The sequence below is a fragment of the Limanda limanda genome, chromosome 7 (genome assembly GCF_963576545.1).
Source record: "Limanda limanda chromosome 7, fLimLim1.1, whole genome shotgun sequence".
Lineage (NCBI taxonomy): Eukaryota > Metazoa > Chordata > Actinopteri > Pleuronectiformes > Pleuronectidae > Limanda > Limanda limanda.
In genome coordinates, this window is record NC_083642.1 from 17,132,253 (window position 1) to 17,204,341 (window position 72,089).

Sequence of the window (72,089 nt, forward strand, 5' to 3'; positions counted from 1 at the left end):
GAAAAAACAGACACACAACCGCCTTGTGTCACTGCGGCGCACAGTCGAAAAACGGCCGCAGATGAAGGCCCATTTCATCGAGTCCATGGAAAACATGCTCAGCGAAGGACACACAGAAGTTGCTCCACCTCTGAAACAAGGACAAGAGTGCTGGTATCTACACCCATTTGGCGTATATCACCCCAAGAAGCCAGACAAGATCCGTGTGGGATACATCCACAATAGGACCCAACGCATCCGCCAGTCACCATGTCCTGGTCAATGGAAGTGCATCCATACGGACCCGAATCCAGTGGACCTCAGATCAAGATCAGTTCTCTTAAAGCATGTGGTGCACCCTCAACGCGAAACTGACTCTCGTTAAGTTATATGGGATCTTTAAAGACCCCAGACGGGGAGTGTTCTGTCCCACAAATGTCTGCTATGTGTAGCTGGCAACAGCGCCCCCTTGGGGCAGTTGAGTGTGTGATGTTACCGGGGGTCAGAGTGTGATTCCCCCGGAAGTGACGCAAATTAGTTGCTGTGTTGTTTAGACGGCAGCTCTCAAGTTGTATCGCCCTCCTGCGGCTAACGCATTTCCTTTTTACAAGATTCATTAAAGTTCATGAAAATACCCACCGTGGACTTCATTAAGTGTGTTTAAGCTGACTGGATAACTAGCCCCCGCGCTAGCGAGACCAGAACAGTCTTTATTAATCTAAGGATTTCACAAACATCTGTCTGTTGGTTTATATGTAGCTCACATACTTTGACAATTGTTAATCTTATCTGCTTCACACTTCACATGTGTATCGTTAAGGGTCTAAGGAAGTGCTATGTTATATTTTTACATGCAACACATTCTCACGATCAGCGTTCTTCCGCAGCGGTGCCTGGCTCTAATCAACGTAACTGACAATGATCACGACAACAGCGCCTTCAAGACAACATATGAGGTGATCAGCTCTTTGTGCAGCAGCGGGAACAAGGCTTCAGATTCCTGCAGACTGAGTCCAGCAGCTGGTCTTTAAGTTGCCATGGCTCAATTACTGCAGGTCACTTTTTACGGGTTCACAAGGAAAGCTGCAGCCAGCATTAGCACAGGCCATAAACAGCCCTTCCAAACAGGCAGGTTCAGAACAGGCACTGCACTAATAGTAGGAAACTGTCTGTCCTCTCCTTCAGCCCAAACAGACTTGTTTGGAACGGCTTGCTTCGTCCGTCAAACAATCAAAACCCCAAAGTTAAACACTTCTCTGTCTTTTATACGCTGCATCCATGTTTTAGATAATGAATTCACTATCAAACGTTCCTTAGTAATTACTCCCGCGCTACTGTATCTTTAACCAGCCTCCTACAGCTCAGCTCACAGGTATTTAAAGCTGATGATATTTATTGTGATGTGTTTACAGACTAACATCACAGTGAGGGTGTGTGTCAGCCTGTGAGTGTTTGGTTTACCTCCAAGAATGCTCTCTCTCCACATACTTACACCTGACATTCCTTCAGACACTTGATCACATGCTCCAGGTGACAGGATGTTTCAAAACACTTGTTGTGATTATTGGGAAGTGATAATTGTGTCAGTTGTCTCAGTACTGATGCAGCTGGAGTGTGAAGTGAACCCAGATAGGTGTGGACTCATACTGTACTAACAGAGGCCCGGTTTTATATCTTTACACCCGGTTCTCCTTCTCCAAATCAAGCTGTTGCTGTTGACTAATTTGCGGATGTGCACATTTTGTTTTTTACAGCTGTGTGAATGTGTTTGACACCGGGTCTACTGGAGCGAAACGTGTAACTGCAGGAGTTTCTTAATTTGTGATTCGTAAACAAAGGATCTGTGCAGGTGTAATGAAGAATTGGATAATATGTAAACTGTTGTGTATGTGTATGTGGGCAAGAAACGTTAATCTACAAGTTAATATGAAATACAACACAATACAAGAACATAAATTACAAGAAAAAATAAATATATAAATACTGGATATATTATTTGTGATGGCTATTTGTTTTAGGGTAATTAAAAGAAGACAAAAAAAACAGGATACATCTACTAAACAAAAACACAGTAAAACACGATTCAAGACATGCTTCAGTTGCATTGAGTTAAAAGTGCAATTTCTTTACAAATACATTTCTATAAACTACTTAAAAGTTGTAATGTGTTTGAGTCTCTTTAAGCAGTTTTCTCTGTCAGTTCAAATTGTGTGGCTTTTTTCTACGACTACAAATTACATTGTCACATGTGCTCTGTTGTTTTGCAACATAATATATCCGTAGGGAAAAGTTTTAGTGTAGAGTGGCTCATTTACATTTACATTTCAGCTGGTGGTTGTATTACCTTTTTCATAAGAGCAGGAGAAAATAGATATAGAGTAGAATGTGGAGAGGAAGAAGCCAGTTGTGTGTAGAAGGGCAGTTCATGAGAAGGGATTGACCTTTGAAATCGCCAGTAACAAATCTAACTGGCCATGTAAGTAAGGATGCTCCACAGTTTAGCATATGAGAAGCGGCAAAGCTGGGCGTGGAGGTTTATGAATGGGGGCAACAAGTGAAGACGCGCTTTTGACTCTCCCTTGATTGACAGTTGACACACACGCACACGCCAACGCACGCGGAGTGAAGTATTTCCCCATGTTTTCTCTAGACTGCTGCAGTGTATGGGGTTGTGCCGGTTATAGTACATGACAGCGGCCATTCCACACACACAGAGTCACTGCGCGTCCTTTGACCTGTGTCGCTTCCAAAATAGAGGGACGACCTTGTGGAGACTTGAGTCATAGCTGCAGTTGTTAACTGCGCACTTTTGACAGTGAGTCAAACCAAAAGGAGGCGACGCACTTCACTCGGATTCCTTGAGGAGCCGTGAGATGTGATGTGTGTCCGACCGTCAGCTCTCAGTCACACCAAGGTCTTGAAGTGTAAAGTTAAGGAGAAAGGAGAAACTTGGACTGCCTACATTCCAGGTGATCGTCTTATGGGTGAGTTGTACAACTCAATTTACCTCCAGGCAGCTGTGTGTTGTTGTGTGTTTGTCAAGTGTATGGAAGAAGTCATTCAACTTGCAGAAGTCATTCAACTTGCTTACAGAGGTGAAACGTGGTGAAGTGTGATAATGCAGAGTAAAGTCTGCAGACTGCAGTAATCAGACCATCAGGTTGCAGGTTGGATGTGTTATCAGGTTAAATTAGAGGAGAGCATATCCCACACATATCTGTGATGCCTTTCAAGTAAGAACAACAAATATGAAGGCTGTGTTGAGCAAAAAGTCACCATTGAATGATAACAGGGGAAAATATCTTCTTGTTTTGATATTTGACTAAAGAGATGACAGGTGTTCAAAAACACAAGCGAGTCCAGTTTTGTTCACATGTTCCCCTCCTGAAGATACCATGACTCTGGGGTCAGATATCTTAATGTGCTTTACATGACAATGGTTTTACTGTAATCAGAATAATGTTGTTAGTCCTGGTGCTTCACATCCAGACGTAACTTGAAAACCATCCTGAATCATTCAGGTGAATGACACATGTTCAACCTGGAAGCATCAGCAAAGAGGAAAAGTTTGTGTCGAGTAAAGCCACTTTTCAGTGGAGAACTGATTTCAACTCGATGTTTTATTCTTATCCGACATGCAAAACAATCTATTTACCACAGCTCATATCGAAAGGTTTTTTTTATTTTTCTCAAACTCAAAAGTAGAAGTTTTTATGAATTATCGGAACAAAAGATAATTAGTTGGTACAATTTTTGAGTTTTCCATACTTCACACTTCATAAGTCAGGATTCCTTACATCTGTAAACTGCTCATAGTGAGGTCACATCTCCTCCTCTCTGCTCCCCTGCCCGGTCACTCACAGAGTGAAGGGGGAGTGGTGGCGGATGAGTAGCCTGGTGGACTGGTCACGCTCATTCCTGTGAAGCCGGCCCATCTAAGCCTCCGCAGCTTTGTCGCAGTGAAGTGGGTCGAGTTCTCTCTCTTCCTTTGTGTGACCAAACCTGACTGAAATGCGATAATTGGGGAATCCCAGGCTCCTCGCTCCCCGCGGTGATGTTTGGGTGCAGCGTCCAATAAATTCATTTACAGTAACAAGTTGTTAGATGAGAAACAGGTCAGCGTTTAATTTAATAACTGAAAAACATCCAGTTCTGTGTTCTCTCAGCCGTGGTGCGCGTTCTCTCTCTCAGAGTCTCTCCCCTGCACATGAACAGTGAATTTTGGTCTTAAATCATGGCAGAGTGGAGTTTATTAGGTTTGTGTCCACGTTAACAAAAGTGTCATTGGATGAATATGCAAACACACACAAAGGTTTAAGCTGCTGTGATCATGGGGATGGAAATGGCAGTTGGGGAAAAACTTGTATATTTTACAATAACAACTGTTTTAAATATAGTTTTATAAATCTCATGAAGACATTCATTATCCCATGATAATGCCAATTATAAACCCAATAAACAATTTCGAACAGAATGCTATGATTACCTCATCCAAAGCATTGTACGGCCTCAAGTGTAAATGCAGATTTTTTAATCAATTATAAAAAGACAGTGATGGTTAGTGTTGAAGTTGGATCATGGGAGTCGTTGTTTTAACCACCACCCTTGCATCCAGCTTCCCCCGGTTAGGATGGCATCAGTGCTAATGGTTCAGGAGGTTTTTTAGGGGAAGTAGAATTACCTGTAAATCACCAAATACAAACAGACTAGGTGATTAAAACATGTTGGAACATTGAATATAGCACTTTCATATTAACCGTGACTGTTTGCTCTGCTTGTTACCCTGATAACTTGTTACCGCGATCTGAGGAAACAGATGTTTAGGAGGTTTTAACCGGGAGCTGAATCATCTGCTAAGGTTTCCTCCAAAAAACAGACCTGATGATTAAATCTGGTAAAAACCCTGAACGAAGGAGTTTCCTGTTAAAAATCTATGTCTCTCCTACATCGTTCGGTATCTTGGAGGAGCTTTTATTGCTGAGGTGCGTTTACTCAAATTGTTTCTGTGATAAGTTATATTCCAGATCTGATGACTAAAACCCTTAATTCTTCTAAAACAGATCAGTCAAAAACTGACCAAACCTTGGACATATCGGACTCTCTATATTAAGTATTGTACTTGCCCCTTAGAATAAAAGGTTGAACGAAAGTATTGAACTTTCCACACTCGCAGCTCACCGGCATTTTATGGTTTATTAGAGGCCAAGAGAGGGTGATAAATTCTAAATGTCAGACCGTGAGAGCCCTGGCTGAATGCTCTTCTTTTGCCTAAATGGAAGATGACAGTGGCTTCACTCTGTAAAATGTCATAATGCTTTGACACCGTGAAATGGAAATCAAAACTTTCCATAGCAAATAGCTCCCCAGAGGTAACAATGAGAGAACATCCATGTAAAAGTGACCTAGAGTTAATTACTTACTGCGTTTATTTCAGAGGCTGAACATTCACCTCGTCACCCCTGCGACAGTTGTATCCAGCATGTGTTGCCACATGCCAGCCATGCTGTCTCCACCTATCTCGTTTGGCTTCCTGAGAAGAAGAAGACATAATTACCTCCCTGCGACCTATGTGATTGTATAATTGGGGCCTGTCAGAAGAGTTTTACAGTTTTTTTTCTGTGTGCTGTGTTCCAGGTTGAAACCAGACGGTACAGGTTGTAAACACAAAAACAACTCACTCACTTCAAATTGAGTCTCTATTGTAGGAGTCTTCATTTTATTTTATTTTATGTAACATGCTTTTGTTGTCGAATGCACTGTATGGATCTAAAAGGCTGATAAAGCAACTCAAGGTACATGAAGGGGCTGAATGTGAGAACGCAAATGTCGAATGAAAGGCTACGGACTTTCTCTGGAGTTTCTTCAGACAGCCCCCTCGTAAAAACTCTGAACAACTGGGGGTGTCGAAAGCAACAATAACAAAAAGTGGTGCCATACACGTAGGAGACGCCGGTGAAGAGAGAGAGAGTTTTTGGTGATAAGGGCCTACGCTGGTGTTGATGCACTCTGAACATAAACAAGTGATCTCCGCAGTGAAATGCATACCTTACATTCTGCCTCTTCTTGCCACACCCCCCTTCACCTGAGTGCTCCAGATATTTGTGTGTTATTGTGAACGTCTCTAAGTGGAGAACCTTGCTGTGTTTTTAGAGGCAAAAACTCCGGACCCGATTCTCTGGACATCCTCTGGAGTTCATGTCTGAAAACGGCTTAAATGTGTCGTGACAGAACGAGAGTATACGTTTTGCTGCGGTCAGCACCGGAGCAGCTCATTGTTATCCACCAGGAGCAGGCAGAGCAGTGTAAGAGCCTTACCAGGCAGGGGGTGGGTTTTTCCAGACACTTAATCAGTGATGCGCTGGGAAGGGTTTAACTCATTGCCAGTCACTTATAGTAAACAGCAATCTGCCATTTATGTGCACCCACTGCATGAATGAATTCAAACTGCACATTACAAATATCTTGTGTCTAATATGTGGATTTGTTTTCATCAAATGCTGAGAGCCAGTGGGGATAAATGTATTTGTTGGAACTTATTGAAAAGGCAGACACGGCTCAGTATGAGGGAGGAGACAAATTTATGACACAACTCACAACATCAGACTGGCAGTAACCTGCCTCGTGCAGAGCAATCAAAAGTTTTCTCATCGCTGCGGAGAAAGAGTTGTTAAAGAAGACACGAGATGCTAAGCTGATTTAATGTGCGAAGCTTTCTAAATGCTGGTGGAATAATTCTCACCGGTATTACACGTTACGATCTCACTGTCATTCACCGATTTCTACAAATGATATAACTGTGAGAAGGAGTCGCTTCAAAGTAGTGAAATTGTGATAGTGTTTTCTTTTGTGGAGAGGCACAGTAATCACTTATTTTACATATTAATAGTCTGAGAGAAAGCACTCGTGTGGATTAAGTGTTTAGGTGCCGTTTAAGAAGATAATCTGAACGAATAAATCGAGCAATCTGTGCACTTCTGAATCTGCTCTCGAGAACGTAAGATAGCAGCTGTCGGTGCCATAATTGGTCTTTGCCCATTTAAAACAATTTCTTGTGCAAACTGAAATTGGTCCAACTGCATGTTTTTGTGTTACACCCAGTCTCCAGTAGCACTGTCCATCATGTGCACAGTCTCCCGTACAAAGGAAATATAAAGGAGAATCTGAGCGTTTGATAAGAGATGGCAGGTGGCTCTGCTGTGTCGTTCCCATGGTCCTTCCTGCTGTGAGTTTTAGTCTGTGTTAGTAACTCCCTGCTTCTGGGCCATAAAAGGACAAGCAGAAATCCTTTCTCCACCTCAGTAATATAATGACGCACGGTCGACTTTGATCGGAAAGATGACCATGAAAGAGAAACTTAAGGGGCTGAGCGGCGATGTGTGTATTTGGTGAGGAAATTTATTGCTCTGCTCCCAGGACTGCCAGTCTACGTTTGGAATGCTTGTGAAATATTTACAGGGCTCACTGACACAGGAACTCACTACAGTCAACACCACGGCTTAAAATAGAGGGGTCGCTGTCAGAAACTGATTGTGTCTTCAGCCTGTCTGTCCCGTCTGCCTGCATTTGTTGACAAATTTGATAGCGATCAAACGTTCAGCCGTGAGAGGATCAAGCTCGTATCCTGTGGAAATGTCTTTCAAAATTCTCAGTAAATCTTTCCAGCGCCGAGGCCGGAGGTCTGGTTACCATGGTGTCTGGCTTTCTGCCTGTGGGCTCTGGCTGTTCCTAACAACCGGGAGCAAAGGTCGCGACCGTTCCAGCCGGCAACTGCTTGGTGAAATCAACGCCCCACACAGGGGGCACAAATAACTTTGCTCCCTGTCTGAATTGGTGCGACTGAAGTCTGTGCAGAGAGCACGGGGAGAACGGGATGATCTGGCTTTGAGGGCGGTCACGTATGCTGTCCTCAGCCTCCCTCTAACCCCCCCCCCCCCCCCCCGTGCTGCACTTTCAGGAGCTTTTGCACCAGTTCTCTTGACAATAGGTTGCATTCCTCCTGGTGAGTGAGTAACATGGTCTGCTGGCACTTAAAACACTCTTCGCGGGATTCATCTGGACTCTTGCTTTTGAACAGTGCCCTCCCTGTTCGGACCTCTTTTTTGGGCACTCACTTTGAGACAGAAACACAGAAATAAAGTGTGACGTGTACAGTGTGTTGCCCTGTTGACAGTGACAGCATGTCCCAGTCGCCAGACTATGAAGTAAACATCCTCTCTGTGTGTGGTCACCTCCTGTAGATTTCTGAGTGGATCACCGCACACTCTGTTTTGTTTTGGTCCTGGAACCTGTAAAGAAGAAGCAACTTAAGATAGGCGAATTCAATATCAGGCCATGCCACACCATCAACAGTTTAAGTCAGACTGAACAGTAGACACGTGTGTGTGCGTGTGTGTGTGTGGAATCACAGGCTACTGATAAGATTTCTTTTGTGTTTGACAGGAGTAAAGAATTTTGCTGTGACGCATAGGTTCCATGTTCATACATGTTACTTTGCTGTAAGGCATATCTGCATGAGCCACAACAGGTCCCCATTAAAACGTGTGAGAAACGAATAAATACTGGTCTCTGTCAGTGCTGCTGCTGACGTGTAGAAAGTCCAGGGTTTTCATGATTCATCACGACCATATACAGCAGATAGAAGGTGGTTGAAGTACATAGATCTTTACGTAGGTAAGAATAGGCCTGAAAGGAATGTGGTCCAATACAAGCAAATGCCCTAAATTCAATATTTCAATTCATTTCAGTGACATCAAAAGTACATATTTTTTGCTTTATAATCATCATTATTATGGTTTAAATTAACATAACAACAAATTATATATTAATTATTAGACTTATTCATCACATATTCATTATCAATTTTATTCACTATACCCGAAGCCTGTGCTCATGTGAAATATTATCCAGCTGCCAAAAGTGGATCATTATCTGGGTCTGTATTGTTAAATAATTTTCATTTTTTATCAGTTTGCTGACTATTTTCTTGATTAATTTGCTATAAAAAGTAAGAAAATAATATAAAACAGCTGTTGCTCATAAGTTCTCTAATGTTTTGTAACTATTAGAAGCAACATTCTCTTTCATGTTCCGCCCTCTGCTGATCAAAGTGCACAAGAGTTGTACAAACTTGTATAAATTCCTGTGTCATGGTAAAATATGTTTTTTTATCATTTTCCATCATATTTCCCCCAGGCCTCTGAAACTCGTAGCTACTTTTGTAGCTCACCATGGGAGGATTAGCTTTGACCCTTGTACTCTGTGCAATGATTTTGCTCATCTACTGCTGGTTTTCCTAACAACGGGCTCTGGACTGAATGTCTGTCTTTTTTTCCCCTTGCTGCTGGAATTGCATTCATATGCTAATGAGCTGAATTCCCATGGATTTCTCTCTCCTGTGCCATAGATATTACCCCCAAAACTCCCCCTTCTCACCCTCTGTATGTAATCGTCTCTCACGCACTCACTAACTTTCATTGCATCTCGGGGTCACAACCTTCCTAACAATAATCTTACAAAAGTGGATGTGTGTGTTCTGTCTTGACGGCAGGTGTTAATTAATATGTCGGGAGATGTAGTCAACCAAAGAAAATCTTTGTTGACTAAAATTCTCCTCTTCAACCAATTTATTTGTCATGGAAGTAAATTAAATCTGACAGTTAGCTCTAGATTAACTAGATTAACCACAGTTCAGTGAGTGTGCTCTACCTGGAAGCCTAAATATATATATAAATTAACATTGAAAGCAAATATTTGCAGTATATTAAATCAGTTTAACCTAATTATTAGACCAAATATATTGAAATATTCCAATTCTGAGATTGGAAGCCTCAAACATTAAACACAAGGTTGGTAGAGCCTCCCAACAGAGAGAAGTTAGCTCTAGTTTAAAATGATAGTTCATGTTGACTATTCAGCTGTGACATGCAAGCTGTATTTTATTAGTGTTCATTGATTTTGACATATTGCAGCAACATTGACTATTTTTTTATCGTGTCAATAACTTTGGAGCCAACTCCAAGTAAATGTTAGAAAAGACCTATCAGTCAGGAATTTGTGAATTAATCCAGTCTAAAGTTATTGTTTGAATGATGATATGTGCTCCTTACTCCTCGCTCTACCTTTGTCGGAAAACAGAGGAATTTGATAATTGATAGTTAGCAGACCTGCCCTAAGGGGATATTTGGCTCTGAATGTGAGACCAGAGTTCAGCCTACCAACACATTCACTGAAACATTCATTAACTTGACTGATGAATTCACTTGTTATGTGGTCCACCTGTTCACAAGCAGAAAGCAGTTCATCGTCTGCATACGGTTTGATTCAGGCCATCATGTCATCCCGAATTTATATTTTTTATTTTGCACTTGCACTCTCCTCCACACACCAGCCTTTAAACATCCGATTCCAGCACAGTAGAACCCCTAAAACACTCCTTAATGGACCCTTTCAATTGGAAGCACAGACCAGAACAAACACTTTCATTCATGGGGTTCCAGAAATGCTAATGAAGCAAGGCCCTGACACTTTCACAGGGATACCCCTGTCATGGGCCTGTGTTGGACAGTGGTGAGGCTATCACTCACACAGGGTGATGCAAGGTACAAGTCCTATGGTAGCCGTCCTAATTGTGATTTGGACCAATGAAGTTGATGAGTCTCCTCAGGCAGCATTGGCTCACACAACCAGGAATTAGGAAATTAGTCACGGTTGCCAGGAGCAGCTTGTGAAATGCTGTAGCTGCCTTGAGTGATGTCATTGTAACATATTTTATCTACCATTTGTCACTCTTTAATAAGGATGAACCTGAGGATTTAACTTTTCCATGTATTGATACTCTGTGCACTGACCTCCGGATAATCTCCAAAATCTCTGGAGTGTGTGAGAGTGCAAACGTCCAAGTGAGAGGCTCTTGACTTTCTCCTGCCAGCTCCTTAGTAAAATCTCTGGATAATATCTGAATGAGCTCATGTGAGAAAACAGCAGGAGATCCTCAGGAGGATTCACTGCGAGCGAGTGGGGGTGTTGAGGACCTTTCTATCATGTGACATATGCAAAAATGAAAAAAGAACCAAACACAAATAGGAAGTCACCAATGAATGTCAAGAGGGCTTTTGGTGCTAGGGGTCGACGCCAGTGTCAATGTGCTATAAACAAAAACCAGTCATATCCACAGTGGAAATTTTACGTTAGGTCCTGCCTCTGCCTGCTGTGCCTTCCCTCACCTGAACACTCTTGTGATTTATGCTTTTGTGAAAGTGTGTGACTGGAGAAACTCCCACTTTGTTGTGCATGTGTGAACGTCAAATTCCAGAGAATGTGCGAACATTCTCTAGAGTTCATGTCTGACAACAGCTTATGACTGAAGTATTTTATTAATTATGCAGTGTTATTTCAATATATACATGGTTCGATGTACTTTTTAAAATGTTTTAAAAAGTTTCTACCTTTCTGATGTATTTTGTGTCGTGAGGCCTTGTCGGTGCGTGATGCATATGTGGCAATATTGAGTTAGCTTTGATGGAACACGATTAGGTGACTCATGAGTCCTATTCTCCTGACATGTTGCAGCAGATGCCTTCAAACTCACTAATTGCCAGCTAATCATGAGTAAGCAAATCTAAATGTACTATCTGATGAGTTTCTCACGAGCGTGAAGATTTTTTCTGAAATGCAGTAGATGCCAGATGAATTGCCTTTGCTGGTTTTTAATTCCAGAAAGCATTCAGTAATTAAGAATTGCCGCAATTCATTATCATGAAGAAACCACATTGATTCTCTCCATCCTATCTAGAATTGTTAAAATATTTTCTGTAGATGATGCATTCAGTGTTATCTTTTGTCGTTATTACCCTATAGTTCAGTGATGAAAGGGTATCATGTGTTCATGTATACACAGATATTTATAGACTGTAATATACTATAGAGTCTATTATTAGACTGTTCTCATCCAGGCAAACACATGTCATGGTGGAAAGATTACTCTTTGTCATTTTCTGTCTTATTAGAGCAGAAACTAAGCTGCAGGTGCTGAGGAAATCCCCCCAAAATCCCCACTTTTTTTTTTCAAAATGACAGAATTGACAGAAAAATTACTCCCATTTTTTCCTCTTTTCCTTTAGTCTGCTTAAAGCTTGAGGAGTATCATGATCCACAGACTTTGTTTACTGTGTTTAAAAAGCAAGGCTGCAGAGGGCATGTGGCAGAGAGAGTGTTCACAGTGGTGTGTGCACGCTACAAGATCAGACAGGTCTCGCACTGAAGTGAGCCCTCATTACTTTCTGTGTCATCTCCGTGGAGATGAATGTTAATCCCATGGATCGAACAACAGCTGTTATTTCTAAACATCATAAGATGGTATTTATCACAACTTGTCACCAAGTACATGGCGTCTGTTGCTGCATGGATGGCTGTTATTGTCAGAGAGAAGAATGGTGTAAGTAAGTGTTAAAAGGTTTATAGATCATAGGCCTGAACATTGTCTCAAGTGGAAACCGACATGTATTGACACAATTAACTTTTGTTGGTATGAACCATTGATGAATTTATAAAACAGTCTGAGCTGGGTATGAAAAGTAGACCCATCATGTCCCACTTGATCTATTAAGCAAAAGGAATATGAGACAAATTGCTCTGCATTTGAAGCTCCGAGGGGTAAATCCCTTTTAATTTTCAAAACTGAATTCACAGAGTGTCTCATGTTTCTTTATCTAATCCAGCATACAAATAGACACATATACACATATGTGTGTGTTGTATTTATAGGTTGTCTACCCTCAGCAAATAACCAGATAGAAGTCGTTGTTAAAAATAAATGAAAGATGTAGATGCGAATGTAAACAAAATGGTCGGAGGGACTGGCTATGACAAAATCTATCCATCCATCCATCCGTCCCCTCATCCATCCATCCTGTTGATTCTTTGAGGTTTGAGCAAGAAGCTGGAACTAATCCCAGCTGACGATGGGCGAGAGGCAGTGTACACCCAGGACGGCAGCGTATCGCAGGGACATTATAGAGAGACAAGCAACCATTTACTCTCAAATTCACACATGTGGACAATTTAGAGTCTCACGCACAAGTCTTACCAGTGTGAGCTCTTGTAGAATGTTGGGGTGTCACCTATTTTCTCCGGGTACCGGAACATACAGTGAAAGCACTAAAGCGTTTCTATTGACTGAATCATTCATTTGTTTTTAAAAGGTTTTGATTCTTATTGTAGGGCTGGAAGATGAACAGTTTCATATCATTCAGTCCTTGCATTTCGTTGGGTACGTAGTTTTGCATTTATTTGAAAGTAAATACAGTAATCATCCCAGGAACCTCACCTAGTAGCTCGGCATCACAAACACTCCCTGCGTGAACAAGATCCGCGAGATGCTGCAGATCATCAAAGCAAGCGTCACATTAAAACAAAACAAACCCTGTGTGACCTGGGTGTAACCCCGATCTATATGTGGACTTTGGGAAGCAGCCAAAATACCAAGAGAAATCAAATGAAGGCAGGTGTAGGATATGCAAATTCCACACAAAGCGGAGAAATGGACATGGAACCTTCTTGCTGTGGCGCAGCAGTGAGAAGCGCTGAACCACCGTGCCGCCCACAACAAAACATGGTTGGTTTAATACATTGATGTTTCAATTAGTCTTAATCGGCATCATACAAAAGTATATTTTCAACTATAATCCGAATATTAGTTATATTTGAAGTCCTTTGCCAAATTTACTTTTTAATCCACCAAACCATCGAAATACCACTTTAGGCCTTCCACATTATCTGGTAAACTAATTACCAGCTTGGTTTGGAGCAGGGAGCGGAGCGCTGCTCGCTTATCTGCCTCTTCTTCAACTGAGATGAACAATGTGTCAGGGTGAAGGAAGATGTGAAGAGGTCTTCTGGTGACCTCGGCGTTGTAAGGGAGGGCAGCTGAGTGTGACTGCTTGTCTCCACTCTGTCTCCCTTCGTGCTGTTTCCTGCGGCAAACAGATTAAGCCCCTGAATGCCACTCTGTCACTCGTCCATTCATCAAGGGACATATTTCTGGAGGGATTCATGTTGTTTTTCAGTCAGTGTCACTCAGTGGACTTTGATTTCCTTTTTCAGTTTTTTGCATGGAAATCCAGTTTTTGTAATAGTGTATCATGAGATTGTATGAGGCAGGAAATGTGTCTGATAACGCAGTAGTCGAGGACAGGAACTTTGTTTATTTTTTATTAACCAAACCTTATGACATGAGTTAAATGGCATGCTATGTTTGCGTGCCAGGCTTGCTGCTGTTTAGAGAGACAACCCTTCATGTGTCATTCAACAAAGCACTGTGTGCCAACAAAGGAACCACTTAAACCCCACCTGAGTGTGGCTGGGTGGCCCTTTAATGAACAACACACCACCACAAACTTCCACAGAGTACATGTGTACTGCAAACATAACATTTGGAGGAATGAAACCACTGGAACCATTAGAAAGTGAGTGAGCATGTGATGTGCTGTAGGCCACCAAGTACAAAAACAAGTTTTAGGTGAAATAAACCACAAGGCAGAAGTACTCAAATACTAATGATTTTTCCTTTATCCTTTTGGTGCCTATATGTTTTGCAGTGCTTTTGTATGTGCGCTTAAAAGTTTTGAAATATAACCTACTTCATGCTTGGCTTTAAACCCGTTTGTAAAATTGTAGCACTCCTGCCTCTTTCAAAATACTGGAAGCACAGGTTGGTTTCGGTTGCGTCTGATGTGTGTCAGGGAGCTGTTTGCGTGAATTCCAGCCTTGAAAGGTGATTACTAGTTTCTCAAAGTGCTCGGGGGACCGACGCAGGTAGTTTGAGTCACTGCGCTGAGATGTAATGACAAAGATGAGGAATGAGGAAATGAGGAAAGATGCACCGACTTTAAGGGTAAGGGGAGTTGTTTTTTTCCTTTAATGATTTAAAAATCTTGATGTGTGTGGAGGCAAGCATGGCTGTCGGCTGTTCTGCTCATACGGTTTGTCAATAGGGATTTTTCTGTCTACTTCAAACACTTGCGGTAAATGCCTCATGTTTTCATGCATTAGAAAGTCATAACTGATAAGAATTGATTGAATTGGCACAACTTCAGTCCATCTGTTATTTTATGGCCAAATTGAGTTATCTTCTGATAAGCAGATTAATCATACATAGCCATTAAAGAAGACTTTATAGATTATAGATAGATTATTGGTATTAATCATTGGGATTCACCACACAACTTTTAATCGGTTTTACATCTCTGGGGCTGAATGATTTACGTCACTCATCAGCTGACATCTGGTCAAGGTTATGGATGGAAACCACATGAGATCCACCAGTAATATACACAAAATAAACATGAGGCACATAAAGGAACACATTCCTCAAAGCCTCAATCCTGTTGTATGTGGTTTTGAGGCTTCACTCTTCTCTCCCCGAACCTGTAGATTAAAATAAAAGAATGTGAAATCCATTAAGCCTGGACTGTGTTTATATTTATCACCTAATAACAAATTAGACCTTAAATAACCCAACTCACTGAGTTTAAATCAGTTTGTGTACTTCGCTGAAACAAAGAAGGCAGAGGAAAGTGTTGGTGGTAGTCGCCCTAAACTATTTGTCTTCTGACGGCTGGCTCACTGTCTATATGTCCCAGCAGGCTTTGTGTGCAACACTCTCCATCATTCCTGTCATTGTCTACATTGACAGCAAAGCTTGTCATGATATGTCTCTTTGGGGCGTGCAGTCGTACGTTAAGTGTCTACACACGCAGCGTTGCATTAGTTCACACAGTTGCTGAAATAGTCTCTATTGTGATTTCAAACTGTGTGCGAGAACGTAACAGACACATTAATGGGTAACAACATCCGCTGCTGCTTTATAGTGTTGCAGTATAGACTTAGGTGTGTCCTGTCTGGCCGTCTTCTTTGATTATACTCATTACACACATGTTCATTTTGTCCCCTAATTTTGGTCTTGGTCCTGAGATCTGAAGTACATATTAGCTTTTAATCATATGTTACAGATTCTATTTGACCTCCCACAAGGAGGTTATGTTTTCACACCTATCTGGTTGGTTGTTCGGTTTGTTTGTTGCCGAGCAGGAAATACAGAAAAAAATACTTAACAGATTTACATGGAAGGATGGGACATGGGCCAATAAATAAGCTATTAAATATTGGTGTGGATCTGGACAAAGGAAACGTTTTTCACATTCGGTAGCATTGCATGATTGGCCTTTTGTGACATCTCCACAAAGTTTCAAAGTTATGAATCTTGATGAAAAAAAATCTGACTTATTCATATAAGAGCTATCTATGAGCATGTGCAATTTGATGCTACTAGATTGAATTAAAAAGGACTGTTGGGCCTTGTCTAGTTTTAGTTGATATATTTTTTGAAAAAGCACTGAGAAGGTGGTGAATCTCCATTGTACGTTTTAAGGTCTGCTGCACAATTTAAGTCACGGAAAGACAGAAGTTAACAACATTAAATCATTAGGAAGCACCAGAGGCAAAGGAGTGTGCCACTATAACCTGGCATGGTTGTTATGGTAATATAAACTAGAGGGCAGCACTGTGTCTAGAGTTTGTGACGACACCATGACGAGAGATGAGATTGTGATAACGTACTTCCAGAAAGAGGAAAAGGTGTCTGTTTGTCCCTGTGCACAGATCCAACTGGCAAAGGCTCTACTCAAAAAGTTCCACAACTGTTGAAATTACTTGAACTATTGGCCACACCGTCACCACAAGTTATGATGGAATGCCCTTTTTCTTCCGTTTTGCCATATCTGTAAGTTTACAGAAGATACGGAAGAAACGAATGCAGAGTAGAATTAGAAGTCTCCGTTCGTTTCTGTGTATATATCTAGCATTGAGCATTGATAAGTCTCAAGCTAAAGATACAACAACATTAAAACATGAGTCAATCAGAGAGTAACAAAGAAAATATACATCAGCGGGCAACAGAACCTTTTACAACAACAACCCTACAGTTTTGATTCTACCAGAAAAGTTGATTGTATTCTGTAACTGGGTCGACCTTAGTGTTAGTTTTATGAGAGTGTGACAATATAGTATTTGGAACCTGTTTGCACTCTGAGGAAGCTAAACTTTCGACAGCTGTTTACTACGAACAGGGCCTGACTTCATGTAGCCACATTCCTATAGCATGTATGGCAATAAGGTTGACTGTATTTCAACATCTATGCAACACAACAGAAACAGGTTAGCCCAGGGGCGGCTCTTGGCATAGGCCACATAGGCGGTTGCCTAGGGCACAAAATGCAGAGAGGGCGCCAGAAGAGACTGATTTATCAGGACTTGATACATACGTTAACCAATGCAGTAATGTCACACCATCGTCCTCTAAGCCCGGGGACACATCGGAGGCAGAAGCGCTGCAAAGTGCCTCGAAAAGCTTTTCGCCTCCTTTCCGCGCCCATGTTAATCAATCATATCTATTTTGACCCCACATGATGAAATTTCCCCATCTTTAATTATGTACTTATTCCACACGTTTGTCAGTTGTGGTTAAACAGACAGAAACACACAAACACACAATCTCTTGTGGGGGCGGCTATAGGCTTGCGTAGGTCGGTCACCTTTGAATCTGAAATCTAGCCTAGGGCTCCAACATTGTCAGGGCCGGCCCTAGGTTAGCCAGCATGGCTACTCATGCTACTGCCTTTTTTCCTCATCTGTGAGCAATGTAGACATGTTTTGTTGTTGCAAGATGCTAATAGATGCAAATAGTACAGCATTGTTTTCAGTAGTTGACCTTATATGGCTTACAAAGCCAAGTAGGTTTATTTAACATCATAAAGTTGGGTTACCTCCATTCAGTGACAGGACCGAGGTGGTTTTCTCGGGTTTCTTCCCAGTGGTTTTGGAGCCATCGGGCAGAAACAGATCTACACAGCCACTCTCAATGGCATTATATATAAAGTGGGTCCTAACGTCAACTTGTTTTGTTCCAGTCATGTTTTCTCCTCACTGTATGTTATTTGATCTCCTACAACCACAGTGCATAGCTAGGACTAGTCATGCACTGTTGTAAGTGTGTTCATGGTTGGAAAATAATTTAGTTCCAATCCCATCTCCATTTTGGTCAACAAAGAGAGGAATTTACCTAAAGATTTTTCAACAAGTATTTTGTATGAGGACATAGTTACAGTTATTATTTAATGACGATGACGTGGTATTGTCATTGCCCTGTCTTAGTCCTGGAAGAAAAGTAAATTGAAGATCAAATTTGATCATTGTTTTCGAAAACTTAATTAACACTCGTGTAAACATAAAGTAACCCAGTGATTATGAAGCAGTTTGTCGAGCTTTCCGTACGTTTATTCGGAAGGAATTTTGTAATTGCTGTGTGTATGTGAGCTTTGCAGAAAGACAGAAGTAAACGACTTGTAATTATCAGAAAGCACCAGAGGCAAAGGACTGGTGGGGAGGAAACGGATTGAGACAAAGGCAAAGGGCAGAGCTGCCTTTCAAGTTAGTCACCACAGGAGACTGAGAAGTTGGTGGAGATGTGAAGTTGGAATCCACAAATGAGGTTGTCTCTCATTTGTTTGAACCTTCACGTTAGTTTAACAAGCACAATGCCACTGAGCAGACACCTTGAAAACACACTACCCCAAATCCTGTATTTTCTCCTCCAATGTTTTGGGGTTGATTTCATTATGTAGGTATATTTTCATCAGTAAGCTGTGATTAATTGTGCAAACTATGATACTTTGAACCTGAAATATTTTAGTATGTTTATTTAATATATATAATTTGAAACACATTTCTTCAGTTAGCTGTTCGACTTGGGATGTCAAACTCAGTATGACCACGTCCATGTGCCAGGCTCCTCTTCTAAGTTTTAACATTAATCTGTTCTTGTACAATAAAAGTTATTGTTACTTTCCAATGACAAAAAAGGGCACATGCAACATTTAAGGCGAAGACAAATTCCACAAAGTTCAGATGTGGGTTGCTCACCATCTGTCTGAGATATGGAGTAACCATTATAATTAAATTACATTATGTAATGTATTAGTTCTGTTCTTATATTTTGAGTCTCTTTTTTTCCATTGCTTTTACCAGGTCTCACAAAACACAACCAGGTGTCTATATGTGCATGTTTAATTTGGCCTGACAATGCATGTTTGGTCATTTTACAGCTGTTGGTTTTTGATTTACATTAAGCTTTTGTGCAAATGGCCCCAATGTCTACACAGCTCGTCAAGCTCTGAGTGAACATGTGAGTCCGTTAGACTTTTTTGCCTCCAGGGCTTCTTTCTCTGTGTTTAAATAAGCCCTCCCCTCTTTAACGTGAAAAAGATCCATTTGAAGTGATGACAACAATGGACGGCGTAATGGTATCCAGCCATTCTGCTCTCAAAGTGACTTGAGGCAAGTCAGTCACTGATTTCAAAGTAAAAAAGATTAATGACAGTATGAGCTTAGTCAAAAGCTTAGTTGAAGTAATTTTTTTTATCAGTGGGAGGATCCAGGATTTCTTTATAACATTCTGTAACATTGGAAGATATGGCTTTTTTTACTCTGAATATTATATTGGTTTCTCAGAAAATATAGAGAATCAGATAAGTAATATACTTTTATCAAAAAAAAAAAGTGTTACTCTATTTATCAATGTGTTGAATTTGGTCCAGATTTGAAAAGAAAAACCAGGATCTAGTGAATTTAGTGATTTCATGACGGGACTGTTGAGACATTTCTAAGTGCCATTCTAGTTCCTCTTGTATCTGTCTTCAGATCTTTAGTGCTATTTTCAAAGTCTCAAAGATGTTCAGGGTTTCTTTATACAGTGATGTCCTTCAGTGACACAAACACTCAGGTCAGGGTCTGTTTACAGCCAGAGATTTTTAAATGGTCCATGTTGGGACTTCCAGCTGACACCAAGTTCCACACCTCACCTTTAGAGGTGGTTGTCAAATGGTTGGTGCTGTGGCTTTTGCATCACAGTTGTGGCTTTTTTTCTGTGCTGTTACTTTTGCATTCCTGTTTTCCAGTGATGCACATGAGTGTAAAACTCTTAGGCCACCATACCACACCGACTGAAGACGCAACAAAAAACCCCTGCAGATAATAACCAAGCTGCTAGTCCCTCAAAGCCACAGCTGTTGTACACGGCCTCCACACTGTTCCTGTCCTTCAGTTTATCACAGCCTTTAGTCTGAGGGCCAATGTATCTGCAGCCTTTCTTTGAGCTCCTCTATTCCACTCAGAAGAACATGGCCCCTCTGCTTAATGGCAACCTCCTCTCCAAGGTCCTAACATTAATTCTGCTGGTTCAGTATCTCTGTTGCCACGTCCAGTTTTAGATTTAGAACAGCGACTGTTAGCTCAGATTCCTGAAGATAGGTCTCCTCTTACTCACACATCTTGGCCATGAACCTCCACTTTTCAATTGTGAGGAAGATGTGTGCCGGTCGAGGAGAGTGGTTCCCAGCAGAGCTCCAACATGAGCCTTGTTCATCTCAAGCTCTCTGACTTTGTACTGGACAGTGGATTTGACATTAAAGCTTCTCTTGTCTGTTGCCCCTGAGTCTCCCAGCAGAGCTCTCACATGAGCTTTGCTCCTCTTCTGCTCTCTGAATTTGTCCTGCTGGACAGTGGACTTGTTTTTTAGAGTTTTACGTTGTCACTTTGTGTGTGTTGGTTGGTGTTTCTGCTGTCCAGATGTGTTTGCTCTCAGCAGTGTCTGTGACAGTACTGACACAGCTCTGCGCCTAAGGTACATCTTTGAGTTGCATTCGCATTCAAACATGTGTGATGTCTAAATAACAAAGCTCACTTTTTGTAGCAATTAGAAATGGCACGAGTTAGATCATTTCAGTATAAGAGCAGCAAAGAGCTTGCACTAGTTCTTGTCAGACTTTGATTCACTGGTCAGTGAGTGTCCTGCTTGTTGGATGACCCTGCAAAGTACTGCTTAGTCTACTGGTATATGGTCATTATGGCTCCATAAGCAAATTATGTACAGTTTCCGTTATTGCCAAAACAGTGCAGATCAGGACACAAATGTGCTCCATAGAGTATAATGGGTCCTAATCAGAGAATTACAGATAGCTACGATTAGAGCCCTACATAGAACGAGCATTTAAGTTGGTGGAAGAGCTTCTTGTTGAACGGATTTGAAAAATTTGAATTGAAAACCAAATCACGTATCTAAAGAACCTGGCCTTCCATCAACAACATCATGTCTATTTCAAGCACGTTTTACCAAGCCTCCATCTGTATCAATACCCTGAAGCACTGCATGCATGGAAATGAAAGTACACTCTCACAAAAGATCTGGTCCTGTGAGATAAGATGACTCCCTTCCCTTTTCAATGGAGCTAAGACACATCACATTAAGATCACTGAGGAGAGCAGGGTGTAAATGTGCGTGTGTAGTTTGTAGAGGGCAGGATGGAGGAATCAAGGCAAAAGGGGACAGAGAAAAAGAGAGAGAGGGGCAGAGGCATGCCTGTACTTCCTATCCGCCCATTCTTTAATACTCACTGAGTCGCCCTGCAGTGCAAGCTTTGTCCCACTCATTGTCACAGACTTAGAGAGCCTCTTTGCCAAGTGAGAGGCTTTGGTGACATATGTCACTTCAGTGAGTCTCCTGTCGCTTCTTTAGCCGCCTGAGTGGAGGGGCGGGCGGGGGGGCGTGTCCGTGCAGCAGGAGAGGAGCAACGAGAGGTGGCTGGAGGAGGGAGGACATGTAAGAGATGTTGGTTCAGAGAGAGTTGTTGCAATGACTCCTTGAAGGTTTCTGTCCTGCACTTTCTCTATGGGTTTGTAGAGCTGCTGCCTCCACCGGCCTCTGCAGGAGGTGGACCTAAGATGTAGAATGACTCAAAAAATGAGTGAGTATCAGTCACTTGATGGAAAGTTTGATTTTATTAATCCCAGGGGAATGATTTCTCTCTGTACTGCATGTGTGTTTGAGTGGAGTGCACAGATTATTTCTGCATTACTACAACTAACAATCTTTACTTTGCAGCCACACCTATAGTCTGTGTAGGTGCTGGTGGGTGTGAGGTTGTTTGCCCTAAGTTTGAGTTTAAAGACATTTGAAGTCATTGTGTACAATATGAGTTGGCAGGGATTAGTTGTGAAGTCGTGCTCCGGCTGAACCATTGGCTTAAAAAGCATAATCCCCGCAGATCTGTGGCTATGATCTGCCATGTGTTCAGGTAATAGATCCCTCGGCTTCCAAAACAAATGCTTTGTTTTGTGTTTACACAGGAACTCCACCCCATTTTACGCTCTGAGTATTTCGCCTTTTAAACAGCCTGTGTCAGCTTTGTTTGAGTTCTGTTCAAAGTGGCAGGTTGTGCAGTTCTCCACGTGCGTCTACCCAGCTTAGTAATTTGCCAAACCCACATGGTTCTTTGAGTGTGCACCAAGGCGGTGGATTTTCTGCACATGAATGAAAGTTGTCCATTTGGTTGTCGCTGTGTTGTCAGGATGAAAACAACCGTGGATAAAAGAGCTTACTTCTCATGTCACTGGACGAGTGAAGGCCTCCCACCCAATCAGAGACTTTCTGTCTCTGACTTAAAGCACAAGCCTCTCACTTCAGTTTTTTTTACCTTTGTAATGGTGCTGTTGGCCTTTATCCATGTGCACGTGTTTGTGGGCGTGTGTGTTTGCCTCCCTGTGTGAGACTAAGACTAAGAAGAGGCTTACAGCTTTATTACAACATGAAATAAATGTTTACTCCACCAGAAAAAAGGTCTAACGAGCTTTGTGAAGCCTTCAATCCAATTCACTCAAACTTCTTATTTCAAATAATACTTTGCAGCGATCTCTCAATTTGTTTAATTGATTCTAAAGTCAAGCAGCTTAATCCTGATTCTTGTCGACAACGATTAGCACATTAACCTTTTTTTTTACTAAGACCAGGAAAGACATACTGCCTCATGTCCTCAGCACAACCCTGAGCAGCACTCAGTCATTGTTAAGCAACGTACTGTATGACTGCTGGAGCACCCTGCCTTTATTCTCCTCGATTGCAGGATTAGCTGGAGGGTGAACCCATTTGGCAACGCCGGTGCTGCCGCCACCGTCTCCACGCTGCGGAGAACTAAGCCGTGAAATACTGACAGGCTTAGGCCAATTTATAGTCTGCCATCTTGGATCTAGCCATCGCAGCAGACAGCAGCTTAGCTTTTGTGCCAGTCGGGTTTACTGTAAGCATGCCATGCGATGCCACCGCCCAGGCTTCACAGTTCAAAGGGTAATCTCCAGACAAGTGCTCTGCTGCGCTGAGCTACCACATCACAACAATGAGGGACAACTGACATGAAATGGCTCGTGTCCTCAGTGGGAAATTTTGCATAAGATAAGCACAAGTTCTTTGGAGGAGCCTCATTACAGAGCTTTTCATTCCCTCTATTTTAAGTCCTGGAAATCTAAGATGTGTAATGTGTAAATGGCTGAAATTTAATTATTCTCTTTTCAAGCTTTTTAAGTATTTAATTTGAAGGAATATAGTCGTTTGCTGATAACTCTGCCTTGAGAGTTCACATTCCCTTAAATGCCCTTTCGCTAATCTGCATGTTCCTGCAAAACATCACAAAGAGCATTTTCTTCCCCTGAGGCACAGAATCTTTAAAAATGATTTTCATTATCAGAGAAAATGTATGGATTGTAATGCTGTCAGATCACATTTATGTATTTTACTTCTGGTTGTCTTTAAGTTCACTTCACATTAAGCCATAGTCAATAGAACATTTTCAACATTACTGCCATTTATGTGAGAATTTGCAGCCCAGTTAGAACCAAGCAGATATCCCCCCTGCGATGTCCATTCAGCGGTTTATACCTATGATTAGAACACTTGCTTTTAAGCTCCCTATAACTGAACCTGGGATTTACACAGTTTGATCTTATTCTGACTCCTCCAGGTCCTCTGTGCTTTACGATTTCCAAGTGACGACAACGTTTTCCTGATCGCAACTGTCTCCAGTAACCAGTGGAGGGGAATGAGGTTGGCGGGGGGCCTTCAGCTGGTTCTGTTTCTGGCCTTGACCTCCAGAGCAGCAGGCCTCAATATCCCTCTGGAAGGTAGGAAGTTGTGCTAGCTAACTTGATATCCAGTATAAAGGAGATTACAAATCTTGATTTTCCTCTCACTTTGTGCGGAGTAGAATAACATTTTTCAGAAAGGCCTGTTTATATCTTTAGCTGTAAGTGTTTGTAGATGTCCATCCTGCCTGAGCATAAATGTTTGGAGCTGTTAGAAAAAGGACAAACAAATCTAAATTTAAAGTAAATTGTTTAAGTCACAGCTCTTGCAGCAGAGGTTTCTTTGTTTTGCATTCGAGTCCCGGTGTGCCCCTGTACTTCCCTGACTGTCGAAGGCGCCTTATTTGTCCCGATTACTCTGCTTTGTTGGCACACAACTTGTTTTTCCAAGACTTCTCAACATCATGACAACATTTATCATCTGTGTATGTCTCTCCTTGTTCTAGTGGAGCAGCCTCCGACCATAATAACTCAAACCTCAGGTCCCGTCATTGGCCTTCCCTTTGACAACTTTATCACCATCAGGTGTGAAGCTAAGGCCAACCCACCACCACAGTAAGTGACCTCAACATTACAAATTTAAATAATCAGACAAGATCACAGCTCAGATCACTAATCATTGATCACTGATCAGAGATTGATTGAAGGAACCCCACTGTGTGTTTTGCTCTCATAGATACAGATGGACAAAAGATGGCGAGGACTTTACTCCTCCATACATCACAACCAACAACACAGGGGGAACTTTTGTGCTTCACTTCAAACAGCTCACCCAGTTCCTGGGTAAATACAGATGCTACGCCTTCAACAAACTGGGAACTGCCATAACAGAGGAGATTGAACTGATGGTTCCCAGTAAGTAATCTTCACACAGTAAACTCAGCTGTCATGTCAAGTTGCTGACCAATGCTTTTCAGAGGCATCACACAACTGTGTTAACCGTATTTTTAAATGTTATTAGATATCCCTAAGTTTCCGAAGGAGGAAATTGATCCGGTTGTTGTGAAGGAGGGAGAGCCAATCGTCCTGAAGTGCAACCCTCCGCAGGGTATGGGTCAGCGGCAGATCTACTGGATGACTATTGGTGAGTAAAGAAGCAACTGTAACTTACACGGCGGATATGCCTGTGTGTAGGTTGATGACATGAATGAAGATAATGTAAACTTAAGTGTTAGATAAACGTTGAAATCCCGGCTGCTATCCCTCCTCTGCACACCTGCTAATCACAGCCCAGTGTGTGTGGCTGACTGTTTCAGAAAATTACTAAACTTGCTTGCTGGGAGAGTGTTTAAGAGGCTGTCAGACCTATTTATGTTATTTTAAGATCATGTGTGCGACGCTCGTCAGGCATCATGTCCTAATCAGTGCTTCTGGTATCGAGTCCGGCTCTGGGGAAAGTGTAAATACTGTGGACGTCTGTTTGTGTCACTCCTTCCTGAGTTTCTGCGCAGACAAACAAAAGTAGCTGGTGACCTTTGAAATGGTGCTTTGTGTTTTTTTGGAATTTTTTAACTCGCTGCACCCTTATCCCCACCACTACCAAACAAAGTGATTTACTGTGATGAAGGTCACCTCACTTCTGTCTGAAGTGCTCAGTGGAGAGAGGCTGAGTTTTCTGTCCGAACTTTCAAGAGGTTCTTACTCGTCCCCAATTTAACTGGCCAATATCAGAAAAAAAGGCATGAGAGGTTACACACGGGCATGAGACACAATGAATGGAAACACTGTTTGTTTAAAGTTCTTAGTTTATGAGTACTAGACTCTGTTTGATTTAGTCTAACTTTATATCTATTTAACATTTATATTCTGTCACAACAACTGATACATCAAACATTTAAAGAATAATTGAATATATATATATAGTAGCTTCTCTGAAATACAGACAAGTCAAGGAAAAACAGTGAATGGAAATATTTTGGGCTTCGTGTTAATGACTCATGTTTCCCTTTAGTTCCATTTGACATAAAAAGAGAAGTTTTCTATTTCTCTGCTTTGGCAATGGTCTGTTTTTCTGCACATCCAACTTTTGTGAACATGACATTTTGAGATTCCCTTTCAAATTTGGCCGAAATGTTTGATGGTCTCGTTAATAAACTGATGAGATTTTGATGGCCAAAGATCAAAGGTCGTGGTCAATGCAAACCTCACAAACACAGTTTTTCATTTGGACATTTTACCTGACTAACACGATATCTTAGTAATACCTGGAGGACTTATTTCTCTAAGTTTGGAACAAATATTCATTTGGACTCAAAGATGGACTGATTTATTTAGTGGTTAAAGCTCAAGGATACTTTGATCTCACAACATGTTTTTTTGTCCATAACTCATCTCGTCAGGTAATTTGCTCATTAGGACAAAATGCTTATAATTTGGTTAAAAATCTCCATTTCTCCATATGACCTGGACGTGTATGTAAACTGAAACCTGACTGGCTGGCGTATGCTTACAACCATGAGGTGGACATTTTAGTTCACGAGTTTTCTTTGTACAACTAATGTCTGGAGGCTGTGTTTTAAATAAAGCTGTTAAATATTGTGAATGGGAAGATGAAGGAGTGAAACAGAGCGTCACTGACCCATAACTTCCATTAATAGCTCGATCTTAACGAATCTGCTGTCCCAGTGAAGTGCACTGTAGTGAACTGCACTGAAAGAATTCACTGGCTCTGTACTACACAAGGAAACACTTCAGGGCATTTCCATTAATGTCCAGTGGAAACAGTGTGAGGCTGTGCTGTGTTTCAGTTTGATGTGATGTCCGACAAGGAGGTTGTTGAAGTAATTTTCGCCTTTGATCCCCCCCCCCCCCCCCCCCCCGGTGCACCCAGTGAATCTATTAGAGAATGCATGTCGTCCTACTTTAACAAACTAGTGCAGTGCTCGTTCAGTTTGCTTGACCTGTGGCGATGCTGGTCGCAGCTTTCTAGCTGGAACTGTAAAAGTGACAGTGCAGTAATTGAGCCGCGGCAAATAAAGACCAGCTGCCGGAGTCAGTCCACAGAACCCCGAACGGGAGAATCAGTTGTGGTTGTGGTTGTTGTGAACCTGCTGTTGCTGTGATCAACAAAGCCCCTTATGTTGAAGGGTCCCAGCAGCTGCCGCTAGAGAGCGCCGGTCACCTGTTTATTACATTTTATTAATATTGAACATATCGCTTGTCCAAATTTACTAAATTTGACACTGCACTGAATTGGGCCTCTTACAATACACATGCCAAATGTAAATCCGATAAGATGTAGAGCAGAAGGTATAAGATATACGATAATATGGGTTGACATTAGACACGTACACTGTCAACAGTGATTGCATATCACTGATTCACAAATGTTCTTTTCCAGATCTCCAGCACATTGAGCAGGATGACAGGGTGTCCATGGACGTCGACGGCAACCTGTACTTCTCTAACGCCTTTCAGAAAGACAGTCGGAAGGATTACTGCTGCTTTGTCGCCTTCTCCATATTTCGCGCCATCATCCAGAAGTCCCCCATGGCTGTCGTGGTCAAGAGCTGTAAGTTGAATAGTAGTCCTGTTGGCTTTAAGTCAAACTTTGAGTCAAAATTATTTCGCATGGCGCCAATAACAGATCCCTGCGAGGCATAATGATAAGAATCAGTTACACCCATTTCAGGTTCTACCAAGAGTGTAAAAAGAAAATGCTTGCATGTTATTTGTATATTTAAAATATTCCTCTGCTGCATTCCACGAAGCAGGGGCTTGCCTTGTCATGTTTATTTTCCTGGAAACTCTAGGTGTGATTGAGAAACAAAAGCTGACGAGGACAAAGCAACAACCATCACTGCCCGTATGATTCTCACGGCATTCTCTGTTTTCTTTTCCAGTGAAACCTGACAACAAAACTGCTAACGCCAGCAATGCTAGTGAGTCATATTATTCCCACATCAAAGCCTTCACAATTTAAATCAAAAAAAAATTGCTGCTATGTGAAAAGGAAACGCTGTCAGTTTGCTTGCTGCACAAAACTGCAAATGCGATATTGTCTGTGAACTCGTCTGTAATTTGATGGACTGATTCAAACGAGTCATGTGAGTGATGAAGTCTCTCTGTGGTCGCTGCAGTTGAAGCCCCCCCAGTGAGAAAAGCTGGCCTGCTGCTGCCCTCTGGTGTTCAGACAGAGAAGGTGCTGTTGAAGGGGAGAGATCTGAAGCTCGAGTGCATTCCAGAGGGATTGTATGTATATGCTACAGTAACCACATTATACATTTAACATTATTAATTGAAGTGCTTTTTTAGTTTGTTGATCAGCAAGATTACTGGATACCTACTAAACCAATTCCCTTGAAATGTTAGAAAAGAATTCATGTATCTTGATTAAAAAAGAATCCAGACATTTAGGAGGAGTTTAGGAGGACTGATATACAGAGTGTGTGCAATTTGATGTGAAATATAAATTTGAATCAAGTGAATTTAAAAATGGTTGCATAAGGGGACTGTTGGGCCTTGGCAGAGGTCTGCGCTCAACCGAGTTCAAGTCATAATATGTCATTGTTTTAATGTTGTAGTCCCACTCCGAAGGTGAAATGGATAAAAATGGGGGAAGACATGCCAGAGCGGAAAAAATTTGAAAACCGTGGAAAGCTGTTGAGCATCTCTGCTGTGGAGGAGCGGGATCAGGGGAAATACATGTGTACCGCGGAAAACTCTGGTGGAAAGGTTGTCCACTACTTTGACGTCATAGTGGAAGGTAGGTCAACATCAGGGCCTGATCACTGTATATACTGTTTACATGTGTCAGTCCATTTGTTTTGCCTTAAAAGGCAAAGCTGCTGACACAGGGATAGCAGCTGTTTTGACTAAGACCAACACAACTCTCCTCAATGTCTCCCAGAGCCGCCAAAGTGGCTGACAGAGCCTCCTCAGAGCCAGCTGACTGTGATCGGGTCTGATGTTCACATCAAGTGCTCGGTCAGCGGAAAACCACTGCCAGACATAATGTGGAGGAGGAACGGAAAACTGTTCGAAGGTGACTGGGAACAATTCTTGTTGTTGTCATTTTTTTTGCTTCAGGCGCACAACCAGCAAGCAGCTGTTCTGTGACGTGTCTTCAGAGACAGGCTTGACAATGAACGATTTGTACTCTTTGTAAATATAAAACACAATCCCCTAAGTTACTGATACTATTACTATTTTACAAGTGCAGCTATATTTATTATGAGTTAATCTGGTGATTATGTTTTATATTTATGAATTCATCATTTCAATAAAAATTGAGTGAAACCCCAAAGTAATGTATCACCAGTTTGAAACCAAATTAATTTGACTTATGATTTTTATAAAACAGCTGCAAATCTTGCCAAGTTTTGCCAAGTTTCTGATTTATCAATTTGATTAATCCTTACTATTGCTGCCATCAGCATTAGCCTTCAAACATGTGAGCCGTGCTCTAGTTGCTGTGGAAGGATCTTAATGTTCTGTCTTTGTTGATGTTTATGTGTGTTTCTCTCAGACGACCCTGGGAGCAACAGGCGGGTGCTCGACGACACTGTGCTGCTGCATAACGCCAGACAAGAGGACAGTGCTGTGTACCAGTGTGAGGCCTCCAACATTCACGGCAGTATTCTGGCCAACGTTAACATCATGGTCACGAGTGAGTGTTACAACAAAAGACTACACTTACTCTCTGGGCTACACCTGCAGCTAGTTTCTGCGTGTATAGTTCTTCTTATAGGTTGACCACAATCATCTTCTGCTACTTTAAATAGAATAGAAATCATCCAAATAACACCTGAACCCGACAGGTTTTGTCTGTTTGTTTGTATCCAACACCAAGCTCAGCCAGGAGCAGTTCATGTAAGCTGCTCTGAGCTTGTGTGACCCTGTACCTGACATAGTTATTGCTGGATTTCCCTAATTATATACATGTGCATTTTAAAAATGAAAGTAGCTTCACCCAGCCAATATGTTTTAGTATAGAAATTATATGCATCACAGAAATCATAAGGTAAAAGGCTATTTTTATGTTTTGCTTTTATCCACTTGACATTTTTTTTACTGTTATTCAATGTATTGAGTAAAACAATTTACATACTTTTATATTTTTTTCCTGGTTAATACTCTTAGACTTTAATTTATTGCACCATTATGAATTGAAGTATATACGTAGAGTTTTTATGTATAGGTGAATATTATCCGTGTTTCAGCGAATCTGTCCCCTCTGTGAAAACTTGACATTTGAGCAGCTGTTATCTCTCCGCTCTCCACTTTCCTTTAGATGTGATTCCTCTGATATTGACGAGGGACTACCAAGAGTATGATGTAATACTGGGTGATCACATCATCATGGACTGCACTGTGTTCAGCTCTCCACCAGCGACCATCACTTGGTAAGTCGTAAGAATATGAGGAATTAGTCATGGTGACATCTGTCATGCTTGACACCTTCATCTACTCTGATGTAACTATGATTTCATCCGTGTAGTTACATCACAGCATCAGTATGCATTGTGCAAACCCCCTGTGCTGTCTGTGCTGCAGCCCAGAGAACGAAATGCCGCTTAGTTTAATAGCAGAGAGTCATGCTATCAGTTCCACAGTGCTTCAGGTGTTTGCATGAAATAGTCTGATGATGACACTTGTGTCTGTGTAATGAGAGAATCCTCCTCCGCTCCATGGAAAAGGTCTAATTAAATGTTTCAACGAGCCTTTTGTCTCTGCTGCAGCTCCACAAATGGGAAATAGGATCTCAAACAGAACGGAACAAAACATGTTTAACTTTACCAGAATATCATTAAGATAGCTCCTCTGTTCCTATTAAATCATGCTCTACTTTAATGAAGGCAACATGCCTAGATCTGTTTTCCTTTCATTGAGATCATGATTTCCAGTTATTTTCAGAAGTAAGTGAGCAACTAACTTAATCTCAAAGGAAAAAAATAAACAAGATAAATTACAAGACCACTGTTCTAGCCTGATAGCAACACATGCTAACACCCAACCTAGCCCCTTAGCCTGAGCTAGCCAGGTATCGTCGAGCCATGTGGGCGTGGTTCAACAACCAGTCTTTATCCGGCCCACCTCAGCTCCACCTCTCTCCCATTTTTGGATTAACTGGGAAGTAGGAGGAGTAAGGCACTGGCAAGATGGAGACAGGTGAGCCGCCCACTTTGAGCTGGAAACCTATGGCTCTCTTCGGAAACCTATGGCGGATTTAGCAGAGGAAGTTGTTGGTATATTTTAAATTGTATTAATAATGAACGTATAGCTCGTCCAAATTAAAACAAATTCAACATTTGACTTCCCTGCGCCCTAAACAGTACAGATACGGTGTGAAGGCAATGACATGAACAGTTCTTTAATATGCAAATAACATACAGTGAGATTTCTTGAATTTTTATATAGACAAACTGTATGATAGGCTACGGATGATTTACTGTATGGAGGAGAAACAGCCAAAATTATAATAAAAATAAAATAGGCATACATGATTTCAATCAATTCTGACTAAGACTGATTATTTTTAAAACTTAAAATTCAAAGTGCCTCTATATTGACAATGATTGATTTGCTCTTCAGCTGTTATACACACAGACTCTAAAGCTGTGTAAACTTTGTCTTTCAGGGCCAAAGACGATGATCCAGAAACTATCAAGGGAGAGCGATTTTTGTCTCTGCAGAACGGAGCGTTGCAAATCATCAGAGCAGAAAAAGACGACAGGGGGGAATATGTGTGTGCCGCCTTTAATACGGAGGGGGAGTCAGCTGTCACTGCTCTGCTGAATGTGAAAGGTCAGTAAAATGATAATAATGAATAATTTCGCTTCCTTTGAGCAAAGTCACTGCACACGACCAGTTCATCCAAAAGATAAACAGTTTCAGAGCGCAGGTTTTTTTCCCTGTTCAGGTGAACTGACCCTTTAAAGTGAAAGGGTGGTTGTGATATAAACACACTAGGCCCTTACTGTGACAGGTTTTTGCAGGTCCCTTGCTCAATAGAAAGCTTTGGCTTGTACACAAAACTAAAACAAATGCATGAAACTGGCATGTTTACGATGAAAAGCCACTGATTGTCTTTCATTTAGGTTATAAGAAGAAGCAGCATGAATTATCTTTTGAGAGGAGCATAATTACAAATACATATTTTTCGTGGCATTTCATACATGCAAATGACCATGTGAGACATTTCCTTTTTTGTTAACCCATTAATGTCATCATAGTCACAGTGAGAAAGAAAACTTCAAATATATCTTATCATGATTTCTCTAGCTCCAGCCTGACAAGATAATCGTTTCTGTTTGATCCCGGGGATGTTTTATCTTTAGACCCTACGAAAATAGTAGCTCCGCCTCAGGACGCGGAGATCATCAGCGGGAGCACAGCCCAGTTGACGTGCCAGGTAGAATATGATAAAACCCTGCGGAGCTCCTTCAAAGTGGTGTGGATAAAGGATGGGGAGGAGATCCTGACTCCCTTTGAGGAGAAGTCCAGGTAGAGTTGATCAGTGTTCAGTCAGTTTTCTGATGTGTCTGTTTAAAATGGTGAAGTTCATTCTCTTTTTTTGCCTGCTAATGCTAAGCAAGGAAAAATAACTATTAAACATCCCAAAAGATGAATTCCATATTCTTTATAGACTTAACATATATTTTGGTCTGGTTAGTTAAGGAACAGAATATCTACAAATGCTGCAGCAGTTTCCTTAACCTTTGTTGGAAAAGGTTAAGGAAACCTTTCTTGATTCATATGTTGAAAAATAACACATTCCTTTTTAATATAATGCGCATTTTGTTTAAATTACACTCTTTTCTTGATACTTTCTAAATCTAAATTCAGCAATTAATAAAATCTGTTCTCATCACGTGATCAGATACTTTATAGACGATGGCATGCTGCAGATCATGAATGTGAACCTGAGTGATCAAGGAATATACACATGCATCGCTAGAACCAGTCTAGATGAGGACAATGCCGCTGCACATCTCACAGTACTGGGTAAGATACTTTGTTGGTAATGTAAAGTTCATTCATTACATATTAATTACACATTTCTGATTTATAACATCTAGCATTACCAACTGTTGTTTGGTTGTTGAATTGCACGGACAGTTGCTGATCTGAGGTTTCTGTGTGTGTGTTTTGTGTTGCAGACGTTCCTGATGCTCCAACGAATATCGTGCTTTCTGAACTTAAGGTCCCAAGGGACGTCACATTGTCTTGGAAACCTGGTAGTGATCACAACAGCTCTGTAACAGGTAGAGGTCAAAACTTTATCCTCTTTTATTGGGTTGTAGAGGTGCAAAAGAAAAATGTGACCATCAGTTGTTACACCACTTACAACACTTTATAGCCGGATAATGATGTTATTATGTGTGATTTTAATTTGATTACAAAATAATAGGCATGTGATACAGAAGAAGAACACATCAAAAGAGTATTTTGGATTTATGATGTTGTCATTTCAAACTGATTATATCGTACCAGCCTGGGCCATTAGCAGCCACCCAACACACCCAGCTGAGGATAGAAGAGGTTCAAATAGATTTACTGTCAGAACACGATTCACAGTTCAATGTAAGGTTCCAAAAATCAAGGACACACTTAAAATTACTAATATGTTTTCATGTGAACATTGACATTATCAGAAGGTGTGATGATTAAGAATTTTTTTTAAAACACAAGGTGTTATATTCTGAAAAATTAAGATGAAGCACTGACCAAATCAATTTTTATCCCTTCCATCGTTAACCTGATATGAATAATACTGCGCCTAATCAAAAAGGGGACTTTCTCAGCGTCAGTCATGGTTAGACTAAAGGTCGGTGCATCACACTCTGAAACGCTTTGCAGAAACTGGATCATTTTTACCCAAACTACAATTGATCAGACCACAAGTGACTGCACCATGAGAAGATCAATACGTCAAGCCCTGCTACCCGAGAAAAGCTACTTCATCACAGAAACACAATTTTGAACTCAAGACTCCAATCAAAAAAAGTACTTTCTTGAAGAGGAGTAATGGCAGTTTCTAAACCACTCCTCAGGAGAGGGAACAAGGCCAACAACTTTAGAGTAGACTAAGAAATACCAGCATTTCACAGAGGAAAAAAGGTCCCGTTTGCTTATAAATCCAAGTTGAAGATTGAAGGTCGGAGACAGAAGCGTGTCTCTAAGGAGACGAACAGGAGAGACAATGAATCAATCCAATGTGAAACCTGGTGGTGGAGGTATTCTGCTGTGGAATTAAACACCTTTAGCTAACTGACTACACCCTGACCGAGGAGAAGTACCACTCCATTCCTCAGACATGCTGAACCCTCTGATTTATGTCTTACTGGAGTAGATATTAAGCCCAAACACACCTTGAAGCGTTGCAAGAACTATGTGAAGAACAAAGACATGTACTGAATATCCTCCGTCACCTCAACATGATTCACAGGGGCCCTTGAAGATGGTTAAAACAAACATTTATTGTTATATTACAGAAAGGATACATACTGTTTTTAAAAGCAAAAAGGACACATACACAAACATTTTTTATTACATTTAAAGTAAATACAAAATGCAGATATCTTGACTTCTCAGACAAACCTACATATGTTGTATCTAAATACACCTTTAAACAAGTAACCGGTGGTTTCGAGAGACACAACTTAAATACATAATAAGGAGAGGCTAACATACGGAAATTTGAATGACCAAAATGTTGCTTACCTCTCTGAGGGAGTAAAGGGGAGAGATGAATCAGGAGACACATGATTATATGGAGGGGTCTCAAAAAGTGCATGTTAGGGCACAGAAAGCAAATGCTATTTACACAGATTTTGTGTAGTTACAACAGTAAATGTTACAAATGCATATTGGACTCTATTATACATCAACACTGCGTAACTAGTTACGGTTACATACCTGTTTCCCAGGAAGATGGGACTTTGCCAGTTCCTGCTAATTATGGAAGCCAGACCACATCTCAACATTATGCAGCACTTAGAATCTACAGACCGTTGTTAAATACTGGATTAGAGTCTCTCTTTGATTCTCCCCATTTAGCTCCTGCACATCACTAAATACCACGTCTCCTCTGTTGTGAAAAGGGTTGTTAACAGCTTCTGCTGCTGTGATCACTGCTGAGTGCAAACTGAGTGTTGTGAAAAAAGACATGGCTGCAGCTTGTAAAGTGCTAAGGATCGTAGCGAGGAAGCTGGTTTCCTATTTACGCTCCAAAACGGGGACTCGTTTATTTTTGGAGCTTAGTTTTGATCAGAATTGAATCGAGTGATAGATGTGTCCTGTTGTAGGCTTGAACGGCCCCTAAGCTTTGATATGTGATAGCACTGATCAGAAATGAGAACAGTCTCACCTGAAGATCATTGGTGAGAGAGAAATGTTTTTATTCTAGTTTATTTGTTTATCAAACAACTCCGAGCAAGGACAGCAGTTTGAGGCCAGCACTTTTTAAACTAAGAGGCCTGTTATTTATTACTATTATTATTTATATGATGATACAATGTCGGATGTCCATATTCAACATGGCCACATTTTAAAATAAAGTGGTAAACTTGAAACTGTTGAAACTGTCAACTTGATCTCTACAGGCATTTCAACAAAATCATCAAATCAAATGATCCAAGGTCCAGGTTTATTATACATTTGTGTGGTGATAGCAAAACAACATTTCTCTCTCAATATGCATGTCTGTATGTCCTAACACTAGAAGTTTTCAATTCCAGTTAGTATTTTATCATACATTCCACATGTTCAACTAATAGCAGTTAGTTGAACTAGTATTACGTAGGAGCTACACGTAGCAGCTTGAGGGAACAACTTGAGGGAAGTTCTTCAAATTTGGCACAAATGTTCAGTTGGATACAAGGATGAGCAAATTAGATTTTGGTTGTCTAAGGTCAAAGGTCAAGGTCATGGTGACCTCCTCAAATCCTATTTTTGCTTTATTCTTAGAATACATTGAGCGAATTCTTTCAAAATTGGCCATTGAACGTCATTTCTCAATTCTGCCTTAAGGGAATTTCTTCAAATTTTGACCAGATGTCACTTTGACTCAAAGATGAGTGTTTAGATGTCAGTGGTCAAAGGTCAAGTTGACCTCCCATTATTGTGAATGCAATATGTCAGGAACAGCTGGAGGGACATACAACCACAGGGCGATAATTCTTGTTTTAGGTAGCGGTTGTAATATTCGCAGAACTGAGACATCCTGTTTGTGCACACTCATATCCTGGGCCAGTGTGGACTTCAATATGTCTGAATGGATACAACAAGAGGCCATTTTCAGTCACGTATGTCTCGTTACTTAGATTTAGTTACTAGTTACTCAGTTTTATAGTACATCTTCGACCAGTTGACCAGTCAGAAGAAAGTGAGCTTTTCGGGATCTGAGCTTATATTGTTTGTTTCAGTCAAAAGCTGAGGAACTGCATAACTGACGGTTTGAGATAATAAAGTCTTAATGGAGAGCTTAATGGAGTCCCAGAATAAAAATATAAAGCTGGAAATTAGCGTAATAGGTTCAATTAACATTTACTGTGGATTTGGCTGAGCACCAGGTGGAAGTGTATTGAAATATTCATTTAATTTAATTAATTAGTCATGGAAATTGTCAAATGTCCATGTCTGAAATCCTCCCTTTGTTTACCCATTTATTATTCCCTCCATGACAAACACTCACTTGAGGCACTCTATACCAAGTAGTTAATTGGGATTTTGAACACTTCATCATTTTCAACACACTCATAGGTGAAGTGTTGCTTCACTAATTTACACATCCGTCATTTCAGCAGCAGGACTGACGCTGTGGTGGGATTCTGGCAGAGAGTTGCTTTTTATTGTTTTTAACAGTAAAAAAATGGGTCTTTTAAGTTTATCTAAATTCAACATATACTCAAAAAATGATACGATCAACACCTCTGGGATGTCTGAGCATTTAGCACAGAGATGGGGTCAAAAGGTGATTAGCCCGTCTTAGCATGGAAACTAGCATGGCTCCCTCACATCAATCTACCAGCACATCTAAAGTTCACTAATAAACATGGAGTATCTACGAAGTGCAAATGTCAATAAAACACCAAAAACAACAACACATCACAAAACACGTGGACAGTGCTTCCATCCAATCAGCGATGGGTTGTGGCAATAGCAGGCACCTCACTACGTTGTGTTTTGTGATTTATTGTTCTGTATTGTGATTTGCACTTCAGGGTAGTGTAAATATCCTATTTGTTTAATCTGTACAATAACAAAAATTGCCGATTTGGCTTTAAGGCAGATACATGTCCTTATATCAAGGAAGCTGAGCTAATCACCTCGTGACTCCAGCTTCATTCTTCACTCACAAGCTTATTGATCGTCTTATCCACTCATCACATTTATTACACTGTTGAACATCTCTTTTATTAGTCTACCTGTACTGTAGGTTGAAGAATGTCTAAATAAAACGAGTTTAATTCATGCTCTCCCAGCGGATGTGATCATCAGTTCATATGGTGATGGCTGAATGTGTAATTGTTATGTACGGTGCCATCTCCTCTGTGAGCACAGAATTTATAGTGGAGTACGAGGAGAGCCAATGGGAGCCCGGCAGGTGGAGGGAGCTACAGAAAGTCCCCGGTAACCAGGCAACAGCCGAGCTGGCACTAAATGGACACCTTAACTACCAGTTCAGAGTGTATGCTGTGAACGCGGTCGGACCCGGACCCCCCAGTGAGCCCACTGAGAGATACAAAACATCCCCTGCTGGTAGGACCTACTCCTTTTAATTAACATTTTCTGATGTTGTTATCTGTCAGTGGTGAAAGTGTGCAACTTTTTTATCCTTCTTTTGAAGTTTGCAGAGAGGTGCTGTGTGGAGAGGCTACGGCCTTTATCAAAAGGACTGTGTAGCAGTAGAGCCGGAAGGCCCTCAGCATTGGCTCCTTATATGTGGCTGCTGAACCTTGACTTTCATTCCTTCAACCTGTATTTTAACTCAGAATACATTGAAGCAGAGATTTACAATAGAAAATAAACAAAACATCCAGAGACACCAAGAAAACACAAAGAACCAAAACAGTCAAATTTGCAAAAGGGAAAAAACACAAGTGAGAGCAGTTGAAATAAATACAGTTCTAAGATTTAAATTAAAGTGAATGAAAAGATTAAAACAAATGAATACACTCCAGCAAGAACAGATGGAGATAAAACTTAAGTTGCCTTAAGGATTACAATTAGTTTACTTTGTATGTCTTTTCTTGTTTTGGCTGCTTGATGAGAAAAAACTGGATTTACTGAGCTCATATATGTGTAATGAAATCAGGATCTCTTGATGCTGATTTGTAACGATAGGCACATGCACTTTAGCTGTGAGGGGCTGCAGTAGATATACTGTAGTAAACATTAACACAAGATACTTGATCATGTTTCATTTATTGTTATATAATCAAACAATTTAACAAATTACTCCAAAGCTCCTGATAGGAACCCGGAGAACATCAAAATTCAAGGACACCTTCCTCATCAAATGGACATCACCTGGGAGGTGAGAGAAAGATTTTTATAAGAAAGTATAACATATACGTAAGAAAAGATTTTAGTAGTTTTTAGTGATTGCTAAGTCATCAGCATATTGTCTCTTTGTAGCCGCTGCTGCCAATCGAACACAACGGCCCGGGCCTGGAGTACAAGGTGAGCTACAGGAAACTGGGGGTGGAGGACACCTGGAAGGATCACATGGAGAAAAGACACTCATTTGTTGTGAGGAACACGAGCACGTTCGTCCCGTACGAGATCAAAATCCAGAGCAGGAACAGCCACGGGTGGGGACCTGAACCCAAAGTCGTCACGGGTTACTCTGGAGAAGATGGTGAGTTGTAGAATTAATATACTTCCTCGACTGTATATTTTTATACAATATAATTTCATTATATAACATGTCTATAAGCACATCGGTTTCCGCTTCATTAAAACACACCCCGAGGCGGAACTGGCACATGTAAGTGTTGCTTCACTTGTGACTTTCTTGTGAACTTCTCGTGTCATCCTGTCTTCAGTTGTCTTTTGGCATTGTCTGCGGGAAAATGTTTCAGGTTAGGTTCTTTTATTTTTCTTTGGCCCATGGTGTTAACCCTGTGTGAGTTAGTCTGAAATAGTGACTTTTCCCTCCCTCCTAGAAGAGATAAAAAGAGAAGAAAATCCCCTTTTCAAATCCAGCAGGTGGCAGATAACCTTTGTAGAGCAGAGGAATGCCAATTTTGCGCTTCGGTCTCAGAAGCTGTCGGAGATTTGACAGATCACGACACACTTTGCACTGTCGGCCCGCTGGGGCACAATGGCTGCTTCCCTCTCTAGTGTCTGCTGTGCTTCCATCCTTCCCCCTATACCAGTACAGTACCATGTAGAGAAGAAATTATTAAGAGTATTTCTCTATCTCATGCCGTGTCTTGAATTTCTTTTTGCCTCAAGTAAAAAAACCCAGCTTTGAACAAGTGAGGTGTTTTATCTTGTGTCCAGCTCAGAATGTATTTCTGCACTTTAACGCTGATCTCTTAGCTTTTCTATTTATTTACCAACGCAGCCAGCAACAAATCTCATCTACACAACCTGAAGCGAAAGGATGACCTCCTCCGTTTTTTAAAATATCAGCTCAGAGAAGATTCTTTTTGTTGTTGTTCCGCTCTCTGTATCTTAGTCAATAGTCTTTCTTTAAACACGTTTCATGGTGGTGAGAAAGAGGCTCTGCGAAGGTGGCCTGTTGTTTGCAGGTTGTCTGTGTTGCTGACCTCTCGCTGGTTGTTCCTCAGTTCCCACTGCGGCACCGCGGGACATCGCGGTGGAGGTGATCAACACCACTGTTCTGAGAGTTAGCTGGACCCCGGTTCCACCTGCCACAGTCAGAGGTCATCTCGGGGGCTACAATGTAAGTTTCCTTTGCGCTTGAGCAGGATTTTATTTTTTCAGAATACATTTAACTGAAGAGTAAATCCCAGTGACTATGTAGCACTTTTCATCCCAGTAATGGGTTGGTCATTTTTCACCAGATATGTACAAAGATGGAATTTCAGTCAATTAAATAATTTAATAGCATCAACAGGACATACCAAATAACGTTTGGCACTACTGAGGTGAAGGTAAAATTGTTAACTTTCTTTTAAATTAATTTTAGAGAATTTGCAATTATTGGACAAAAAATTAAGGGAGAAATATTTTGCTTTTTAATTTTCTTCCCTTTATTCTAGTGATTTCTAAAGACTTTTGTGTACATAAAAGTTATTCAAAGTTCAAAAGCCAAAAGGCCAAAAAACACTGCTCCTGAAACACAGTGGGCCAGCTGGCCAATCATAGGAGACTGGGCTTTATATGGAGAGGGGCGTAAAAAGACAGAGTTTCAGACAGAGACTGAAAAGAGGAGCTGCAGCAATTGACACTGAGGAAAGTGATGTGTTTTCTGAACATTAAAGCATGTAAACCTTTTTTAAGTAATAACACAAATTCAAATCATCAACTTGAATACGTGCATTCAATTTCTTCTTCAGGTGCATTACACGTTACATGTTATTTAGCTGATGCTTTGGTCTAAAGCGTACACCCATCATTTATGAAGGGCCATTTAGGGGTTCAGTATCTTGCCAAGGACACTTCGGCATGCAGAAGGGGAAGAGTGGGGTTTGAACCGGCGACCTTCTTGTTGGAGAACGCCCACTCTACCCCCTAGGCCACACACTTATACTGTTATTAATGTAATCTAAAATGAATTTATGTCACTGTGATGAAGTTGCTGGCTAACACCACTAGCTTTTTGTTGAAAAGTTACCTTTGGAAAGTCTATGTCCTCTACCTGGTTTAGTGCAATTACATTTTTCTTCTAGCATATTTTTCTAGGTCTTATAATATAAATATATCTTCTCCTACCCCTTGTCACTCACCTGTCTCCAGCGTGTCATAACGAAGGACAGATTCCCAGGAAACAGACACTACTCATTTCAACTGTTTCTTACATGTGCCCATATCAACTAATACTGTGACAGCAAATTAACATTTTAATGTGGCAAAACTGAGACAGATGCAAAAATATAATTTTGTGATTTTAAATCATTGAATCTTACTATTCTTGCGATACTATACCCAGAATTTGTCAAACTACACCTGAGCCTGAGTTCTGAGAGAAACAATTTTAAATCCCAGCTTTCCATCATAATTTGGCTAGTTAATGGTGATAGGTTGCACAGGTTCTACAGTACAATGTGAGTGACACATTAAATGACACATTGTAACTATTTTCTAAAAATAAAGTAAAATGTGTCCATGTATTCTACATAACAATGAGAATCCATTATAATGGAGCACATAAAGAAATATTTTATCCCAAAAATGTAACAATGTAAGATTTTGAGCAACCCAATTTTTTTCACTTTCTGTGTTTCAGACTTCCCTAATCTGAATATTGTTGCTTTCATAATGATCTTGACTCAGTTTTGAAAGAAGTAGTAGTATCTTGCTGAATTGACAAAAATGCGGCTGCCGCACACTATAAGATAACCATGCAGATTTTGGCCCCGATTTCCTCTTCAGATAATCTAGAATCTCTTTACGTGTCATACGTTTTGGCCAAATCATCTAGTGTGTGCATTCTGAAGATTATAAAATCAACTATAAGATAATAATAATAAGACTAACTGATAGAATCCATTAAATCTGTCATTATGTCTGTGGTCTCCCACGTTTTTAAAAGCGGTCAAGAGTTGAAAATACTCCTGTATGCAACACCTTAAGCTGTGCATGACAACTGTGATATTATGTGACACAACCTGTAAAAGAGATGATCTTTGGCATCAACGTCACTCAGCCATCTGTGCAGGTGTCGTCGCTTAAAGTTTGTAAATTCCTTAACACTATTAATGAGTTCACGGTTAACATGTGTCAGATATCTACCTCAGTGAAACTAGTCATTAATTGCTGCTCCTCTCCATCTCTCTCTGTCGTCTCTGTGCTGGGTTGAGATGTCAGGGTTTGATAAACAGGACCCAAATGTAGATGATGGATGAATAAAAAAGGTTTATTTAAATAGGATTCCAGTCACCTGAAGGAAGGAAACCCTAGTAGCACAAAACATGAACAGACGAACTGCCCAAGACAGACGGAAACACAGAGACTTCATGAGATCCAGGATAATAGAACACAGGTGAAACATATTAGGAACAGGTCCAGACAACCAGAAACAGGACAAAGACAGGAAGTGATACAAAAGAGATAACACAAGCAACAATGTTTCAAAATAAAACAGGAAATTAAAAACCTCGAAGGGCAAAAAGAGGCAAGTCCGAGAATCCAAAACCCCAAACACAAGTTCAAAATAAAAAAGTCCAAATGCAAAAACTCCATCATAAGTTCAAATAAATGTAATATGTTTCTTTAACATTTTCCCTTACTTCCCTGTCACAGGTTCACTGGGTGAGGAAGCACAGTCTGCTGAATCCCAACAAGATTTTTGATGAACGCCAGTCGCTGTCCTTCACAGGGAAGAGGAGTTACGCCATCGTACCGGGTCTCAAACCTTTCACCGAGTACAGACTCATTGTGAGCGTTTTCAACAAGAAGGGCAATGGGCCCAATAGTGACCCGGTCACCTTCAACACTCCAGAGGGAGGTGAGGTCATATTGTTAATATTGTTAACTTATGTGGGTTTCTCACACACTCAAGCTGCTCACAGACATTCACTCACCTCTGGATATTTTACTGAAATTTTCAGGAGGAGCTTTATGTGATATCCAAACATTATCCCCTAGTACACAGTCCAGATAATTTCAGAGTGAGCCCATGTGACAACACAGAAGGAATACAGATGGTTTGGTATTTATACGTAGCAGAAATTATACGTCATGCTATACATTATATACATGCATGCTCTACCACTCCTCTCCTGAATAGTCCAGACATTTTCCTGTTGTCATGAACACGTCTGACTTGCGCAATCTCATGGAAAAAAATAATGACGATAATAACATTAATTGTACAGCACTGATCTAAACAAGGTTACAAAGTGCTTAAAAGCATAAAAGGTAACATTTAAAATCCTCTTAGTAAAAAAATAAAAAAACAAGGACTAGGAGGAACGTGTCTTTTCAGCAGATTAACTAACATTATTTTAATTTTTCATAGTTCCTGAACAAGTGCCTATCCTGACAACCTCCAACGCGCAGAAAGACTCCATTTTGCTGGTATGGGGACCCCCCCCGGAGGCGAACGGCATCCTCACTGGTTATCTCCTGCAGCACCACCTCAGTACGTACACCCAATGCTGTTGTCATAAATAAATGTCTGTGCAGTAGTTCGGTTCGGTGGTGGGGGCTGAGAAAAATCCGAAGAAGTGACTTTGTTTGGGGGGTGGGGGTGGGGGGTACTGCACTTAATCTTTAAGTATATATAATAGTTTCAATTCCCAATTGAAAAACCTAAAAAATATGCAGCTCACACCCTCCTCTTACCCTTTCCCCAATTGTCACCACCTGTATTATCATTCCAGACACTAGGTGGCAGTGTTTAACACCGATCACTACACAATGGTGTGCAAACAGCCAGGTTGTGAGTTGAGCAGGTTACTTCAGATTGTGGTTTGACAGTTCCCTGAGTGTTTCTCATATCAGATGATCTCGGACTGAAACTCCTCTCGCAAAAAAGAAAAGAAAAGAAAAGATCATTTGAGTCGATGCCGTTTGTGCCTCTTTTACAAATTTCTTACCGCATTCATCATCATCCAGGAGCGTTTTCTCTTGCAAACATTCAGTGGAGTTATTGTGAATAAATGTCTTTCATCACGCTTTCCCTGTTTTCAAAGCCCACACTTTCATTGGCTGACATTTCTGAAGTCCTTTGTGTGAAATGTGAAGGCAGAGACTTTGCCGTCTCCACCAACACCCACAGAGTCCGGCCTGCTCTTCAATATCTGCTCCTCTGTCAGACCTTACACAGATACTCCTACACATGCAGTGTGTGTGTGTTATTTATTTATATTTTCAGATGAAATGATTCACCGCGTAACATGCAAGCCCGTTTCAGATTTTGTCTTCTATAAACTCTATGAATAAAATATATGCTGTGCTATATGCGCAGTCTGCACATCCGCTGGAGTCATGAAACTGCTGTGTAAGTAGTAAATGAATAATCTCACTGTGTTCACAAACACATAAAATATCCACAGTGTTCGGTGCCGCAAAAAAGATAAGGAATCAGAGTTTTCCAAGTGGTCGGTTACAACAGGGATCGGCACATATTCAATTCTCAATTGCATCTCAACACAGGCAGAGTTCTGACATCAACGAAGGGGGTTTCAGGAGAAGTGCGTTGCTTTCCACAGTCTGCACACATACTGTACTTTGATCTATAATACATGCTTAGTGATACGTTATGCTGCTTGTGATTGCCACTCCTCTAATTTCCTTTTCCTGCTTCCTCCTCACATTTTCCTTTGCCACTGCCTTCCCTCTGCTTTCCCACCTGTACCACCTCCGTCTCTTCTTTTGAAAGTGTTGTTCTTTAAGCTTTTCCTTTATTATAAACTCATTCTGGCACTCTTACAAACTTGGGCCCTATTTCCCCGTCTTTCTGGCTCTCAATGATCAATAGCGTCATCAATATTTGCAGTATCGAGCCTATCTGCTCCGTCTATCACCGCAGGAATCCTATTCATAATGCTGCCAGACAGATACAATAACAATCTGACAATCAGTGGTAGAAACAAGCACTTTGGTGGACATAGTGTGACTTGCCCTATTTTTATTACATTCCAGCCTTCTCGCGGTTGCTGGTGTTTTCACTCGATTACTGGACTGATTCCAAACAGTTTTGCTCCTATTAATCATTTAGACCCCAAAAAACGGGAAAGCAGGGCCAAGGTTTGAAGATACTGGAATTATCTTTTAAGTTTCATTTCCTCCTCCTCGCTCCCTCTCTCCTCTCCTTCCTCGTTTCATCCATTGCCACTTGTTTACTCTCCCCCTCCCACTCCCGCTTGAGCTCTCTATCTGCTGCTTTCATCTTCTCTCGCTTTTCTTCATAATGTATTCCTCCTCAGCTCACCTGTCAGGACATGTATCTGCCACGTTCACCTTCTGCATGAGCGAGCGTGACACATCCTCATCCCTAAGTGCCCCTCCCTCCACCAGTGACCCTCATTGTAGTTGTGTTCCATTCACACATTACAGGGGACAAACAGTGACAACTCTCAGCCACGTCCGTCCATTGTAGGCTCACTTCACGCCACGCGAACTGACCTGACATCTTTCTCCTTCATCTATAGTTAATGAGACCACACTTGAGGTGGTTGACTCCCAGGAGACGAACATCACTGGGGCCGACACCACTCAGTGGGAGCTCCACGGCCTGCAGGAAGGCAGCCTCTACCGCTTCCACCTCAGTGCCTGCACTCGAGCAGGTTGCGGACCTCCACTCGCCCAGGAGAGCAACACGGTCACTCCGGAACGTGAGTAGATGAAGTCAGTGTACCTGTGGTGATAGTGTGGCTAATCTGCATTGGTATTAATTTGAAAGCCCCTCCAGTGTTGGAAGCATAAATCACTGCAGACGTACAAATTGGAGATAGTTATGGTAATGATTTATTGTACTGTGCCCTCAATGATAACACTTTTTTATCGTTACAGTGAGTTACCATTCTGCATTTGAAAACATTTTGTCACGTCTAAAAAAAAAAAACACCCCTCATGACGTCATTACTGTTATCTGGGCCTGGAAACTGCTTATTTATGCAAAGCTTGTGCTGCAGACTTGAAGCATGGTGTTAAAAACCGGCTGTTTACAAGGTGTGGATGATCTGATGCAAATACTCTGCAGGGAATTGTGTCTTTGGAGCTCAGCTCACACTGAATAAAAGTTTGGGTGTTTTATCGACACTTCCCTGTTACATATTCCTGCCTCTCTGGATTTTCAGTAGTGGCCTTGAAATTAAAACCAACTTAACTACAATTGTGTCCTTCACACAAATAAAAAATCATTTAAAAACAATGAGTCGAGATGACAGGAATAGACACATAAGCCGTTTTCTTACATGACCTGCGGGTAAATTCCAGAGACTTGGCGAAGGACTTTTCTGCAGTTTGCCTTTCACACAGGCACAACACAGCGGGAGGTACTCTGCACAGACGCCTTCACAACAGAATCAAATACTCTGCTTGCATTATTCAGGCGGGAGGTGGAGCTGCCAGGTGCAGCAGACAGAGACAGGAAGTGACGTATTAACTCTGCTGCGTGGATCAAGTAATTATCTTGACAAAACACAGACACAGCATATTCGTCTGTGTCTTCAACGTGTGTGTTGCCCAGGAACGTAGACATAATTGTGTCACTCCCAATGTTTAAATATGGTCAAATTGTCCCCCCCAATAAACAGAATTGTAAACTGGCCGAATAATAATAATAAAACTTTGCTATGATGACAAGCAAAAAAGATGACTGGAGAGGAGAGGAGAGGAGAGGAGAGGGGAAGAGTAGAGTGGAGAGGAGGGGAAGAGGGGAGGAGGAGAAAAGATGACTGAAGAGAAGGTTCGTTAAGGATCAACATAAAACCAATTTGCTAAACCTTTTGCTAAAATGACTGTATTTTATAAATCTTTAGCAATGCATATATATCTGTTTATTGGTTATAAAAATCATACAATTAAATATTAAACATTGGGGGCCCTAATGAGTTTGCCGTCTTATGTCTAATGTATTTATGCTAATATAAAGATATTTGTGTATATTTTATACAATTTGGTATACTTATGTAAGTGTATTTTTGAAAATATGAAAAATTAATACTTAAAGTTATATAAAATACACATTGATATCTTTATGTTACCAAGCACACGTCAGACTCATAATATAGTATTAAAATAATCATCTTTTCATCCCACCCAATGTTCACTTCATGACTACAGACTTGGTGCCACTGGTAGATATTTGTTTACTCTTTGATTCTCCTGGATTTCTACGGACATTATACTGCGAGGCCAGGTGGAGAAAGTCTTCAGATACTGGGGAGCATCTCACTCGGACATTTGCATTCACACTTAGAGAAAATACAGAAGAACTGCAGAGTTCAGTGCATGTCTGAAAGCAGCTATAGTGGAAACATTCGTAACTAAACACAGTGTATCATATTAAAAATATGCTAATAAATGAAGCACTAACCTGAAAGAGGTAAATTGTGTCTAAAACTGCTGCTTAAAAATGCTCTGTGAGATTGTCTCCATATCATCTTTGTGAATGCTTTTCCACAGTTTGCTTATAAAAGGGTGCGTCTCTATTTTAAACATGATAGTGGTGGCGAACCGCTTACAAACCAGCAGAGAATCCAAGTGACCTGAAGACAAATACAATATAACGACAGGGAGTCTGCAGTTTAGCGTGATCCTCAACCATTTAGAGCTTCGTGAAAAAAGCAAAAATACCTTTTGAATATGTCTAAGAGCCAGCGTAGCTCATGTAAAACTGGATTACTGTGCTTCTTCGTTTTAAGGCATGTCTAGCAGCAGAATTATGAGCATTTTTATCCCCTATATACCCTTTTAAATAAGGCCTCGGAGAAGATACAATGGTCCGGTTTTTAAAGCATGGATTAGCATTGTAGCTTTTTGCAAGCTGAGGTCTATAACCTGGCACTGTGACTCTCTTTGGCTCTGTCCGATATCACTTGCAAATCACTATATAGGGAGTTCACCATTTTGTAGTGGTAAGCGGACGTTTTTTATTCCCCATATAGTGCACTCATTGTTTTCCATAAACCATCATTAAAAACAGTGTTTAACCAATGGTCAATGACAGAGCAGTATCTACTACTATATAGAAGTCCCTATATAGTGAAATAGGGAATAGTGAGGTAGTAGTAAACACATTAAACACTAGATGAATGGATGTTATTGTAATTACTCTGCTGATGTACGATTTAAAGCTTAGATCAGATTCAACAAACTATTATAACTTATGGGCCTTGAAGTCTACATGTCTTTGTTCTCTTTTACAAGCTGTTGAACGATATTATTAAGGGGGTCGTTTCATGGAGAAAGTTGAGTGAGTTAGCATGTGAGGCAAGAAGATCGAGCAGGAGATCAAAAAGCATTTGGTAAGTGCTTAAACAAAAGAAAGGCCCAGAGATCAGAGCTTCATCTGTTTCAAAAATCTGAACTGTGATTTTGCTGAGGTTTGTAGTGACAAATGAAGAAATAAATTCATAACCACCAGGATTTGAGAAAAACAGCAATTCACACTCTTCTCTCTCAACCTGGCTGGCGGTACTATAGAAAGTTGTAGTTTACTCCATCAGCTTTGTCTGCAATTTTAAGCTGCTACATGCAAATCCTTAAGAGATTAAATGATTTAATGCAATATGTGTTTGAATTGTAGAATCATCACACCATGTTTCTGGAGGAGAAGGGGGGGATGGTCCTGGTCAAAAAACTGCAGTCCTAGTGCCTATACTCTCTGCTCACCAAAGCCAAAAATGATAAATTCCTCACACGTAGCTGCTTTAATTTGAATTGCACTCAGTGAAACTCTTTGTTAAAACTTTACGTTAGTTGTAATTGAGACCAACATCATTCAACTTAGACATTCTGGTTTCCTTATTTGAAAATATTACCTGCCGCATTGCAGTTTCACTTTCAGCCTTGATGAGTAACACATAATGAGTGCTAGAATTTCCCAACAAAGTTTAAAGTTAAACTCTCTGCTCCCTCCCTTATTGGCAGTGTGAGAAAATGAGCAAATGAGAAAATGTTTCTCCACCATCTCTGAATGTTTTAATAAAAAGTTATTCATTTCTCTCTGGCTTTTATGTTTCCTTTGAGAGGCTTTGCATCTTGGAGGTGGATGTCCAGCCCAGGAGCCATTAGATGCACTGTTTGTAAATAGGCTGGAGTAGGGGCTCGGTGGGGAGATGAAATGGTTCTGTGTTGGAGCGCTGTCCTCGGGGCATGCTAGTCACAATGCAGCAGAGTGGATTTATGGTTGCCAATATCACAGAGCAGGGGCAACATGAATTTAGAGACACTAATGTGGAGGGTTGGAGTGGCAGTGAAAAAAGAAGAATGCATGTGAGTTATAAAGCCCCAGTAAGCAGGCTCTGGAGTGTTCCTTTTAGATTTCACCTTTGACTGAGTGAGCTTTTAATGCTTATCACCGTTTAAGTACGAGAAACAGTTGACTCGCTTAAAAATACTCCCGAACAATTATAACTGACATACCATGTGTTTGTGTGTGTGTGAGCTAAGAGATTTACAGAAGGATGGAGTGGAACATCTGTGAGAAAGGGGAACAGAAAGAAAAACAGAGAGTAGAGCGAACAGCCACAGCAGAAGAGTGCGGCACACAGAGAAACAGTTTTTCTCCATCAGGTTTAATGAGATAACAAAGCAGCAGAGATAAATTGGGTTACAAACTAGACAAAACGCAGAGAAGAGCACACACCTCTGAAGCCACACACAAAAAAAACGGCTCCTCCAATTATTGGCTCTCCAGCACAGCACTCGAATACCCAAGTTGTTATCGCCGACACATTTGCTAATGGCTCGAACTTAATGTTTGAAAAAAGTTAAGCTGGAAACAGTATAATCAAGGGCTGGCTTTATGTTCATTCTAATTAGCTTAGGATTCAGCAATCAGAGCAGAACAGACAGCTTCAGTGTACAGCAGTATTATTATTATTTCTTTCAATGTACTGTAAGTTCACGCAGGGGCTCCACATATGTGAGATCTGTTTACCACACTTCTATCAATGACTTGAAATCCAACTTCTGGAAAAAAATCATTGTAGCACCAGAAAAAGATCAAAACAGTTCATCAGATCTATAATCAGCATGAATTTATCTTGTCCAAAACCAACAGGACTAAAATCTTACATTTACTTATTAGATTCAGGGTAATAGGGTCCCATATGTACAATTTGTCCTTTGTTGAAGAAGCAATTCATTAAAATACAAACCTGTAAACTTGTACGATAATAACAATACAAAATTACTTTTATAGTCTTAGTAACTACAGTTCTAATTGCACCTTTTATGCCTTCAGCCAGTGGCCGGAGGCAGTATGATTTCTGGTTGTCTCTCCATCCCATTTTTGTGAACATGATATCTCTTGAGCGCCTTGAGAAAACTTCTTCAAATATCGAACCAACGTTCAGTTAGTGACTCACGGCTAAAATCATTACATTCAGGTGGGCAAAGGTCAAAGATCAAACATCAGGGTTTCTCCGCCTCACAAAGCACATTCTTTTGCCTTGTGAACACAATTTATCAAAAATGTATTTGATGATGTTTATGGTTACCCACAGATAAACTGATTGGTATTTGTTTGTCAAAGGTCGAAGTTCAAGGTCACTGTGGCCTGAAAAATCATGTTTTTGAGCTTTTGAAAATATCTCAAGTCTGCCTCAAGGGATTTTTTTCAAAGTTTGACCAGTTGTCTCAAATATTAAGTGATTAGATTTCAGTGGTCAAAGTTAAAATGTCACACTGCATGTAGACTAAAACTGCATTGGATGAAGGATGCATAAAACCTGTTTGAGTGTTTAAAGAAAAGCAGTTCCAAGTAGCAACATGATGAGAAACTACTGTTTTATTACTAGTCATTCATCCTTCCATCCGTGATCTACTCAGCTTATCCTTTGAGGGTCGTTGGGGGGCTAGAGCCAGTCTTTGCAGACATTGGATGAGAGGCTAGGCATCTTCTGGAGAGGTCACCAATCCATCAGTGTTGAAATAAAGAGAAAAACAACCACTCATGATCACATACTCACCTATTTTCAATTGAAAGTCTCCAATTCAGCTTAGCCTCTTGTTTTTGGACTGTGGAAGGAAACCGGAGAAACCCACACAGACATGGGGCAACATGCAACTCCTCAAGTCATACATGTAAGGTATAAATCTTACCACTGTTAAGCAGTTAGCATATACATCTAAACTCAAGAATTTAAATATCAGTTCATGTCAGTCAACCTGGGATTTTGACATTAATGGAAACTTGTCAAGCAATGAGGAAATATTCATTGTCTCTTTTAATGAATTATTTATGTCATCTTTTGATTTTTGCTGTATTTTGGGACTACAATTGTGGTTTTATCCATCAAATCCCAATTTGTTATTGATTACATTATCTATTATGATAAATACCCAATCACTGGTTAGAGTTAGTAGAAGTAGTAGTAGATACTTGGGAGGGAAAAGGTGTATGATTCTCTGGTAGTGTGATACTCCACCAGTCACCACATCTGAAGAACAGATCACCGATGCAGGTATCCACATGCGTCTGTACACGAGGATGCACTGCCCACGTATATGTATGTGGATATGCATGTATGTGCAGTCACGCATCCCTACAAATCGGCTTGCCATATATTTCTAATATTCTGCTGTTATTTCATTTTCTTTTTATCCCTCTGAAGATTTGTCCCTGACTCCAGCTGTGGCCCCTATTCAGAGCAGTATGTACCAGCGCCTGCAGCTGCTGCAGCATGCCAACGTAGAAGTAGTAGCGCTAGGGATAGACAAGGTTGTAGATGTTTTGCTGTAGTGTGTAGCTTGCCATAGCCTCAGCAATTGTTTGTCCTTTATAGTTGTATAATGGTGTTTGGGTAATTCCTGAAAAGCAACTAAAAGGCAATACAAGACTCCCTGCTACATTTGCTACCATTATTCCAGTTTCCCTGGTTTCTCTAACAATCCTGCCTTCATCTAATCTCAGACCTCACTTTCTTTCACAATATAGAGCAGTAGATCTGACAGTATTGTTGCAGGAATCTAACATCTGAGGGTTCTCTTTGATTTCAGCCCACAACTGCTCTCTCTCCTTTCCAACCTCTATACCAGGGAATTCTACTCATCTTTCCTTAGGTATATAACTCACACTCACTCATGCACCGACAATAATACCCCTGTGATCCCATCCAGATTGTACCTGAACTTTCAACTAACAATGGGATTCGAGACACAGAGTCGTCTCCGATTGTTCTGATGTCTGCTTTGGGGGGTTGTGGGGCCGGGGGGGGTTGGAGCATCAGGAAATGTCAGCTTTGCTTAAGAGCGAGTGAAGACAAGATGTCACCGCCGCCCACGATCTCTGCTCCTAACCCTTTATGAGGCAAAATCCAGCTCCACTCAATTTAGTCTCAGGCCCAGTGTTGCCTTCTGAACTGTCTTCTTGAAACATTTTTTGCTGCTGCTGCACTGTTCTCAAACTGCGGGGGAATCCTATTTACCTCTGCTAATCCTCTTTCCTGCCTTCTGTCTTTCTCCTTTTGTCTGTGGCTGTCTGTGTTTTCCTTTCTTCCCGATTTTTCCTCCCACTATTTCTTCTCTCTTTATCAGTTCCGGCCCTGTTGAACGTAAGCTCCTATGTGAGTGACACCTTTGCCAAAATCAGCTGGACTGCCAGAGAAGAGCAGCAGGACTCACAGCTTTATGTGGCTTATATGAATAACCGTAAGCTACTTTTCCTGTCCCCAGCCTTGCATAACATCGATAGGAATTTTAGTTGGCACCACATTTAAGTGAATCTGAATTTCACATCCTAAATATACTACAAGCCTAGTGTCTGCATGGTAAATTCCATAATTTCCATGATATCCTTCAAATTTATTAAAGGAGACATAATATGTTTATTTTCAGGTTCATCAATCTACTAATTCCAACAATACCGGCTTTACTTGCCCCAGCTCAAAATATTGCAAGTCACTTTGACATTTCAGAAAGGAATCTGCATTACCACTGCATTACAAACAGTCCATCACAAACAGGCATATTTAGGACAGACAAATATTGCTCTAATAGTTTTAGTTTGGGATATTTCTTTAAAAAGTTTACATGCTCTAAAAAGAACATATCGTTTTCCTCATACTGTCAATTGCTGACAAAACCCTTAATAAGACCCTAAAATAAAGGGAAATGTTGATTTAGCACAATATGTCTCCTTTAATTTTTAATGTTAGATTAAGTATAAAAAGTGTGCTTGCATAGGAACCCTTTGTGACTTGGTGACAGGTTATCCTTTCCTCTTTCTCTGTAGCATGACCGCTAATACCGACTTGCTGCTTGTGCACCTCTTGTGCTTGGCTGTGTAGGTGATGGTAACTGGTGGATTTCTGAAGCCGTAAACACTTCTCAAAGTTTCCACGTAATTGATGGGCTCACACCCGGGACGTTGTACACTGTGCGCCTCATGGCCAAGGGACTACTTGATAACGCTAGCATTTTCGAGGACGTTATCCAGACTCAAGTCAAAGGTGAGAGGAGAGACAGAGGAGTCCCAGTCCGTAGAATTTAGCATCCTGCCATAACAATGCAAACGTATCATCAACGAACTGATATTGACTGTGGTGAATGTGCGAGTTCATTTATTTTCCTTGTGTTTCATCTACATTTGTTTTGTTTCCTCCATATCTAATGTTTTGTTTCCTTCCTATCTAATATATTTTCAGAAGAGATTTAGTGTTATAGCTGAAGGGTATGTGAATAAAATACGATGTGAGAGCATCCTCTCAAACTTGAATTCATCATGTTGTTGTTTTTTTGTTCCGGCTCAAAGATAACGTGTCTGTGGAATGCTTGAGGGGATTGTCATGCTCAAATAGACTGTGTGCGTTAGAATGATCTTTGAGCTCTGCGTCTCCTTCTTTAATTCTCAGGTGTGGAAGGGCAGCAGAGAAACTCCTCGACCCAGGGATGGGTCATTGGGACCATGTGTGCTGTGGCACTCCTCACCCTTGTCGTACTCATGGCTTGCTTTGTGCGGAGAAACAAAGGTGGCAAATATGCAGGTACGCCATCGCCGCGCCGGCGACCAGACATGTTCTCCATGGAAAAAGGTCAGTTAGTCTTTGACTGGGGTTGGGCCCCCTTATCATTTTGCTTCGGGAAGTGAACCAAAATGCAGCTTAGGAAACCGATAGAAGATCTCAGTCTGATTTGGTTACATGCATCATTTCTGACATTTTCAATCACCACCCGTTTTCCAGGGTGATTCTTTGATCTGACACTTTACTCTACTGTCATTTTGGTTGACATCCTGAAGGAAATTAAATGTGCAGTGGACCTCAACCCTGACCCCAACCCTGTTTGGAAACCCACCCTGCATGAAAGTTGGACACCTATGCATGCCAACCCCACCAACTTCGAATTCATTAACCCCAAATGAACTGTCTATGAGATGAGCTTGTGTGATTTGACTCCTTGTGGAATCATTAGTGTGGCTCTGTTAGTTGTGCTTGGAACCTGTGATCACAGAACTTATCAAGCGAGATGAGTGAGAATCAGCTGGCTTAGCTCCACTGCTCCCCACCTCTCACCTGAGCAGACGTCCTTGCTCTCCCTCTGTGCCTTTGTGTAACCTTGTGTCCGAGCCAAATTCAGTTTCACAATGGTACCTACCTGCAAATTGTCTCCTCACTCGATTTCTTTCCTCTCAGCCTGATTTTTCCGTCTTCTCAACACAACTCTTTGCCTGCAGTAGCTTCTGACATGAAGCACTGAATATTTCATCAGCTCCTTTGGATTCTCCCCCCTCTGCCCATCCAGCTCTGTTGATGAAATCCCTCTTTTGTTTTTCCTTAAAAGCAGCTGGTATTTTTAAAGCATATTTACACAAAGAGTCGATGTGCAGCACTCTGCGCTCAGAGGCTTTAATGCCTTAACACTGCCGACATCAGGTTGACCATCCGTCCGTCCCTCATTCGTGTGAAAGCGATAACTCAGGAACGCCCTGGGAGATTTTTCCACCAATTCGCCTAAAGATGAACTGATAATAGTTTGGTGGTCAAAGGTCAAGGTCACTTTGACAGCAAAAATCCCATTTTTGCCCATAACTCAGAAATTCACACTCTAATTATGACAAAACGAGAAAAATGTCTTGAAATAGATGAAGCGATGACATGTTTACACCCAAGAGGTCAAAGCTCAACATCACTGTGACATCAGAGTCATTATTCAACACGATAACTCAGGAGCAAAGCAGGAGATTGTGCCTGTATATCCTGAAATGACCAGTTGGACCATTAATTCTCACCAGGATGAGACCTACTCACTCTTACACACTTACTGAGCACAAATGTTCACCTCTGATGATAAACACTAACCAAAGGCAGATGCTACTGTTTGAATTATCTCCCTTGTGAAAATGTAAGAGGACAGGAACCTTCGTAGTGATCGGAATCTGACGCATTACAAATGATATCACATCCCAGCAGTACAAGTGAGATGTATTACACCTATGGATGAAAGTGCTGCTCTTTAACAATGGCGCTGAAATGTCTGTCCTGCCGCCCCCCTGCAGTGAAAGAGAAGGAGGACCTCCACCCTGACGTTGAGTCACAAGGAATGAATGATGACACCTTCTCTGAATACAGGTGAGCTGAACTCCCACTTTACAGAGGAAAGCTGCAGCACCAGAAATGTGTTCTGGGGAAATTACCTTTTCTTTATCTCCTAGAAATGCATTGTGTTGTAGCCATATTAATCTAACCACCATATGTGAAATATTTTTGTGGCTGAGAAACTCATTTGTCATGTGTCACAGTTATGTTTTTCTCTCCCATCCCGAAAGCAAACCTTGCATTCACGAGCAGGATCGGTCTAGAAGCCAATGTTCTCGTCATTTAATGGGCTAGGTAATCACACCGAGTAGTTAAGAGTAGATGGTGACACACTTTACTTTGTTGTTTGATTCTATGTGCATGTGCGCGCTCAGTGGAGACTGTGAGTCAGTTTGATTCAGTAGGGATCAGCTTTTGTGTGTTAGTGTGTGTGTTTGTGCATAGCTGTAGACTGCTTGTTTATTGTTACCTGTGTAATTTATGGAGTGGTATTTCTCTAGTTGAATTAAATGGCATCTGCATGCTTGCTGTCTCTCAGTGTATTACAGCTGACTCCCAGTATGCAGGTCAAAAGAAATCATCATAACATACTCACACATTCACCCAATCAGAATTTCAGAATCAAAACTATGTGATACAATATGATAAATAAAATATGAGTGAAATGTCTCAATCAAATACTGTCTCATATTAAGACCAATGCATTGATTTTGTGTAATATTGCAAAATCAAACAGGCAAATTCATATTCAATGTAGTTAGGTTCCAATACCCTTCATTACCTTCCCTGATACTGATTCCGGTGCCTTGACTTTGCATAATGTCCGATATCAAGTCCTTATCTGACACCAGTGCATTACAAGTTGTGTACTACTAACCTTTCATTTGATATCATTGCTGTTTTGCCTTTTCCTAGCAACACTAGTGGCACCCCTCCACGCTGAAGTGCGGCAGAGTGTCTTACTTGTTGGAAATTCCAGTTTGAAATATTGCCAAATTGCTGACATTTTAGCTAGCTCCTGGTAATGCTACACTACCAGAAAGTATTTCCTAGTTTCATCACAGCTGCTGTTTTGGTGAAGCTAAGAAGAAGTGATTTCTGGAAAAAGAAAATTACAGTTTTATTTGGATTAAGCTAATATAATTTAAAGACGTGGTATTGGTTCATAGATTAATGTACTCTGCAATGTCCCACCCCGCATTTTCAATTAGGTTTATCAAAGGCATTAAAGGTAGATGCTGGTATATGTGTCGTAACAGAATAATTTGACCTGCAAGGGACTTGGGGCTGGCTGTAATCTTGCACCAGAACATTTTCCCTCCGAGTGAATGGCTGGCAGACAACAGTTTTCAACAATTACATTTTTTAGATCTGCTTATGGTTTCGTCACCTCTAATGTAGGAGGATGTCTTTAAGAAGACTGGAGCAGATGCAGATTTACTATTCAACACTCGTTCACATGGTGCACTACCTTCAGCAGAGGTGACACATAAAATTGCAATAAAGGAAGTTCCCACCGCGGATTGATTATAGATGTAGTGTAATTGCTCATTGAAAATATCTCATATTCAGTGTAACAGACACACACTAAGCATGGCAAATGGCTGGAAAAACTGAAGTAGACAGCTGTTGTTTTTTGTAATAGCTGTTGAATTTCTATTGTTTGCTTTGTTTTGCTGCCACCGTGACAGTTTAGGGAAATCGACTGGATCCTATTTTTGCTCCGCAGCGCTGTCAGCAACTGTGTGACAGTGGTGTTTGTTTTGCTACAGAAACCACCTAAAATAGCCTCTTCAGTCAGCTTTGATTCCACTCATTGTCACATTCTTCAGAACATGATTACTCAAAATTGTGTAGTTGCTGCCAAATGCGTTCCTTTGATTGTTGCCAAGACCATAATTCTATTAAAAAAATGCATTGTCTCGTGTCTACAGCTCCGTTTATAGAGTACACAGTTTAAAGATGTAATAAGTAAGTTTTTCCAGCCTCAGAGCCCAAGACTATTATAATGGTGTTGTTACATAGTGTTGTCATTTGTTGCTGTACACATGTGCTGGTGGTGTGCACAGCTTTGGGATTGTTATCTGTGATGCCAAGTTTATTTTGTGAGTTCCTCAGGCAGGAGAAGCCATCTTAATATGTGTGTGTGAGTCGGTTGCAGCTGTGTGGCTGCAGCCTTTTGTTTAGCATGCCTCTCATGGCTGGATTCGATGCTGTTCTGACTACTGTCCCCCCAGAGTGCCCTTAGCCTCACTGAGATGTTATTTTCCTGGCTTTAGAGTCAGATTCAGGGCTCTCTGCTGCACTTTGAATCTCTGAAGGCAATGGATCACGCACTGGTATGCCACGTGTCTGGGGAGCCTACAAGTGGTTATTATGGTTCTGAGGATTTCTCTTTGGAGACAGGCCAATGCTCCCGTGTCCCGCTGCCCACTGCAGGAACAGCAGCTGTCATGGCTGGATGAGGCTGTTAGCCAAGATTGCCATGCATTTTATTTCCTTTCCTTTCCTTCCTTCTTTATTTGTTTACCTCTGCTCCTCTTAGCTCTCATCTTCTCACATTTGTATGTGCAATTCGGGAGATGGCAGCAGATCCTCTAGGCACCTTTAAACTAAAATGAATAAAACTTCAGGTGCAAAGAGGGGGAAAAATTCCATCTCGCACCTGAAGTCTCTGTGCTGCCCCCAAACCAAGTCAGCATGGGTCAATGTTAAGATAAATTTAATTATCTTCTGCCCCTCCTGTGATTTGCTTCCATACTCACCTGTTTGTGAGGCTGAAGGAAAACCTCTTCACAGCAACAGCTGAGGCTGAGCTGGATCCCGATCAAGTTCCTGAGCGAGCCTCGGCTCAGAAGCACCCAGTCCTGTTTTATCACTGTATTCAAAGTCACTGCAGGCGGTCTGCCGCGGCTGTGGAATTCCGCTGCTCTTAGATAACAGCCACTTATCTTCGGCACTCTAGAGTCGTCAGAGAAAGAAGGTTTGATAAGGATTGAAATGCGGACCTTGTGTGGCTTGCATGGTAAACGGCCTTGTGAAATGGGATAGATAAGATTGGTTATTAAAAATCCCTGTGAAGGAGACCCGATTCGCAATCTTAGCTTGAACTGCCTGTCCGTGCTTAAACGCTGCTCGAAATGTCAAGCTTGTATTCCACGCAGGTGTCAACGCCTCAAAATGCACCAGCATACAGCAGCCACCTGAGCGCTGTTGCCGAGCGCAGAAGCTCCGTGCTATGAATACTAAAGCGGCGAGAGGTGTGACCGAACACCGGCAGTTTAGGGAATTAGAAAAGAGGACAGGGAGGAAAAAATATCCTCTGTGTTTTGAGGTGACCCCACGTCTTGTAGCGAGACACCGGCAGGTTGGCCAGATGCCCAGCCGTAAATTGGCATCTAATCTCCTCAGCCTGCGTGTGGGCCCTTCGGGAATACCAGGAATGACAGGCTGTTTGTCTGGAATTGCATATGCCCCACCTCTTCCTCTTCCTTCTCCTTTTCTCAATCTCAGCCTTCAACCCCTCCACCCCTCCCGCACACACACACACACACATCTCCCGCCCATCTTCTTTCTCACTGCACTCTGGCAATTTCCATCGCTGGCTCTAAAGAGATTTGAAATTGCCTTTGGTCCTGAAGCCTTGGCAATTAGCAATTAGCGAAGTGATTGTAGCAAGCCCCCCCCCACCCCCCTCCCTTGTGCTCCCTTTTCCTACAAGTTCTCCCATAAGAACTTGCTTTTTGAGTGGGAGCCTGTGTGTCTGTGAGTGCAGCCAAGCATTTAACACACTGTACAAGTTTATACACTGGTGTTTCTGTGAGTTTGTGCATAGTGTTTCGTTTTGTGTGAAACTACTATATGTGTTCCTGTGTGTCAGAGAGCCGCCCAGAGCCATGTGTTTTCTGTGTGTGTGTGTTTGTTGCTTCCGAACATCTGCCTGACGTGCTATACAATATGTTTGTTTATGCGCTGCACCACTGACCCCAGTCATCCCTCTCTGTTGTTGTTGATGGCAGTGACAGCGACGAGAAACCACTGAAGGGCAGTAGCCCATGTTCCCTGAATGGCAATGACACAGTCGGGGACAGCGTCAGCAGAGACAGCCTGGGTGACTACGCCGAGAGCGAAGGGGAATTCAATGAGGACGGCTCATTTATCGGAGAATATTCTGGACCCAGGCACGGAGGTTCAGCTAGCGAGCCCAGCGGACCCGGCCCAGTCACTGCATAAAGCATGGCTGCGGCTCAAACTGTCTACTTCAAATCCTTTCAAGAGACTTTATAAATTCAGCTTCACTGGAAATGAATATAGCTCTGATAGCAATATGGAGGAACAAAAATAAAGATTTTTTTACACCTCAGTGGGAAAACCATGTGAGGCTTTGTACATACTGTAAGAGAATGGACTGTATCGTTTGAATGTTTGAATTTCTTTTGGAATAATTTTATTGATGATAATAAAAAGCTTTTTGTACCTAATGATCTGCAGTGGTGTAGATTAATTTTATACAATAACAAAAAATACTTTCTGCAAAGTAAAAACAATTATCTTGTTTATAAACACTGGATAAAAATGTACACATACAACAGACATATATAAAGTATTGTATTCACAATATGTGTTCATTAATTCAGTGCAGGGTGTCCAACTTTCTCTCACTCTCATGAATACAAATATCTATTCATAAATTCTTTGGTGTCTATTGTTCTACATCACATGTATATTCTTTGTATTTATGTAAATGTGGCAACATTTTTGTTTTTATATAAAAAATGCTGACAATGTTCTCATATCTCTTATAACCTCAAGTCTTGGATTTCCCCGAAGATGCTCCTGGTCAGTTTATTACAGAGGGTATAGATTGTTGTGATAGTATGAGTATGTGCTAATGGTTTACCCTAACTGGTGAATAATGTTTTCACCACAGGGAGTCTCCAGAAATGAAGTGGAGTTGTTAAATCTAAAGAAGCTAAAAAAAAAAATGTAGTCATGTACATTTATTCTTTTGGATATCACAGAGTGAATCAGTCTACATCTCTTTACAACTGTCGGAGGGCTTTTTATTATCCCCAAAATATATATATATATTTTTTTTTTTCCATTTTAAACTTGGTGCAATCAACAATTTGTATGTGATGCTCTGTGTAATGAATTAATAAAATACCACTGACCACTGAATGGTAAAACTAAAAACGCTATTTTCAAAATTAACAAACATGCACGAAGTCTAAGTGAAATGAAAAAAGAAACATTGCAGAAATAAGCTATATTTTCTCATAGGTCAGACACTTTTAAACTCCTGAAAATATTTCGCCCCTTATATCTGAAGTACATGCAGTGAATCCTTACATACATAATGCACGTTGCTGAAATATTCATCAAGGGTATAACTCAAATAAAGTGGAGAATTGACCTATTCAACAATGTGAATGAAACAGATGTAATAATAGCGGCGCTGCTGCTAAGAATGTTTCATTGGGTTACTTTTTTATCTTTACGATCCCATGAGCTCTCTCAAGATATGAAGACCTCTTCAAAACCATCGTACTGCATTTCAGATTGAGGAAAGAACATGTGGTGTATAGAAATGCAAACCAGCGAAACTGTATGTTCTCAGTGTGAGGAGGAAAAATAAATCCGCCCACATGATAAACAACATGAGAAACAATAATTTATGTCCAAAAAGTGCAAAAGTGGTCATAAAAAGTTAGCTAATGACATATAGACAAAAATTGTAGCCAATCTCTTTCCCGTCCCTTTACCAGGTCTCATGGCTCCAATTATCTGAACCAAAGCAGCGCCCGTTCTCTCTTCTTCATTTTCTTTGGGGAAAGGATAACACTTTTGATGAGGCACGAGTTCCACCTCACACAGATAAAAGATGATTAACTCATTCGTCATTTGCTGGGAACCTCTCAACATCCTCCTTTAAATTACCACTCTGGTTTAGTCCTTTATTCTGAGTTTATTTTTTAAGATTAAGATCGTTTTCCTTACTCATCATATCTGTTTGACCCCAAATTCCCAAATTTTTTGACGGCTATCCAAATTAAATTGTATTGTGCATTCAGAGACAAGATACTTACAAGACATCCTCAGAGACAGTGTGAGTATCTACCTTCTAATTCCACATACGTCTGTCTGTCTTTCTATCGGTAAGTGGAACTGTTTATCTGATCGGCTTTAAATTGCCTGAGGAAGCGCAGTCCAGAGTTTGGTGCGATTTGGACAAGCATTATTTTTAAAAAGCCTGTTAAACGACTTGAACGTGTCTTTTTTTACATCCTCGGATAAACTACATCGGCGGTCGACAACTGGGTTGAATCGCAGGTCAAAATTGCGTTTTGATCTTGTTCATTTCACCATATTGACAGAGACATTGTCGTGTCACTGATCTCTATCATAGGGCAACAACATTCACAGAATCACTTCCTCCGGAGTAATTTGTCTTCAAATTAAAATATCAAGCTGAATTACAGATCTTTCATTTTGAGGAGTTGTGATCTTGGGTCTGGCAATTGTGTTGATTGCTTAGCAGACCTCTGAAATATCTGACATAACCCTTACCCAATGTATGAAAGAAAAACAATATGTATAATATATATATATATATATATATATATATATATATATTAGCCACACATGTGAACAGTAGTAAAGCAAATTCAGTTAAATTGTATGTACATACTGACTGTAGATAAACCAGGTAGGATGAACACAACGTTTTCTAACTTCACTCTGCACCATATGAAAATCTATGAAATTTATGAAAATCAAATGACAAAATGTTTATTTTACTTCATTCAAGCTTCCCCTTAATCAAATCCTCCCCCTTCCATCCCTGGACCTCTTGCACATGTCGCCCTGGCTCCTTGTTGCGGTTCTGTTAGTAGCCTGGTGATTATAAAAGGGCTCTCTAGCCGTAATCAAACCAGACTTGGGATAGTGGAGTTGAAAAGCACTCCATGCCTCATGGCAAAATAAAGGTCATTTAAAGAGATTATCTCTGTATTGTCAGGGATTACGCCCTTATCCGTTTTAAAATTGCTTTCTCCGTGAAACGTTAAAAACTCTAAACAACAGCAAAAGATTACTCAGGTCAAAGCCTCCCCGAGTGTCACGACTCACGAGCAGCTTCTTTTATTTTCTTCGCTAAATATATTCCGAGGACATGCAGGCGACCCCTTTCAAAAGTCATAATAGCCCTGTTCTACAAGAAGCCCGGGTCAGGATCACATTTACCATCCCTTCAATACGTGCCTTGATTGCTACTATGTGTTTTCATGCTTATGTAATCTGATGGCGGATGCTGCACACTCACACACACACACACACTCACACACACCGACAAGCCCACGGCTCTGAGCTCGATGCAGACAACTCCCGTTCAGCCGGGTTGATCGGCGCTGATATTTAGACTAAGTGCCCTGGAAATTACCTGGTGGGAGGAAATCAATAGCATGCTCACACATGCTGTGAGTTCAGCCCAGTGACTGCGGGCTGTATCCACTCAGCATTGTATCAACTTCAAACCAACCGAAGACACCACAAGGACAAGAGAATGTTGCAAAAAACAGTGGAAGGGAAGATCTGCAGTCTCCTCATGGCGCTAGATGGTGAGTTTACACCGCAGCTGCACGGTAAAGGTGAAGTTAGCATGACGGCCATGAAGACTTCATCAATAATGTACACTGTCAGGTTCACAGAGAGGGGAACTGTGACAGGTGTTTCCTGAGTTGCTCTTAAGGAAAGCCTTCTTCCCTTTGTTGGCTTTTGAAAGAACGCAGCTAAAGCGTTTGCAGAAGTGTACAGGAGTCAAATCAACGGCACAGGTCTTTTAACAAATAGCCATTCGGGCCCGCTGGGAGCAATACACACTAGTTCTCTCAAGGACAAGCTGTGGGCACTTTACCAGAGAAAGGGTTTAAGAGTGGGTGGAGAAAAAAGAGAGGGGGGTTAAGTACCGAAGGTTATTTGACTGCACGCTCCTCATTGAAACCTGTTTCAGCAACGTTGCAGATGAAGAAAAGAGAGTGCAGAAAGAAGGCTCGTGAGCTCACGACTTTGACACACAAATGGCAATGTTTTATTTTCTATATTTCTTCCACTGGCCTTCACTCTTTGTCTGTATGTTTCAATTTTTTTTTTTTTAGGTGGATGTGGGAACAATGGCCAGGCTTATCTAATCATAGAAATCCAAGGCAGTCTAACAGGAAACAAAGAAAAGCCATCGAGCAAGACATCCGCGTCTAGACAAGCTTTCAAGAGGCTGCTGTTGGAGCGATATATACTTTAAAGTCATTAAACTTTCTAACCTCACGGCTCTTATTGATGCCCATGTTTAACCAAACTAAGTCTGAATGCATTAATATCTCCAATAACTGCTTTCACGGTCACAGTAACACCTGGAAGAACTCCCATCTCATTTAGGTCCCAGACGCCCTCCCCCCTCCGTTCCATTCATTCATTTTGTCAGCCCAACACGGTGCAACACTCACCTTCTGCTAAAATTTAATTTGTCTCACTAGAATTCAAATGGGACGGGATGATTCTGCATACAGAGAATCCTTTTAGAGGGCTATAATTTCCCTGGTAAACTGCTTTAGATGCAAGCCCAGACACTCTCAAATGCCAGCCAGCAATTGAGTGGGTATTTGTGTGTGCGTGTGTGTCTGTGTGTGTGTGAGAGAGAGAGAGAGAGAGAGAGAGAGAGAGAGAGAGAGAGAGAGAGAGAGAGAGAGAGAGAGAGAGAGAGAGAGAGAGAGAGAGAGAGAGAGAGAGAGAGAGAGAGAGAGAGAGAGGAGAGGGAGGAGGCAGGGACACTCAGCCATGGCAGAAACTAATGAGACATGCATCGGTAATATGATTACAAAGTCAGCGCGTCTATGTCAGAGAACAACGGGTGGATCGGGCTTCGCTAGCGACATCTGCTCCGAACAAAGTGGACACTGACATATTCAGTCGCGCCACATCCGCGTCACGTTACTGGACCTGGAAGTGAGTGGTAGTGAAGTACAGGCGGGGAAAAGGATGCACAGACCAGCTGTCACTCAGATAATGATAATCAAACAAAAGAAGCTTGATGACTCATCATTTAACGACAGCAGTACAGTCCAGGTCCCTTCTAGGTCCACACACCCCAAGATTGATCCCCAAAAACAGGATTTCATCTGCTGGAGGATTAGATAATACACATGCAAGTACTGTGTGGGTTGTGAATAATTCTCACCTTCCTGTTTTAGCCTGGGGCTGTCACAGCAACAACTTGAAAGAAAACAATGAAAAAATATGTTTTTGCATCCATAACTTGCCCAGGTGAATCAAAAATGACTTTCTTATTCATTCAAGTTTGAACACTCCGCCTGCACCCCCGCAGCGATGTTTGCAATGCTATTTTTAGCGCGCCGACATTTTGGTTAATAATGATTGAATTGGTCTATTATAACAAATGTCAGAACACAAAGTGCTGCAGTGTGTTCGGATGTTTTCTCTCTTTGATGGAAGTAATCAGAGTGTGGTATTGTTAAAAAGACCTCAAAGAGACAAAGTGAGTTTGAAACCTGACACTGATGTTCAGTTTTGGTCTTATTAACGTACAAAAGGCTGGAAGACGGGTTGGACACAGCCTCCCCTGCACTTTTAAAAACAAATTAAATTCAGTGTTCTTTTGTGTTCCTGCTTTTTAACAGGCGAGTGATGAGCAGCTCTGGATATCAAACACAAGAGAACAATTCTTCGGCGTCAATTTTTTATTTTTCCAATAGCAATTCTTTTTTTATGATTTTGTTTCTGTGTTTCTTGTGGAAACACCGCTCCTGAATTATTCATTACGCCTTCATTAAAACACCCATCCATTTGCATAACACACAGGGGCCACATAAGATGCATTAGGGCTTTTGATCCTGGTGTACACGTCAAATAATATAAAACAGAACCGGGACCGCCAAAAAGCCCACGGAACATGGGAGAGTTTAAACGTCTCAAAGTAAGCTGGCTACAAACTTTTGCTCGACTTTAAGTCGGATATGAAAAATTACCATGCAGAGATGGAAGTGGGTCAGAGTGGACCCCTTTGGTGAAATAACCCACTTGAAGAAGTAAATAAAGTATGTTAAGGACATTAGTGCTTCTCTGTGAAGAAGTTAGAGTTACGTGATTTATTATAATAATTATTCTGACAGCAGCAAAGTAAGTTGTTTGTCAAATGTGTTCTTCCAGAGCCACACAAAATTATTTTCCATATTTTATTTGAATCATAAAATATATTTAGTTTTGTATCTTTAAATTTAGTGATTTATTTTTGTTAATATTTATTGATATACAGAGTTTGATAATGATTGATTTATAGCTTGTTAAGTTGGATTTCGAAACAATAAAGGAAAGAAAAAGAAACAACATTGGCCGGAAGTTATTAATCATAAAGATGTGTGCAAGTCCTGAGAGTCGTTGACAGTCACATCGTATCCTTGAAGCATTGATTAATTGTAAAAAAAAAAATTTGCAACTTTGGATGATAGTTACTGGACTTCATATCATGCAGTGAAATGATAATTGATCCAAAGTCCTGTTGCACTACCTCATTGGGTGTAGGACTATTTCACATTTGGTAGATTAAGAGGATATATTAATTGTACGTCTCTATGATGCAATCAGCAAGTATCGATGCAGAGTAACCAGTAAAACAAGTGCCAAATCTTTGCAAGGTAAAAACATTGTTCCGTAACTTAATGTTTCCTCCTCCAGTAGCCATCCAGCAAAGCTCGAGACATCATGTGAGATTATTCACAACGTATCCAATTGGTCCGCGAGCTTCAGAGGCCTCCAACCAAGTGTCATAAGGCTAGAAAAGCAGAAATAGAAACACTCTCAAAATGCGTTAAATCTCAATGATTTACAGGTTATTGTTCCGGGTCTGAAAAGAACGGAGTCTGGGTCCGGATCCAGGTCATGGTTTGCCTGTTAATAACCCCTGGTCTAGACTGAAAGGAGGAGTCTGCTCCTTATCTCTTTAAATCTGCCTCTCTGCCGATTAGGTGTTCATTATTTTTGTTTGTGGTTAATATGTCAAGAGAAGGAGCCACAGAGACCCCAGAGTATTAAAACTGTGAACAACAGGAATACTAAAAGAGACTGTCTGTCCACTTAATTCACCCAATGGCATTAATGCTGTCAGGATAATGTCGCTGCTTAAAAATCTGCCCTGGTCCTAGATTGTATTTTATGTTTATAATAACTTTGTGTACTTAACCAAAACCCTTAAGACCCATGGAGTGGTTTCCTACTTTCTGAAAGTGTCTTCATTTACGAAATCCGTTACATCAGCCGTCCTCACACCGAAGTTTGACAAGTGTTAAGGGATAATTTCCCGCAACTCATTATCCAGGTAGGGGAGGGCACCTTTAATGGTGGCTTCAATTATGCTCCACCTGAAAAAAAAAAAAGCACTATGATGAAGTGCAATAACATCAAGGTGAAACATCTTGTACAGTGGCAGCACTGTTAATAGTCAGCAAGGGTATCCACACTGACACAAATTTAATGAGGCTGTGTGTCATGCTGCAGGATGTGAACAGCGACACACAAGGCTGTACTGACCACCGATTTCTTGCAAACAAAATAAATCTTCTCCCGAATGACCGCAAGCAGAAGAATCCCACCAAGCTCACGACCTCATTAACATTGAGAACAACCGCCAATCGTTTCCACTATGTAGCACAACTGTGTGCGACAGAAAGGGTTTGTTCTGTGCTTCATCCCTTAACACCTCTTTGTGTCTCTGCGGCTTCTTCAATGCAGTATTCTACATTAGTTCATCATTGGCTCACTTGAAGAACAAGCTCCTCTAAGTGCAAAGAGGCCTGTCAAAAGCAAGTGGTGCTTCTCTGCCAAAGTACTATAGAGGTGTCTTTTTTAAATTAGGGAGCTTCTGTGCACGCTGTCAAAAATATGTTTGAGCAGATAGTCCAGTGGAAAAATGTGTGGAGTATTGGAAATTATACTCATCAAGTAACAGACAGGCTTCCTGGGTGGTGTGAGCTGCGGCTGCATTTGTAGATCGATTGTGTCACAGCGACTCGACTAGACTGTCCCAGTTCGAAGGTTCCTCCAAATGCGGTGGACAAATGTGTCCTTCCACCCAAGAGCAACAGAGGCTTCACTGGGTGGCCCAACATATCCCATAATTAATTGCGCTTAAAGGTAATGCCAGGAAAAAATCGATGCGAAAACGTCAGGAGAATAGATTTTTCTATGTAAGTAGTCAACCAAACAGCTAACTGTACATATGTTAAAACCTAGGCGATGGCTGAAACTCCCTGAACAAGCTGGTGACGCCACAGTAAGACCAGCATGACGCAGGGTACCTGACCTTTGGAGGATACAGCCGGCTGCGCAGGCCGGGTCCTCACAGGGTGCGGCCGACACAGCTACGGAGACAAAGACAATATCTACTGTCTCCTTCAGCTTGATGCACGATTGCCAAATGTGGTCGTCAAGTGAATTCTCTGCATATTACACAAAATCCCTGATCAAACTGCCGTCCTCGCATCCATGAGCTAATATCTCACCCACTCATCTCAGAGCTTGTGTTTCTTTTTGCCAGATCAAAGAGGATTCACGACTTCAAACGCATCTTGCTACGAGATCGCTGAAACTGAGGAAGCCAACCTTTGCCTAGTGTGTCTTCTTTGAAAGTTTTTCCATTCCTCACATCTTCAGGCAGATTAGAATTTTCTACTGAATGCATTTTCAAATCTTTTTATTGCTGTCTCCCTGATGGTAGGGTTCAGCAGAGCTTAAAGAGTGTATTTCACTGTGATTCACTGGCAAAACTCTGCTTTAAGCCTTAAAACAAATAGTAACCTGCATCGGCTGAACATAACTTTAGCCCTTAATTTTGCCAGTTTGTCTACAAATCCTTCAATCCGAAATTTTAATCTCTTAAAAGTCTTCGCAAGGTACAACAAACAGCCGTGGTAAGTATTTATGCTTAATTCTCATCAATTAGAGGGGACATAGTGGAAGTAGATTAAACAATTATTACTGCAATCAACATAAGCCAAAGAACCACTAAAGTCAGAAAGTTCTACTGTGTCTGTCATGTCCTCATTTCCCCCGTATAGAAAGGATGTTAAGACGCCCCCCCCTCTCTAATCTAGAATGCATCTCTGTTGTTAATAATGCAGTATTGACAGATTGTTGTTTGGTCTTCCACAACAATCTAAATGACCTGATTGTGATTCACAGAGAAAATATATTGCCTGTCAAATTGAAATCTGATCATGATGGTCTCAGGATTTTACAGGAAAGAATTTGTCCATTGTCCAGTATTATAAACTATTGAAATGTGTCTCTCACACACACACACACACACACACACACACACACACACACACACACACACACACACACACACACACACACACACACACACACACACACACACACACACACACACACACACACACACACACACACACACACACACGCACACACACGCACACATACACACACACTCTCATTTGCACATCCATCACATTTTAAAAGCCTCCCTCTTTGTTCCTCCCTGGTTGCAGCAATCAGGCTAATGAACACAGATTGAATGACAAAACGCTGCATCGGAGAGAAGGCGACAGGTGTAACCACCGGCCATTGTGTCGAAAGCAGTTAAAGCAGATTGAATTAATATTGGTAGCTCCAATAGGGAAGATGCAACCTGTCACACAAACACTTTCTTTGTACTCTAGCAGTGAGTCCTAAATAAGTTATAATTTTAAAACTTATGTTTCAATCAATCCAATTCTGTTTGGTTTGATGGTTGAAAGAAGGTCTGAGTTCAAACAAGCACAAGATGTATTCATGATTTAATCCACGACATCAGTAAATACTCCACCCACTCATATACAAGAAAATCAATTCAACTTTTTATGCTTTGATATTAAACAGATGCTTGCTAACAAGTATCTAAATAGACTACCGCGGTTGTTGGGGACAACAAATATGATCGCTAGGCTGAATTTACATTCTCATAGTCTTCTGCTGGAGTTAAGCAAATCATAACTAACTTTTTAAGAGGAAACTTTTCTGTGGAACATCTGCAGAGACATGTTGCTTTACTTTGGGGGACGATGTTCTGCTCTGCTCCTCGGGTGAATTTAATCATCGCTCTGCACTGCTCCATTACTCTCATCCTTGTTTTCTTTATAGTCCTTCTTCCCTCACTTCTTGACTTCAGACAGGGATGCCTTCTCCTGCTCCTCCTCTTGGGAATTCCTGACTGAGAGATGATGGAAGGTGGAGGAGGATTACCGAGCTGCAGTCACAATGGATTTGTCAAGATGGCGTGGAGGTCAGTGATGCAGGATAATGTACAATCAACATCATCACTTAAAAGGTGAGTCTGCACTTGTGAGACACACGTCGTTTCGAGTCGAATTTGAATGTCTGGGCTACCGGACACACTTGGATGACATCACACGAGAAGTATGGAGACATGTTATGCAATGGGAATCAGTGTTGTGCATATTTTCTGTGAACGCTGAACTGAACAAATCAGTTGTACGAATGATGAACGTGAGCGGCGTTCACTCCCACGAGATCATCATCATACAGGCCATCATATGAAATACCAGGAGCGAGCGAAAATGTGTGTGTATTCTGTCTGGGAGCACACACACACACACACACACACACACACACACACACACACACACACACACACACACACACACACACACACACACACACACAACACAGGCCCCCGTCCCCCCTCACTTGCTCAGAGCGACACACACACAGTGAGATAAGAGGAGCGTTAACGTGAAGCAGTCGGTAAGTTACTTTGCTGAAGAATGGTTGAAAAGAACAGTCAAAAGTTCAGTTGAATCCATGCTGGAGTTTTCTGTGTCCTCCTCCACACTCCTCCTGCTGACCTGCTCTCACTTTGATTAATAAACACTCATCACAACTTATTGAGTCTGGATCAGTACACAAAGTTTACTTAGTGTTTGTTTGATTCCCTCAAGAGTTTATGAGGATACATTGAAACATAAAAACAGATGAGTTGTCATTATTTGGGCGCGTTCAGTACAACACAAGGTGTGACGCACACAACCAGGACTCGGTGTTAAAGTGACTGGAGCGACCTTGATCCGACACCATCGATTAAGAACTAAATATATGATTGTAAGTTTGTCATCTAAATAATCCCAATAAAAAAATTTAAAAAATGGAACTACTTAATTTTCATCCGTATGAACTGAACTTTGAACTAGTTCTTGTTACGTGTGAACGGGCCCAACACTGCAGAGAAAGGCTGATTAGATAAGTCCCCAGCAGCAACATTTTTGTGAGAACCGCATTAAATTCTATAATTGGATATGTACATAAGACATTGTTATCAGAAACAAAATCCCCTAATTAGGCCCCATGCCACTAGCTTTCTGCTAAATTCCTTGTAATTTTAGAGGTTTGATTCAAGATTAATTTGTCTAAATTTGTGTTAATGATATGCCTGGGATGGTGATGGGGATTTTTGGTTTGGATCAATGTAGGGCCACCCCGGCCCCTTTACCTGGCTCCAAAATCCCTTCAAACACTCCTGCCTCCTCCCGATTGTTCTCCCAGTTTCCTCAAGAATCAAAGAGGTTGCATTGTCAGAAACAGGCATCTTGAGGGATTTGTGAAATACACTGGTCGATGGACTTGTTGTTGATTTTCCTTTGTCTTTCTACAGTGCACAAATGCTGACAGACTCCAAGTATGCTTATGTGAAGTTTAGTTTTTTTCCCCATCAATTTCGTTGCCCCTTTTTTCTCTGTTAGCTGCGAAACGTTGAGAGAGTGGATGAAAAATAGCAAGTAGAACCGGTTCAAAAGGACTGAATTGGCCAGAGATAATCACACAAGCGACTCACAAATCCTGGTGGAACACTAACATGAAATACTCCATATTTGGTTCTTTCAATTCCACTCAACACAGACTGATTACTGTAATGGATTTGTCCTGTGATAGACCAGGAAAACGCTTGATCCGTTTGCATGCAGTGTAGCATTAGCGCCGAGCATTCAAACACACACACACAGGCGCGCACACACACACACACACGCACTGGAACAATGAGCACAGATGGGTATTATGTGTTTAGTGGCGTTTTCTATCTCTCACTGTCTTTCTTTATTACAATCTTTATTATAATCATGTGTTGCCCCCTGAAGGCCCCAGTCCACACACATAAATCTGGTAAAAGCGCAGGCTGACAGTGGCAGCAGCAAACTCTGTTGTGTCGTGGCAGCACAGTGTGGTTGTTTAATTTCTTCGACAAACTTATTTCTCTGGTTCGATTCCTCTGTGAAATTGCTGCACTGCTGCTACTTCCGGATGATAATTTTGTTTGGGGACGATTAACTTAACTCTCAAACCAAATGGCAGCAACTGGCAACAGTTGACTGGGAGTTAGATCACACAGACGCCATCTGATGTCTCCGATGATTCAGAGAGGATTAATTGTTCAGCTTAGCACTTTGGGACATGGGGGGATGCGAGCCCTCCATCAAAATACTGCGTTCCAGTTATAAATCATAAAATCACAAAGTTGAATTTAACTGCCTGCAATTAGTGAAAACTAGTAAACATATAATTATCCTATAACACAGTAGATTAAATAACCCCTCTCAATAGATAATACGTATGACACTGACAATATGATTTAAAAAAGTATCATGTGAGTAATTAAGTGTGTTAATTTAACTTGATATGAATTTTTTTGAAAGTAAAATATTGCAAAAGACATTACCA

The 72,089-nt window shown here is 41.1% G+C and overlaps 1 protein-coding gene across 1 annotated transcript; it reads left to right on the top strand.

Moving 5' to 3' along the window:
• Nucleotides 1-23,957: 23,957 nt before the first annotated feature.
• On the top strand, nt 23,958-59,525 carry LOC133005386 (neural cell adhesion molecule L1-like protein). The gene is made up of 29 exons (XM_061075048.1): nt 23,958-24,039; nt 24,447-24,555; nt 24,677-24,855; nt 24,962-25,084; nt 27,341-27,511; nt 27,843-27,881; nt 28,080-28,191; nt 28,524-28,705; nt 28,850-28,984; nt 29,468-29,608; nt 30,233-30,344; nt 31,580-31,746; nt 32,280-32,445; nt 32,822-32,946; nt 33,102-33,206; nt 37,507-37,704; nt 38,412-38,482; nt 38,584-38,806; nt 39,744-39,859; nt 42,382-42,586; nt 43,100-43,222; nt 45,237-45,419; nt 51,372-51,410; nt 51,757-51,819; nt 52,294-52,407; nt 53,046-53,207; nt 53,610-53,789; nt 55,253-55,325; nt 59,312-59,525. Exons 1-29 carry the CDS (start codon nt 23,958-23,960, stop codon nt 59,523-59,525), a joined length of 3,912 nt encoding a protein of 1,303 aa, XP_060931031.1.
• Nucleotides 59,526-72,089: the final 12,564 nt, after the last annotated feature.

Excerpts from the sequence above, each read along its gene's own strand:
- LOC133005386 (XM_061075048.1), top strand. The coding sequence starts at position 23,958 with ATGAGGTTGGCGGGGGGCCTTCAGCTGGTTCTGTTTCTGGCCTTGACC. Across the intron at positions 45,420-51,371 it reads CAACACGGTCACTCCGGAAC|ATTTGTCCCTGACTCCAGCT; the intron begins GTGAGTAGATGA and ends ATCCCTCTGAAG. Across the intron at positions 51,820-52,293 it reads TTCTACTCATCTTTCCTTAG|TTCCGGCCCTGTTGAACGTA; the intron begins GTATATAACTCA and ends TCTCTTTATCAG.